General features: G+C 41.9%; 5 protein-coding genes and 1 long non-coding RNA gene across 6 annotated transcripts in view; 4 read left to right on the forward strand and 2 right to left on the reverse strand.

Moving 5' to 3' along the window:
• Positions 1-772: 772 nt before the first annotated feature.
• On the reverse strand, positions 773-9,774 carry ndufaf6 (NADH:ubiquinone oxidoreductase complex assembly factor 6). Its single transcript, XM_069656154.1, has 7 exons — positions 9,656-9,774; positions 9,326-9,382; positions 8,852-8,954; positions 8,397-8,530; positions 4,615-4,716; positions 3,764-3,820; positions 773-2,630 (listed from the first exon to the last, which is right to left on the reverse strand). The coding sequence occupies exons 1-7, from the start codon at positions 9,740-9,742 to the stop codon at positions 2,502-2,504; spliced, it is 669 nt and encodes a 222-aa protein (XP_069512255.1). The 5' UTR covers positions 9,743-9,774; the 3' UTR covers positions 773-2,501.
• A 2,297-nt stretch (positions 9,775-12,071) lies between these two features.
• Positions 12,072-20,238, forward strand: LOC138584463 (N-acetylglucosamine-1-phosphodiester alpha-N-acetylglucosaminidase-like). Its single transcript, XM_069656711.1, has 12 exons — positions 12,072-12,157; positions 14,353-14,561; positions 14,646-14,913; positions 14,989-15,128; positions 15,285-15,393; positions 15,641-15,769; positions 16,276-16,481; positions 16,871-16,918; positions 17,577-17,705; positions 18,656-18,775; positions 18,869-18,947; positions 19,220-20,238. Exons 1-12 carry the CDS (start codon positions 12,072-12,074, stop codon positions 19,389-19,391), a joined length of 1,695 nt encoding a protein of 564 aa, XP_069512812.1. The 3' UTR covers positions 19,392-20,238.
• A 1,771-nt stretch (positions 20,239-22,009) lies between these two features.
• On the forward strand, positions 22,010-42,382 carry LOC138584619 (N-acetylglucosamine-1-phosphodiester alpha-N-acetylglucosaminidase-like). The gene is made up of 12 exons (XM_069656896.1): positions 22,010-22,129; positions 24,095-24,300; positions 24,450-24,717; positions 29,128-29,267; positions 31,346-31,454; positions 34,396-34,524; positions 34,610-34,815; positions 35,307-35,354; positions 35,594-35,722; positions 35,865-35,996; positions 38,297-38,378; positions 40,439-42,382. Exons 1-12 carry the CDS (start codon positions 22,044-22,046, stop codon positions 40,701-40,703), a joined length of 1,800 nt encoding a protein of 599 aa, XP_069512997.1. The 5' UTR covers positions 22,010-22,043; the 3' UTR covers positions 40,704-42,382.
• On the reverse strand, positions 35,492-37,713 carry LOC138584620 (uncharacterized). Its single transcript, XR_011305452.1, has 3 exons — positions 37,348-37,713; positions 35,820-35,962; positions 35,492-35,711 (listed from the first exon to the last, which is right to left on the reverse strand). It is a non-coding gene; the product is annotated as an uncharacterized lncRNA (long non-coding RNA).
• An 11,241-nt stretch (positions 42,383-53,623) lies between the features above and the next one.
• tp53inp1 (tumor protein p53 inducible nuclear protein 1) lies at positions 53,624-67,397 on the forward strand. The gene is made up of 4 exons (XM_069656879.1): positions 53,624-53,822; positions 57,147-57,526; positions 62,012-62,537; positions 63,012-67,397. The coding sequence occupies exons 2-4, from the start codon at positions 57,400-57,402 to the stop codon at positions 63,232-63,234; spliced, it is 876 nt and encodes a 291-aa protein (XP_069512980.1). The 5' UTR covers positions 53,624-53,822; positions 57,147-57,399; the 3' UTR covers positions 63,235-67,397.
• A 1,188-nt stretch (positions 67,398-68,585) lies between these two features.
• Positions 68,586-70,497, forward strand: part of ccne2 (cyclin E2) — a 6,644-nt gene continuing 4,732 nt past the window's right edge. The window contains 3 exon segments of the mRNA XM_069656795.1: positions 68,586-68,674; positions 70,265-70,278; positions 70,281-70,302. Of these exon segments, the coding sequence (XP_069512896.1) occupies positions 68,586-68,674; positions 70,265-70,278; positions 70,281-70,302 (125 nt within the window).

Raw genomic sequence — 70,497 nt, forward strand, 5'->3', positions numbered from 1 at the left:
TGTGGGTGCAGACAAGTCCACCCCTTCATGGAGACAGTATTCCCTAATGGCAGTGGCCCCTCTCAGCAGGATGATGCGCCCTGCCACACTGCAGACATGGTTCAGGAATGGTTTGAGGAACAACGAGTTCAAGGTGTTGACTCGGCCTCCAGATTCCCCAGATCTCAATCCAATGGAGCGTCTGTGGGATGTGCTGGACAAACAAGTCCGGTCCATGGAGGCCCCACGTCGCAGCTTACAGGACTTAAAGGATCTGCTGCTCACGTCTCGGTGCCAGATACCTCAGCACACCTTCAGAGGTGGGGGGGGGGGGCAACCGTACTCGGCTACGATACGAAGCAATCGTACCTCGCGAAGATGCCCTGAGTAAAGAAACGTTGTGATGCAGAAAATCGATTTTTGGGTATTTTCTCTAAACTTTGCTTTTTTTTGTGCATATTGGATAATCCCGTCTCTTTAGGCACCAAGAGACGGTGGCCCTGAAGGTCAAAAAACAAGATTTAAAAAAACATTTAAGACTTTTTGTTTTGTGAAAGTTTGTTTCCTGAAATGTTTTGTTTTTGTTTCATGTTTTTGCGATTTCAAGAAATGTGGTTTATATTTGTATTTTGACCTTCAGGGCCACCATACAAAACAGTTATTTATATGAAACTATCCAATAGGTTTATCCTGTGACAGGCACCGCAAAGTTCTACACTGTTTATTTGCTTCTCATGAGATTTTTAGTGTTTTTATCAGAAGAAATGAGAAAGTAAGTCAACCAAACACGACATCCGTCTCATTCTCACTTTATTTGAAGGTATTGTTGTTATTTATCTAAAAACAGACATGATGAGTGACTGCGTTTCATTTCAGGTTAAATCAGTACAAACTGTCTTCATGTGATTTGTCCTTAAAAATATCCTCCATCGTTTCCCAACCTCCTAAATGTGTTTCAGCCTCAGCATGAGACTAACTTCTCTCCTTCCATCAGGGCTCAGTTTGCTTTTACAACAGCTGCAAAGATCAGATTTATCTCAGGAGAAATACGTACTGACAGACACAGTAACACTGACACAGATAGAAGGACCAGCATGAGCACAATGAAGTGTTTGGTTCAGACGGAAACGTTAAACAGCTCGCAGCAGGTGACTTTGTATCGAGTGCAAAGTGAAAATGTTCTGTATTGATGCTGCCTGTGTGAATTATCTTCCTTCCTTTGATCGTACCCTCCCTCCTCCGGTGACTCTCCCGAATTTGGGATCAAAATGACATCAAAGCCCTCTCTCTAATACATCGCTCTGCAGGCTGAATGATTCGGCATCCACGAGAAGAAAGAATAAAGAATCCTTGCAACAAAGAGCTGAATCTGCTGCGTGAAATGTGGGGAGAAATTTACACTGGAAGTTTTATTATTTATATATATATATCAAAGGTTCAGATGGTGCCCTGCAAATACAGAAGGATTGTATGGATAGCTAAATTACATCTGTTACTATAAAAACCATTGTGGCCGTTCAGCATGTCGTCGTGTCTGAACTTAGACCTGCAGTTTTCTGTGTAACTGCATTCAGCTGACAATTATGCCAAAATACATCGCAGTCAAATAGTTGAATGTGGAACGTATGACCTGTCCACGTCGCTTGAAACAGGGTGCAAACTTAAAAGGTGTAATAAATAGGATTTTTCCTTCATTTTGTCAACAACACATTCAAACTGGGCCCCTCCTCCTGGGCTCTGCGTCACCAGAAGCTCACTCTCACTCTGAGAACACGCCCACCCTGCCGAGCTAACACCGACCTTTGCGCTAGCATGCTAACAGCCGGTTAGCTTGTCCTACCCGGTTTGAGGCACCTACCTGTCCAACGGAAGGAGGCCAACTCTGCATCGCTCTGTCGCCATGTTCTCCGGTCTGAATGGGCCCAGTTGCTAATTTGAACCACGCCCACACTCACCTCTACGCTGTGATTGGCTCAGTCCTTAATCCTACTTATTATACCTTCAAAGTTACAGCATGTTCATGTTTTATTTATTTCAATTAAACATAACTTAAGTCAGGTGAAAAGACAAACACAAGTCGTGATCAAATGTTTGTGATAATGCTCCAACTATCCAACTGAAAGAAACGGCAGCTAAAACTACAGAAATACGACCCGTATAATAGTTTACCTTTGCATAAAACATCTGCTGTAAGTACTGCATTAAGGAATAAAGTGTTAAATTCTGGTGGAGACACTCGTCCCTGGAGAACTCTGGGCTGAATATTTGGAGGAGGAAAGCTGGTCTGTGGATCAGAGGTTGGGAAACGACCGCCGGTGTCTCTGGTGCGGTTTGTGGCTGTTGTTTCTTATTAAGGAGAGGAGGCAGAATTCAGTGGCAGTACTGTGGTCAAAACAAGGCTGGCTTTCTTTACAGACCTGCCACAGAGCGGTCTACAGTCAGAGGTTTAGTCTCTGGTCGGTCCTTTCAGAAGCAGCAGCACATAAACACTGAGGGAGGGCGGGATGGAGGGCGGGCTGATGTCAGTAGGTCTTCTTCCAGGACCGGAGGTACAGCTGCAGGGGGATGAGGGGGTTTCTCTTCTGCAGACTGGGGTTGAAAACATCAAAATCTGCCCTCCTCACTCTCTGCAGGTAGTCCTCCAACACCACCTGCAGCACACGACACCACAGAAGAAGAAAATCAGAATATGCACAATAACCAGGAGATGATTGTGTGCATAAACTTTCTCCTGAAGTTTCGAGCGCTGCCTGAATGAGCTCAGCGAAGGTTTAAATAAAGATTCATCGTGTGTGAAAGAGCTCCGTCAGTGTGTTTGTGTCCCTCAGGCTCCGTTTCCTGCTGTTCACGCGACGCTTATCCAAACCTGCGATTCATCCAAATTAAATTTTCAGCGCGGTGAGAAAGCACGAGCGGCTGTGTCGGCTTTCTCACGTGGAGGAGCACACTGGGCTGGAAGAGCCACACACACACACACACACACACACAAACACACACAACATATAACCTCCTGTGAGTGTGCAGCGCTGAGGCCCACTGCAGCGTGACAGTCATTGTACATTCAGGAGGGCAGAGTGCTTTTCACTGAGAGCACTACAGCGGTTCTGTGCTCTGTCCTGTATATAAAGCAGGTCAGTACAGCAGCACGTTTACGGACTCATGGCCGGAGAGGGGGACGAACACTTACAGAGCTGCTCTCATCAGAAAGAAACACGCGTCAGAAACTGCAACCAGAGCTGTTTTTTCCTGCAGCAGACTACGTGCATACACAAATATAAATAAATCATGAATTGAAGAAAATCGAGCATAAGAAGCAGTTTGTACGGCAGACTTGATTCAGGGATTTGGAGATGAATGTAGTGAAACAATTCAAAACAAATCAGTGGTCGAATTCTATTGTGAAATATCAAGTGAAAGGCTCCTGTTACACCGAGCGCAGACATGAGACACTCTACGGAAGCCCGAAGCGCACATGCATCCAAACATTCGACTTATTTATCTCCAGATATCAAAGCTCGTTTTCTCGTGATAACGAATAATTATCTGTTGATCTATAAAACAGGACGACAGGCCGCTCACTGTGATGTTACAGAGCCGGACACTGTCCACTCTAATGAGGTACGTTAAGCCTGTTTCTATGTTTATTTTGAGGGGAGAAGTTATTGAATGATGATTACCTTTTCCAAAATATCAGTGGTTTTAAAAACCTTTCAAAGACACATGAGAGAAATGTCGCCCTTAATTGGTCCCAGAGCAGATTATGACTTTATTTTTTGGGACTCACCGTCTGGAAGAAGGCGGGCGTGGCGGCTGCAGGGACGTTGGAGCTAAACGATCGCGCCTGAAGGAGAGAACACAACAAACAGACATCAAACTGACAGAAGAAACTCGATCACACTGAGCCTGCTCATGTGTGAAAATGTACACGAGTCTTTCCTGGACTTCCACTAGACTTGTTTTTCTGTTGATCTATCCTCCACACAGAAACACTCAAACAGCAGGGAAACTGTTACAGCTCTTCTTCTTTGTCCTCCATCAGCAGGCAACACCAGTACCACTGTTCACAGGCGACATGCGCCGATCAGTGGGACAGACGGTCTGTTTACACAGCTGAGTTTCCTCTTGTTAAACCTCCTCTCCTGCTCTCACAGAAACAGCCCAAAATACAGAGGCTGAACGGTGATATGGAAATTTGTTTTATTTACAGCGTTAGTTTTAAGTCACAGCCATATAAAAATGACTCTTATGAAAACAGAAATAAATAAAGCTGCTGCTTCTCTACAACGTCTGCTACATGCGTCCATCAAAATGGTACGGGACGTAGCTGCGGTTAAAACCCCGTTGATAACTACAGGGGACAACCCTGTGATGGGGTTGGTTGTCACAGTGTCAGAGTGTCTTTGACTGTTAATAAGTTGCTGTTAAAATAATTCACAAGAATGAAAGGGAAACTCATTTCAACACAAGACTTTAAGCTTCCGTCCAAATTGGGAATGAACATTGTCAGATGTATTGATCATGAGTAATTCACACGAGAGTAACAAGTGTGACAACCAACCCCGGTCTCCCTATATAGATATATCTAAACATTTTTCACATATTTTAAGCAACATGTTGTTGTGTCTCCGTACGTACGTGCTGTAGATGTACGTGAGCCTGACTGGCGATGTCGTACACAACGTCTTTGACGTTTTGCTCCCGGCTGCCTCGGATGAAGTCCTCCTGAGACGCTCCGTGCTGCAAGAACACAGGGAGAAAAACACCTGAGTTTCCTGGAGATGATTGATCCATTAATTTAACAACAAAGCCTCTCTCCAGTTCAGCTCTGGACTCTGATCCCCCCTTTCTTTTATTTCCTTTGTTTTAAATCTTAGACTTTCAAATCTCCATGTTTGTTCATGAGTTGAGTCCTCATCTACAGCCCGACACTTTGCTGTCAATGTATTCTTTGTTTTATTCTTTATTTTACGGTGGATGTGTGTATTAAGTGTCATTTGTCACAGTCAGCAGCATCTTCCTACTACAGGAGACACTTACTTTTGGATGGTTATTTCTACTATTTTAAGTTATTGGTGAATGTATCTGTAAAAATGTGAGCCTTAATGAATCATTATTATTCATGTGCAGGTGGGTCACTTGAAATAAGCTTTCTTTCATCTCAAGAATAGCGAGCAGAATGAACAATAATAATTTCTGTTTAAGTCAAAGAGGTCTTACATCATCTTTTCTAATATGAGAGCAAAATTACAGGCCAATTTATGCTCTAAGAATAATTCCTCCTATTAAAGTAAGAAGTGGAGAAACCGCCTGAGGGTTGAGGGAAATTATGGAAAAAATCAGGCAGTGATAATAATAATGGAAAGTTGCAGGAGAATCAAGTCCTGAGTGAGAATCATGTGACTCCCAGCAATCACGACCCCGAGATTAACATACAATCATTTATGTAACTTCAAACCTTCCTGTGAGAAACTCTTCTTCCTTAGAGACACAAGATCTTCATCAATCGACAACCTGGTAAATAATCAGCTAGTAATCCAATATACAGGTTAACTAATAAGATTTCAACCACAGGCTGTATAATTGATAGAGGACGGCCGACATGACAGCTCCCTGAAAGTGAAGCCAAACCCTCTCTGTCGCCCCCTGCTGACTGGCTGCAGTATAGCTCATAAAGCCCGCCTCCTCCATGTTAACAGATGGGACATGAGTCAAACTGTAAAATCAAAATACACGTCAAATACATTTTTCTCAAACATAGTTTCTGTCATTATAGTTAGTTCTTATCATGCTGATTTATGTCCAAGTGACAAGTTTACTTTTAATTAGTTATTTAATGCTATCAAAAGGGGGCGTGGCCTCATGATTGACAGCTCTGTTGACAAATGGGGCTCCTGCAGCGTTCTGTTCCCGAGTAGCAGAGTAGAGGAGGAATGGCGAGAGGAGACGTAACTAACACTAACACTACTCGGGACGGGCATTTCTCATTACCATACGTAAGTAATCGAGTACTCACAAATTATATATATTTTTAATATAATAATAATAATAATAATAATAATAATAATAATAATATATTATTATAATAATATTTTGTTAAAAAATAACACGTCGGACATGGACCTCTCGGCCAGGAAATAGTCCGTTATATGCCTGTAAGAGAACATTACTATCTAACACTTTTACATTAATGTAAATAAAGAGCCAACAATGGAAAGCAAGTGTAATTTCAAATGCATTAAACAACCTTAACAGACCCTTTAATTAAAACATTCCCTTGTCAAACGTCACAGCGGTAGCGGACTGAGTGCACTTCTGTTCTGTGTTGCTTCACACGTCACTCGCATGTTTTCTCCTCTCGTAGCTGTTGTCCGGCGTGACGGTGGCTTGTTCATACATCACAACCATTGCCTGACAAGAGTGGCTTTTCAGTCGGTCTATCTGATTCTTTGTATGTGCTCCCCCTGTGATTCTCCATCATACATGGTCAGTCAGGTGTCACAGAGAAACAAAGTCCATCTGTTGTCTTTCCTGCATACTCGGCCCACGCTTGTTAATTAGCTTTCTGATGTGAAAGTCACCCTGGATACAAAATGATATGAGCTAAACTGTTTACATAACTGAATGCAGAGTATTTCAGTGTGCCCACAGCGCCCTCTACAGGCAGCAGAGTGGAGGTGATGTGAGGCGAGCGTGCTCAGAAGGCCTCCAGTCAGAAGCGTCCTCCTCCTGCTAATGATTTTAAGGACAGAGCCTGTGCGCTTCATCTGTAGTGTAAATATCATCCCCAGATGGCCCACACAAAGGTTGAACATTGTTTGCAGCATCATTTGTTTATCTGCAGCGCGGATGTAACTCATGCAGGAGGCTTCTCTGATTCTCACCATATGGTTGTGAGTAACGATCTCTGACTGTTTCATTACAGATTCCCAACAGCATCATCTGACATCATGTCAAAGCAGAGGCATGAGTCAGCTGAATGTGAGCAGGCATGAGCGTGAGACTGCTCTGTGTTTTCTTTCAGGGACTCCATTCTGACTTTAAACCAGCAGAGATGAAGCAGTCTGTGTCTTCACTGCTCTTATAAGTTAAAGGGTAATTGCAGTACTTTTTACCTGGGCCCTGTTTCTACATATTTTGCGGTCTAAATGACTAATAGGTACAAAACGTTTTGGAATTGATCCAGTAGATTCTTCAGCAGGCAGCAGAGAAATTGGCTGTACTGGCTTCAACGGAAATCTTGGTGGGAAAATTCTCTTGATCAAAGTATGTCTAAGTGCCTGACAGCATTACAGAAAGGATCCCTACAGAGATAGACCTTTTTGTTAAAGAGAGAGATGATTTTTTACATCGCTCTCTGAAAACGCACCAGACCCCATTGTCAAAAACAACGATTTCACCTTTAAAGTCAAGGTGAAATGAAAAATGTCATTTTAATCCTTTTAGATCACATCCCGGTAACATTGTGCATCTATTTGACAATATAGGCCAAAAAAATACAGAAAATCCATTTCTTCGTATTCTTATATCAAAATCTGATCATTTTTTCTTCCGGTAAAACAAAATTTCACGCGTGCTTACGTAAGTTAGCACCAAACAATTTCAACCAATCAATCTGCAACATTTAGCTGCAGAGCACCAAGAACGCTCGGTCAGTTAGCTAGCTACTGCGCTGTGGAGAACGTCTGTCTACGCCCACTTCTCAACGATCAAATCAAATCCCTCTAATGATATGTCCTGCCGTACGTCACGATACAGAAGCTAGATACTCTCGAAATGCCATTTCAGCTCGACTTTAAATGGCTAGTTCCTTTTCCAGTCACATATTAACGTATGCCATAATAAGACACAAACACACTTACCATTTGAGGCAGCAGTAGACCGGCAACTCCCCTGTTCTGTGAGGTAAAATTACTGTTTTTGTCAATGGAGTCTGGTGACTTTGAAAAGAGGTGAAACTAATGTTTCTTGTTTCAAGAAAAAGCATTTTACTCTTTTAGACGACGAGTTCAAGGTGTTGACTCGGCCTCTAAATTACCCAGATCTCAATCCAGCTGAGCATCTGTGGGATGTCCTGGACAAACAAGTCCGATTCATGGAGTCCCCACCTCGCAACTGGCGGGACTTAAAGGACCTGCTGCAAATGTCTTGGTGCCAGATACCTCAGCACACCTTCAGAGGTCTGGTGGAGCCCATGCCTCGACGGGTCAGGGCTGTTTTGGCAGCAAAAGTGGGACCTACACAATATTAGGCAGGTGGTCATAATGTTATGGCTGATCGGTGTATGTTACCTCTTAGGGCCTCTGCCTCCTGAGTTTCATCAACATATGACATGAGATTTTGGGAACTGCCTGTTAAATTTATCTTTCAGTGCTTTCACACAAAACAGGAGCGGACATCTCTGTCAGGTGTGGACTCACCAGCATGCAGATGTCCATGGGGAGGTAGACTTTCCGTCGACTGCCGTGATAAGGCGTCGCTCTCAGACACGTCACGATTCCCTGAGCTTTACCGACGTGACTCGCTGCATGGTCTGCATGGACGTTTTTCACCCCTGCAGAAAACAGGAAAAAAAAGTTTGACAGACTTTAGCTCACTGAGTTACTTCTCCTGTTGCAGCCTGGCTTAAAAAAGGTTTGACGTTCTAATTAATTCTCACTTCTGCAGACAAATCCTGACCTTTTAACCTCCCTCCCTGAGAGTCTGTCACTTTAAAGGTTATAAAACGTATCAGTAGGAAGGGTATGGTACATGGCAAACCTAACCGCAGAGAGGAATTGCTTCTACCAGATCAAAGGGGGTTCAGATAGATGGAACGTGTTAGTAATAAATACTGCTCATGCTTCCTGCTACCAGCAGCCTCACCTGTTCTTACCTAAACACTCGAGCAGCAGGTATATCAGGGACGACTGAGCGTTCTCTGAATACGTCTCCAGCTCTTGCAGGTTTCTGTACGCTTTGTCATCCAGGTCCTTTTCCTGGTGAAACAGACAAACTGGATTACTGTTCATCTTAAAAGCAGCTATTTACTTTATCACCTACACAAGACAACAACAAGACCTCTACAGGTCATTTAGAGTTGCAGTTGAATGCCAGCTATAGGATTCGCCCATAGAGGACACTATTGCTTTAGGCATTGGCTAGAGGTGCTACAGTAAGAATCAGGACAACTACATATAGCAGCAAGGTGGGGGCTTGTCACACCAGATATCAAGTGTCAGACGCCCGACACTAGTGCCAAATGTCATGTCTTTTAAAGCATGCATACACCCTCAAAATATGCACTCAAACCATAAATATATGCTAATAAAAATAATACAAATCTTGTAAATAACAATAGGTTACTTACTCTCTCTGTTATGATCCTCAGCAGCCATCTCTTTGTCAGGTAGTGTTTCCTCACCGCCTGCAAAACATTATCACGAGTGTTAACCAGGTGAAGAACAGAAATGAGTCCATGTGCAGTCCCTCAGCTGACTAAAAGCCACAAAAACAGAGTGATTGGCGCATTTTTAACTAAAGTTCAAACTCAGTAGATTTGAAACAATTCCTTTTGCTTCCTCCAAATGTTATTAAAAGTAAGTTTTAGTCATTTCTCACAGATTCCTCCTGAGCTTTTGAAACCAAGCAGTGAATGTGATTGCATATTCTGCTCTCTGTCATATCTGTTGATATTTACCCTCCACAGCTCGGCGCTGACCGGCTGGTTCGGAGGATCGTCTCTGTAGATTTCTTCTATGGCCGTCTTCCAGAACTGCATTCGCATCAAACCAATGGTCTTCTGGGAAATAGAGTCCTTTACCTTTTGGACAAGATATGGGAAAGGCAACTGTGTGACAAATATAGCAACAGGAGCATCTGTACCAACAGGAGTAAACGTAGTAGCAGTAAAGGTGTCTGTAATAATAGAAGTAGCCAGTATAGTATTATCACTAACAATTACAAGTAGTAGCAGTACAGTAATACAGCAGTATTTTCATTAATCATTCCACATCCAGCCTGGCTGCAGGAATACCTGCCTGTGCCAGCTCCACATTAAAGGCTCTCAGAGCCAAAGAGGAGCGCCGTGCCTCCTCTGGGAGGAGGAGGGAGGACACAAAGCCATCATAGTCTCTGGACCTGAAGAGGAGAAGAGACGGTTCTATGTCATTCCTAATTTTCAAAATAACATTCATGACAAAAACAGAGCTTTCATTACAGTGTCAAAATATTGTGTTATAAATTATCCTACATACATTCACACCAAAAAACATCTTCATTCACAAAATGCTTTCAGTCATGCTTTAACAAAAGCTTTCATCAACTTCAGAACAATGTGCATCTTTGTGTCAGTTCTGATTGAATAGTGCCTAATAAGAATGTTTGGTAGACTACTTTCAAATGTTAATAGTTGAAACCACATTTAAATACAAGCTTCTTGGGCAGCCTGATAAAGCCGAAATCAACAGGGAACAAAACACATTTATTAAACATATTACGTTTTAAAAATATATATGTTCACGTAATGAACTCTTGCGTTGTCTGGATTTTGGCCGGATATTTGAATGGAGTCTGGAGTGGAGTTGCCTCATTACCAAACTTTTTTTATCTATTAGTAGAATAAGTTCCTTATCTTTTTATGAGATTGCTACATCTCTTTAAACCAGGGATGGGAGATGTCAGGGCGTGTCCAGCCGTAAAGTAAGCAGTTGTATGTGATATGTAAATGGAGATTCATTTAGCCTGTGCTAGCTCGGTATGTTAGCAGTAAGTACAGTCAGACTCACCTGACCAGCTCCAAACAGTACTTTTCATTGACTTGTGAGTCTGCTGTCGCGCTGGTCGCCGCTCTCACACTCTGTATTTCAGCCGCTCTTTGGAAACATACGCTGTTAGGTGATATATTTCTGTGTAAAGCGTGATAAAGTAACGTTTTGCTGCTTAATAATCCATGTTTAGTACTGATGCCTGCTGCCATGTTCCCCTTCAACTTTCACCCTGTGTCACATTAAAAACATTCCCCCGGCAAAACCACTGCACCGGCGGGCTTTAAATTCCGCTTCATTTTTACTAACAAAGCTACCATAACATCTGAAAAAGAGTCGCAATTCATGTATCGACATACATATACATTATAAAAACAATATTAAATAAGAACAACTGTAAATAGCTTAGCTAATACGTCAAGTTACACAAGAACGGCACGTCAAGAATATAAAAACGTTGGCTACAGCAATACCGGAAATTTGAGGATTCTTCCGCCAAAATAAGAGTGGCAAATACTCTGGCCCACACAGCTCTGTATTGCTAGTGAAATTAAAATTACACGGCGTTTATTGTAATATCTTTCTTGCATATATGTTTTAATAGAAACCGAGGGCAACCCTGAATCACAACATCTACATTTTGCCTATTATTTTGAACTACCTTAGGAAAAAGCTACTTTTGTTTTCTGCGGTTTTTATCTTAATCGACAAAGTTAAAGGAAAGCGACACATTTCTTTTTCTTTCAGTTGTAATATTTTATCATTTGCCTCCTGCAGTTTCGTTTCCTTTTACTTTGACCGGTCTTAAAGATCTTAACCCAAATTTGTTAGCCCAAGATATTTGCCTTCATCTAACATTCTACTTTTTGTTTATTTTTTACATTTAACTTTTGATTCAAGAAATTAACTAACTTTACAAAACATTTTTCACCATTGCTTCTATGGTATTTACAATATGGGCCTATTTGTGTGCAGTATTTATTTTATTTTTCATTAGTATTGGTCTAAATTTGGCCAAATGTATACCTCCTGATTTTTTTGAAAAAATAAATAAATAAACTCAAATCTCTGTATAGGACAACGTTTCTACTTATGTAATGTTATTTCCGTGTACATGGTAATTTTACAATATATTTGTATAAAATAACAAGGCTGTCACATTACTTAAATAAATACTGAATAATTTCAACATCCGTCACTGTTGAGGAATGTAGTTTATCCGGAGGAGCAAGAATCAAAAGCCTAACTAGGTAGTCTCTCAGGTGCATAGTCTATGAGTTCTGACAGCACGCGGACGGGACACACTCGTAGCTTAGAACCCGGAGAACCTTTACCAGAACCCCCGTAACCATGGCAACAAGTTCAGCGTCGCGCGCAATTTTGGGGCTCGCGTTGCTGTGTCTCCAGGTTTGGCTGCTGGAAAGCAAATCAGCAAGGTGAGATATTGGGCTACTTTTTAAAAAATCAGGGTGTGAGTAATCTCGAAAATGTAACCGTCATAGAATGTATTTATTATTGTTTGTAATCAATATTAATTTAAGCTAATGGTATTAGCAAGTAGTAATCATTAAAGCTGAGTATTTAGCTAAGCTAAACTGTGTCATGATATTCATGCTAATTAAGCCATAAAAGCCTTGTTTGTTTGTGGATTACCTACAGGGCACGGAACTGCTTAAAAATACCTTTTTTTGTTTTTGATGTTAACATTTTAAAATCAAATTGAAATATGTAAGGAATAACTAACTTTTCTTTTTATATCAACTACATTTAATTTTTAACAAACCAAAGCAAATGGAAAGTGTTATCTATTTTCTTTCAGCCCTTACTTCAGCCACTAAGTTAGTTTTAAACACTTATTTAAATTGTATTTACCAATTTCACCCTTAAAGCATGAAAATAAGTAATTTAATCCACTCTGTCCTGGACATTTGAGTTGTTGTTTTTCAGAAGATGTACTGTTTATTTATTGTTTGAAGTTACCATAAATTAATTCTTGAAGAAAACAAAAAATGTTCCTGGTTAAATTTTAATATGTGAGGATTTGACAGTTTTCTGCGTATTATATGAATCTAAGGTAAATATATATTTCTCCAAAAAATAGAGGAAAAGATGTACTTGTTTTTTATATATGGCCAAATAAAGTGCATGCCTTGTGCAATCTAAGACAGAAGACATTTGGTAATAGCAATCTTTACAGAAAACACATACTTCCAGGTGCAGCAGACCTCCTAACTTTGCTCTGAATATTGTTGTAAGCACACTGATCGTCAGAAGTAAACCATAGGATTGACAGCATGCAGTTTAATGACCAAAGTCTCAATGAAACATGAACCCAGTTTCATTTTCTTTTAGGGATCAGGCCTGGGCTGCAGTCTGACCCAGTTCTGTCCACACCTTCTTCATCATGATGGCAAGATGTCTGAAAGTATTCAGAAAGAATCTCTGCATATTGGTAAAGCAAGCTAGCAAACTTAATTTATTGTTGTCAGGGTGGTGCAGAGGAGCAAAGGGGAAGGACTCAATCCAGAAAGTTGAATCAACAGGATGATGAAGGCAGACAGGCAGGTTCTAGTACAGGTATAGTGGCATGAGCTGTTTGGAAACAAACTGACAGAGGAACAACGCTTCCAGGCAGGGCTGATGAGGGAAAGAGGTGCAGCTGAGGAGACAGGCGGGAGCCTCAGGTGAGCAGAATAAAGTGATTACAGGGCAGATGGGACTGGCAGCATCTGGAGTGACAGGAGAAAACTCAGAGGGCATTTGATGGAGGTGGACATCGTGGCAATTTCTTAACAGAAGAGGGTATTAAAGGGTTTTAAAGATAAAGAGACACTAAAGCAAGATATAAAACAAAAACACCTGCCAAGTTAAAATTGTCAGATTAAAGTTTTAAGTCAGCATTTTCACTCAGTTGTTTTTCTTATGGCTACAAATACACCGTATACTTAAAAAAAAAAAACAGCTTATTTAGGATGCTGTAAAACATTAAGAAAAAAAAGAGTTTACTTAAAACATCCTCAAACAAGAAACATGAAAAGAGATATAGTGTTAATCTTTTTGTCAATTTAAAGCTGAAGCACTCCACTGTGTCTATTTATTCATCAGATAATTATTCTCTCTCTCTGGTGTATACATTTGTCCGAGAATAGAACAGAAGACTCTTCACAGTGTGGTTTAAAGCTGAGCTGAAACGGCATTTGGAGAGTATCTAGCTTCCGTATCGTGACGTATTTCCGAGTGAAACAGGACGTGCAGGCGGGACATATCATTAGGGGGGTCTGATTTGATCGCTGAGAAGTGGGCGTAGACAGACGTTCTCCACAGCGCAGTAGCTAGCTAACTGACTTTTTCAGGGATATTTTTGATTAGAAACATCAATATTAAAACATTAACAAAAGAGTTGCTGTTTGTTTGTCTATGTTTGTTCGACAAATCTAATCCTTTTAACTCTACACATTAGTTTTACTAGCGTTGCCCTGCCAGGCTTACCTTATGTGGTGTCACCTGCCCACTACAAGATCCACTTTTATAAAGAGGAGAACCATAAACCTATTCAACAATCTCAATTTCACCTTGTCTACTATAGCAAAGAAAAAACAACCTTTCCTCATCATGTTACTTCTCTTCACAGTGTCTCTACGGATGATGACTTTCTCATACCGTACACAAAGGACCATGGCCCCTCCCACTCTCACCGCCATGTTAGAGACTGCCAGCATGTTATCTATGGCAGTACGACGCGTGAGACCTGGCCCTCCAGTAAAAACAATAACCCTCCTGTGGCCGAGTCGACTGTCTTCATATCAAACATGCCAGGCAGCCGGTCCCGCTGGGTCCACGGTCAGTGATCAGGTCAGCAGAGCAAGTGTATCTTCCCCGCTTGGATCAGTAGATAAAGTCTTATTTTGAGGGATCTCTCTCCAGGTCACATGACGGTGGTTCATGACCCGCTGATGAGGGTGTCTGTGATGGAGCCGGGCGGGCCGGGCGGCTGTAAGAAAAACCACAGGGTGACGGTGCAGGAGACGGCCAAGGCCGCAGGGTGTCTGTACGCCCTGAACGCCGGCTTCTTCAACACCACCACCGACGGGTGTCTGGGTAACATAGTTAGTGACGGCAAGCTGGTGAAGGACAGTGGCGGGGTGCAGAACGCCCAGTTTGGCATCAGGAAGGATGGCAGCCTGGTGTTTGGGTAAGAGCAGCAGACGGAAAGAAAAGCAGGACAAAAAAATGAGAAAAATAAGACAAACCTTTTCTGACCCTCCAGGTATCTGTCCCAGGAAGATGTTTTGGACCAGTCCAACCCGTTTGAGCAGCTGGTCAGCGGGGTGATGTGGCTGCTGAGGGGCGGAGAGGTTTACATCAACCAGAGCCTGAAGGCCGAGTGCGACGAATGGGTCGATCAGGGTAAAGCAACAAGAAAAAACATCATCTCATAACACTCAATGCAAACCCTCACAGCTGAATCATTCAATAGGGTGCCTCTGGAACCGACCTCATTCCAAAAGCCTGTCATTAGTTTTTGTGTTAAAACTGAATAAAACTTGTTTTTTGTGCTAACAGGGGTGTTGCGGGATTTTGTGGATGTGCTCTCAGCGAGGACGGTGGTGGGTCATGACGCGGAGGGCAACCTGATCCTGTTTCATGTGGACGGACGGACTAATGAAAGAGGGTAACATTTATTTAAGATATTCAGCTCTGTGGGCCGTAATGAGCCTAACAGAGCGGCTAACATGGACGTAGACAAGCAGCCTGGTTGTATTTATTCAGATGGGACATGGCTTCATGTCGACAAACGTTCATCTGTCCTCCTGGTTTTGCCAGACCTTCCCGTGTGACTTGGATCATGCCATCAGGTCGCATGTGTTAAATAGCAGAAGCCCAAAGAAAACAGCATGTGTTTGTTTGTTTCTGGACAGCATGAATCTCTGGGAGGTGGCAGAGTTCCTAAAGAAAAACGGGGTGATCAATGCCATCAATCTGGACGGGGGCGGGTCTTCCAGCTTTGTTGTCAACGGCACGTTGGCCAGCTACCCGCCGGACGACTGGTGAGCTACTTATAAACAGAACTGGGCTGTTGGACCTATTCTTTGTGCAGCGATATTTATTTTAAGCCTGGGTTAAGCCTGGGCTAAATGAGTAGTAAGTGCAAAAAATTGGGGAATTGCTCCAGTAGATTGCTTCAGCAGGCAGCCATGAATCAGGCTTCAGTAGCTGCAGAGCCATCCTTGAAGGCATACGGGACAGGCCAAAGTATGTCCACAAACACAGCTTGTTTTTGCCACCTTTTGTTCGACCAACAGTCAAAAACCAAATGCCTTTTTTATATACTTTCGTAAATGACAAAGAAAAGCAGCAAATCCTCCATTAAAGAAGGTGAAACCAACTAATATTTGAAATGTATGCTTGAAAAATGACTTATGATTATTCAGTTATCATTAAAGTAGTTTAAATAACAATTCTGAAAATAAAAGCACTAAAGAACAACTTCAGCTGCTTCTTTAAACCTTTGTTGAATCTTCCTTTCTTTCCATCTATTTTTCTCTGTTCCCAGTAAATCTGACAGCAGGTGGCGCTGTGCTCGGCCCGTCTCCACCATCCTGTGCGTTCACCAGCAGCGCTGCCAGCCGGAGGACTGCAGCGGACACGGAGACTGTGTGGACGGACGCTGTCGGTGTCAGGACGGCTGGCAGGGAGCCGCCTGTGACTCTCTGGTGTGTCAGCCAGCGGACTGCGGCCTCCACGGCGTCTGCACAGCCGGTACGTGAGGAGGAGCTCAGGTGTCGCAGGACCAAGAGCGATATAAGGAATGTAAACTGACAAGTGCAGAGGCATTTACTCATTGTGTTTAAATGCTGATCTCCAGAACAGGGCTTTTAAGGTTGTGAGTTGTTGTTTGAAGACATCAGTATGGAATTTGTTTATAACTACTAAAATGCACAAAAGTACCTGGGCAAGTCATTAAAACCTCCTAACACATGTCCAGCATAATCTGAATTATTGTCTCTTAATCTCTATGAATTTTGTTTTGCAGTTTATTTAGCAGTGGCTGTTCTTTGTGACGAAGTATACGAACAGTATAAGCACACCTTGTTTCATGAATAGGTTTCACAGAGTTATACATCATGTCTGTCTTCTTTGTGTTGCAGCTGGGTGTGTCTGTGATGCTGGATGGAGAGGAAAGATTTGCAGCCACGGTAATCAAAATTACTTTTTTTATTATTATTTTGGCCACTGTGTTTCCACGTCATTTAATAAACTGATCAAATTGAGACGTGAGGACAAAAAGTCCTGTGTTGTGTTGTTGTTTTAATCCATAATTCAACCATAAAAAATTAGAACAGAACGCAAACTAGGCCGAGAGTGGGTCGTCCAATAATCGTCGGATAGGCGGTTCGATCTCCAGCTCCTCAGTCTGCATGACAAAGTCTCTTTAGGCGGGCTACTGAACCTCATCAGTTTATGAATGTGTGTTCACATACTGTAGATCTTGAAGAGCAGGCTGTCACCTTGCATGGCTGCCTCTGTCATCAGCGCGTAAACGGCATGAAGTGTGAAGCCCTCTGAGCGGATGGAAGCCTAGAAAGATGCTATGAAAGTGAAGTCCACCTACCCTTTACCGTGCAACACCTTAGAACAAACAGGAATGTCATATTTCCAGCAGGGTTTACACCCATTTCAGAGCTCGTCTTCTTCTTCTAGTCTAAAGGCACCTGACTAGAGAATTAGCGCCACCTACTGCTAATCTAAAAGAAGAACTCCCAACATTCACCTAACTGTCACAGAGTGTTATTAAGAAGTTGAATAATAAATCTGTCTAATGATTCTTCTACGTGTCCTCTCTCCTGGGTACAGAGTGCTTGCCAGGTTACTATGGTGATGGCTGCAGACATACCTGCATCTGCTTTAATGGAGCTTCTTGCAGCCACGTCACTGGCCGCTGCACGTGTCCCCCTGGTTTTCACGGCAACTTCTGTGAACAAGGTAGGAAAGCATGACACCGGGAAGAAAATTCTATCATTACTTTGTTTAAAGTATTATCAGGGCTTTTAATGTGAAAGGTTAAGATAGGATGCACCTCTGACATAAAAGGGGAATGCCTGTATTTTTTAACCCGGGCCATAATTTTACATATTCTGGAGTTAAATGACTAAAAGGTAAAAACAGTTTTGGAATAGGGCCAGTAGATTTCTTCAGCCTGCAGCTGTGAGACAGGCTGTAATGGCTGAAATGTAATCCTTGTTTCTTGTTGTTTCCACTGACAGGCTCAGATTGTTCTTCTAAGTGTGTGACAACATTACAGAAAGGATCCCCACAGAGACAGACCTTTTTGTTACAGAGGAAGATGATTTTCTTAGACCAGGAAACAGAATGTACAACTCTCTTCAAAGCGACCAGACTCCATTGACAAAACCAGTAATTTAACATTGCAGATCCCAGAAGTTTCTGGTCCTCTGCTGCCTCCACTGAAGGTTTGTTTATGTTATTCTGTGGAGCACAAATATTATATTGGACCTGAGCTTACCATTTAAAACATCACAGAGACACAACAAGTGAAACAATCAATGCAGTGGTAAACCAGAGACCCCTGTGTTTCGTGAGGTAAAATTTGTGTTTTTCTGAATGGAGTCTGGTGTGTTTGCAGAGAGCAATGTAACGTCTGTGTGTGGTTAAAACAATCATCTTCCTCTGTAACAAAAAGGTCTATCTCTGTAGGGATCCTTTCTGTCATGTTGTCACACACTTAGAAGAACAATCTGAGCCTGTCAGTGGAAACAACAAGAAGTTTAGTGGAGGTACTTTGATGGGGTTCATTTTTGCAGGGAGTAGGGTTGCAGCCATTACAGCCTGTGTCACATCTGCTTGTACAAATAGGGTCAAGGTTTACAATAGCAGAATAACCTTTATAAAAGAGATTTCTCTGTCTTTGTCAGTGTGTCCTCCTGGTTTCTACGGTCCGTCCTGTGCTGAGACGTGTCAGTGTGAGGATCAGTGTCCATGTGACCCGGTGACAGGAAGCTGTGCCTCCAACACCAGCAGCACATTACACAGAGGTAACACACGAGATATGCTATTGTTCTACTGTCTAATGGGTACATTTTTAGATACATTTATTCATAGTGCCGTTTTTCTTTCCTCCACAGCAGGTCAGTGTTTGGCCAAACACATGTTTACATTATGGAGACAACAGGAGGAGGCTTTCAGGGACAAATCTTATCTGATGGGGTAAGTGTCAATCCCTCTTTGAATCATCAGTTCTCGTCAGTCCACCATGTCTGCCTTTAAATTGACTGCTTTCCTACACATTTTACATTAAAGGCACTGCGATTAGGCCTACCAGGGCTGATTTAAAGGTGTAATATGTAACATTTCCATAGCAAAACATCAAAAACAACAGACAGCATATTTAAGAGTTATATCTCACGCTGGATTTGCCATGTAGTGGATCATTAAACTAATCAAAAAGTCTAATCTGAACTCCCCTCTCCTCCCAGCAGACAAACATGGCTGATAATCACAGTCACACTGGTTCTTGTGCTGCTGCTGATCCGTGTTGTTCTTCACTTCCTGCGGGCCAGTCGGAGGTGGTTTCTTTGCAGTTATTACTACATACACGTTCCACAGAGCGACGTCAGCGGAGAGAAGCTGCCTGCTGCAACTTTATTTTGAAAAGCTGTCCTCCGTATGTCTGACGTGTTTCTAACAGACACGATTCTTTGTGCCAGGAGAAAAACAGACACAAGGTGCACAAGATAACAAAACTCCTTCTGTTGTCAAAACCGCTTATCCTGTTCAGGGTCCCGAGGGGGCTGGAGCCTACCTACAACCTTTCACTCTCACTCTCACACCTATGGGCAGTATTAGAGGAAACCCACGCATGCACGGGGAAAACATGCAGACTCCACACAGAAAGGCCCCCTACGTCTGAACCGGGATTCGAACCACAAGCCTTCTAGCTGTGAGGAGACAGCGCTTACCACTGCACCATCATGCTGCAGCATTAAACTCCAGTGAAGAGTAAATCTTGATGAATGTTCAAAGACGAAAGGACAACATAGTGTCGCATTGGTGCTTGGTACTACTAGTGAATTATATAAAAGTATGAAAGACAGACTGAGCTGCAGGTTAATGTTAATGTATGTTTATGAAACGTTGTTGTAGCATCTGCATGCTGTGCAGCTAAGAAAATCAACCAAAACAAATACTCGATGTTAGATGCTAGATATTTGATCGTACAAAATGTGTAAAGATTGGAAATAAGAGCCAAAAAAACAGTCTAAATATGTGCCAACTTCAAACAATCAGTCAGTATTTTTTTTTATCATATCTTGGGTCGTACTTTGGTAAGAACTTTCAGTCAAAAGGTGGGAATGTTGAGGGAAGTCCCTCTCTGTCTTCATAAGAGAATTAAACCAGAGATGGAGACTGCATCTTAAAGAAAAAAGAGGAATTTCTCATCAAAGATTGTAACTTTTAAAGCACTTGGTTTATGTGCTGATCTTTGTGATAAATTACATTAAGACTAATTATTTGTTTCTACACCTCTGTCATCACTTTTGTGAATATCGCTTAGCAGGCAGTGTTTGTGCTCACAGCTTTGTCTTTAGATATTTATTATGAAGTGATTTTAGAGGTTGGACAAAACAAGCTTTGAGAAGGTGTCATTTTAAGTTCTGGGTCATTGTGACAGCATTAAAAACAATCAATTGATAAATGTAGAAAATAATCAGCAGATTTATCCATGATAAAATAATCATTACCTGCTGTCCTACACAAACAGTTCAACAGTCAAAACCTGCTTTTACATTGATGCATGTGTCAAATAAACTTACGACAGTATATATAGAAGTAGAACAGTAAAGGGAAACATTCTTCTACTTTTTATACTCTAAATACACACTCACTGAAGTAGAATATGCAATCAGGACTTTTACTTTACTTATAATGTGGTATTAGTACTTAAAGGATCTGAATACTTCCTCTTCCTCTTTTGGCTATGCACATTTATAAAGTAGGAACTCTTCTGGCTTCCTCTTGAAATAATGTTTATATTTAATAAAACATATATTTAGCATACTATTTTACTTATCGAATGGGAGGTTGATTGTAATGTATTAGTTGTTATTTCTTGGTATTATATTGTGTCTTTCTTCATTCCGTTTACTCAGCGTCCTGTCAGTTCAGGCAGGCCTACAGGTGACGCGTCTCTCTCTGCCACGCGTTTACAACATCCTGAAGTGTGACAGTCATGTGACCGCACTGCGTCAAGCTACTGCAATTCGTCAGATTTACCGGAAAATGCTGATATTTCTTTCAAAGTAAAAGTATGACATAAAAAGAATAATGAAAATAAAAATAATGGTAATTATAAGTTATCAAAGAACAAGAGAGGAGAGAGTCGTTTTACTTATAATTATATAAATTGAATTTTTGTTTTCAGTTGTACCAAGAGAGACAGATTTGCTGAACATGTTTATTGTTGACTTGTTTGTCTGTGATCTCTAAGGTCGACTGGTTTGGCATCAATATATGTTTTTAAAGATGTATCCACAACTAAAATGCTTTTTAACTTTTGTATTAAGTGAAGCAGTGTGCAGTGTACTTTTTTTCCTTGTAGGTAATTCTTACTTCTTATTAATAATTCTTAGAGCATGCCACCAAGAGAGCAAAGGACATTTTAATACTTTTTGTCAACTTTTATGTTGTAACATTTGTTTTTATATCATCCACATTATACTGTGTATAACTGGAACATTCAGTAACCTCCAAAATGTTTGACATTGTCATTTATAATAGAGACAAAATGTTGATAACAACGTGTTTTAGTTCAGTGTTTTATATGATGTAATTAAAACTACAAATCTCTACACAGAAACAAAAAAACAGATTATGTGATCAATAAATTCCAAATACTCGTGGTAATCCAAATATATTGATGTCATAATTGTTCATTTTTAAGTGAAAACTTATTTTAAGTGCAATTTTGAGGTTTACTTATAGAACCAAAGGAGATATAACTTTTTAGTAAATTGTCAACATGTTGACTACGACACTAACTTGAAATGTGATGTATTTCATAATTTTGACTTACTTTAGTATTTAGGTATGTATATCTAATAATTGTACATTAAGGATTTTTCATTATCTGGTGGAAATTTCATGAACTTTTTTTTCTGATTTGGATCACTGTCCTCGACTTTTATTTTCTAAAGTAACCGGAAGTTGAGCGTTTTACTTTGTTTACTTTGAAGGTATGTGCTAGCTGGATGATGCGGGGACCAGCGGGAGGAGAGGGGAGTTTGGCAGGCTAGTTGTCCTCCTATGGCAGCAGTGTCAATGAAATGTCCGTTTGTGTGGCTGCTGCTGCCGTGGCTCTGCGTCCAGCTGTCCGAGACCAAAAACGACCGGTAAGACCGCTGGTTCCGATTTGAGCTAGCTGCAAAAGTTAGCCTGCTAGCTGTTAACCTAGCCTGAAGAATCAAAGAAGTCTGTTCAAAGTAGGTTCATTTCATCGTTAGTGACAATTAAGTTAACTTGATTATGATATTTTGGTGAAATATAATTTACCTTAAATGACACAGTTTCCGTAAACACACAATATCATGCTAAATTAATTTGCCAGCTGTTGAGTAAGATCATCCGGCGGTTTAACTCTTACCACAGTACAAAGTTCAAAGATGGTGACCACAAACTCAATTAGGCCTTCTTTCCCCCAATCTGACCTCACAATTAAATGGGTAAAATTTGATTAACTTAAATGCATATCAACTGTGGCTCATTTGATAGCATTTGTCACATTATTAGCATTTAGCACATTTAGTCCTTGATACGCTAAAATGACTGAAAGGCTGATAAAAATATTTAGAGTAAACTTTGGGTCACAAGATGAGTCCTGTCATCACGTTTTGGTTTCATTCTTGGAGTACACTGACATTTCATGTTAAAATGTGGCTGCAGTTTGACATCTGGCCACCAGATGGCGCTGTTGAATCATGTATTACCCTTTTTAAAAAAAGCTAAATGTAAACAAACTAGCCCCTCACTAACCATAGACGGTATAGATCTTTAATACACTAACACAACACACATGAGAGGATTGTAAACTACGCTTTAGCTAGTTTTGAGAGGAACATGATAAGAAAGAGAGTGTTAGTGTCGTCTCTGTGAGGTTTGTGAACCTGCTTTTTAAGGCACAAACAAGGAACCAGTAAGAGTGAAACATTTACACAATCACAACAGGATGTTGCACCAGGCTGCATGAACATGACCAAAACACTAACAGGTGGTAAACATGATAAGGTAAGAAGAAATTGATGTTATGTGTAACTCTGACCTCGTCCTGTCGAGCAGTCGTGTTATGCTCCACACACAATTGGAGACACAACTGACACACACACACACACACACACACACACACTCTCACACACACACACACACACACACACACACACACAAACACCATGAGGTCTTCACATTACAGACCTCAACCTGACCTTGTTGTGTGTTTGGTGTTTTCTGTTCAGTAAATTGCAGAGCAAATTATAGTGATTGATACCAGAGTGCTTCACGGTGTTCCCTTCATCCACACAGTCACACACACACACACACACACACACACACAGTCACAAGGCCATCAGGTGTAACCAGCAGCCCTGAATGCCTCGCTCTGCAGCCCCAGCCTGTGTACAGACTCTCTCAGACACTAGGTGTTTAAACTTCTAAATAAACATGCAACTTTTTCTACCAGACAATATTTTATTACCACATCAGAGCAAAAAATGACTTGTGAGTTAATAAGTGGTATAGATAATGGATGGATAATTGTTTTTAAAATTATTGCACTGTGTCTTCTTAAAGTAGAAGCATGAACCCACTTCCAGGAGTAACATGTCTCTAGCAGCACCAAAAGAAAAGTAGAAAGTCTGTGCTGAAAGTTAAACATCAGAATGATAAGGAGGGATCTCGACGTTTGGCTAAACTAGATAAAGCTTGTGTTGTTTTAGACACGAGACCTGAGAGAAGCCACGGCTCGGCCTGTCAGAAAAACACATTCCTCTATGTGATGAAACTGTTTGACTAACAGACGCTGTGATGAAATCAGATGAGTCAACATAAAGTCTGAACCAACACAGGGTTCATTTATCAACACTAAAACCATATTTGTACCACCACAGCTGTGGGAAAGCATGTCCTCCACAGAAGACGCTTTCAGTCTCTGAGATTTGACCCTCATGAAATCATGTGTTCGAAGGACACGTTATTTTAGGGGCTTCATGGTATCCGTTAGTGTAAAAGCATCGGTGCATATGGTGTGTTTGTTTTTCTGTCTCGTTTATAAACTTTTTTTTAAACCTGATTTTCTCTCCTCGCAGAGTGTCTATGGAAGATGACGTCCTGCTGCCGTACGCCCACGGTCACGGCCCCTCCCACTCTCACCGCTACGTCAGGGACTGTCAGCCTGTCATTCACGGAAACATCACCTACGAGAGCTGGCCGTCCAGTAACCGCAGCGGGGTGCCCGTGGCCGAGTCCTCCCTGTTTGTGTCCAACGTGCCCCGAAGCTCCAGATGGGTTTACGGTCCGTGATGGAGTCAGACAAAATGACTGACAGTTAAAACTGATGAAATATTCATGAATGAATCTGGATCTGATTCCTGTTTAATGAAACTCTTTATTTATGTACTCGCTGACCTCTGATCCATTCATGCATCTTGTCTTGGTCTGTAGGTCACATGACAGTGGTCTACGACCCGCTGAGGACGGTGTCGGTGTTGGAGCCGGGTGGGCCGGGCAGCTGCGGGATGAATCGGAGGGCCACGGTGGCGGAAACAGCCGCGGCTGCAGGATGTCTGTACGCTCAGAACGCCGGCTTCTTCAACACGAGAACAGACGAGTGTTTGGGAAACGTGGTGAGCGACGGCCGGCTGGTGCAGGACAGCGGCGGGATTCAGAACGCACAATTTGGAATCAGGAAGGACGGGACGCTGGTGTTCGGGTAAGAGATCCAGAACCAGGACACTGACATGTTCAGTCTCTCTGAAACATTCAAAATAGCCTGTGTTTAATATATATTTATAAAGTAATTATACTCCCTGTGCGACGCTAGAAGAACAAGAGGACAATTACTACCCTTAAATCCTACCATAGACTGTATATAGGAAGTTGCCACCATGACCTCACCTATTTGTTTGTGCATTACCGTTCTGAAGCATAAAAATTGTGATTTTTGCTGTGGCCATCTTGGTTTTTTAAGCAGCCAGAAGTGACCATATTAGGAAGCGAGGGCGGAGCTTGAGAAGAGCTAGGGGTCAGAAAACGCTAACACTTGCTCAGTTATTCATAGTGATGTTAACTGTGATGCTAATTGGCTGGCAATAAACAGGCTTCGAACAAGAGGTACTAACTGAAACCAGAAACAGCTGAACAAGACTTGTTGTGGCAGCGACTTGTTAGACACGAGTACAGAAGCCCTAAGCGGACCTTCATCCATACATTTTATTTACTTTGTTTTCACGAGTGATTTCCGGTTGTTTTCTGTAGATCTCAACTTATTAATTTAATAATACAACCTTTATTTATAGAGCTTAACCCTCAGATGCATGCTTTTAAAGACAATAAATATCAATACAGTTTAGGCAAACTATAGGAAGTGACAAATATTTTAAAAGAAATAAAATGTGAAAGATTAAAACTTAAATAAAGGCTCTCAGATAAAAGTAAGGGACTTAAAAAAGAGAGAGCCTGCTTCCTGGTCTGTGTGAGCATCAGTGACTAAATGAACATCACGCTGTGTTGAAGACGATTTGAAACTAGAGGTTGAGACCATAAACTCATCAGGAACATGTTTACTGAGGGAATACATCAGGAGAGGAGGAGGAGTGCTTTCCCATCTGACTTGTGTTGTGACACCAGTGGAGTCGCCCTCTGCTGGACACGAGAAAGAACGCAGGCAGTTCTGCTTCATTTTTCAGACCCAGCGGCTGTTTACTTGTTAAATACAGTCTATAAATCACACAAGGATGGAGCAACATGTCGCTGATTCAGTGTGAAAGAAAAAGAAATCCTTCAAAATAAAGGTCCTTTTTTAAAGTGTTATTGCAGGTTTCAGTTTTCAAAAGGCTTTACAGTATCATAGATTTTCATCAGGACCAGATTGATGCATCCACTATTTAAAGGGATAGGACCGGACATTTACAATGCCACTGCACCATGAGAAAGTCACTTACCTTGTTTGTTTGATACCTGAGGTCTTTAATCCCAGGAATTCTTAGAGGTAGATCTGTTGACAACATGTTTCAAGGACAGATGTATCGAGCCTGTATTCATTTATTTTGGATTCAGTTCCCCTGGGAGTTTGGCCCACAACACCCACACAGACTGTTGCATAAAATATTGCTTCATCCTCAAAATATGCCACCTTTTGGTCCCTGTGTGGAGCAACATGTGGTTTGTTTACACCTCGAGGTTAGAGAGACTCATTCACCTGTGAGAGAGGTCGGACATGTGTTCAAACATGGAAATAAATCCTTACTCATTCAGATTTCTAGTAAAGCTATTTTTGTGTAAAAACAGGGCCTGGATCAGCATCGCGTTTAGAATAAACATCTTGGTTTAGGCCCTTTGACATCGAGCTGGACATAACTCAACAGTAAATCAGTGAGCTGGGTCATAAAATCTGCTGGTGCAGTTTTTAAACATGTAAACAAAAGGCTGTAAAAGTGTCAGATGTGTTCATATTGGGCTGCGTTTTATGGTCTTTATCAAAGAGCTGTGAGACATAAATAATAAGGTTCTCTGTCTGTCTCGGTTGTTTCTGGAAGTTGCCATGAAACTGTTGCCCTGTGTGAAGTCTGTTGTTGTATTATTAAGTTGAACTTCTTTTATAACATGCAGAAAATACCAGTGAGAACATATTTGTTTGTGTCTTCTGCAGGCAGCAGCAAAAAAAAGTTTTCTTTTTGCACTGACTGGCTCAGATCGCTCTCCTCCATGCTGCCAGACTCCATTGACAAAAACAGTCATTTTACTTTGCATAAACAGCAGTTACTGACCTACTTCTAAATCAGCCCAGGTTTAAAAATATCTTCCTAACTTTTAAACACCTTCACATCAACGTATGTGTGGCATCTCAAGAATTGGGACTGTGTGTCTGCTTTTTCCAAGGCCTGCATTAATAACAGGCTAAGTGTCAGTTCAGGTGAGTGATAGCAGATAAAAACTGTGCCGGCATGAATACATGACGTTGTTGTTCAAAGGTCTAAATGTCAGACAAGGACACTAATTTAACCCGCTGGTTGGAAAGGTTCAGTTAACTTCTTTAAGTCCACCTTCAGAACCAGCTCTGCGGCTCGGTTCACTCGCTTACAGAACTCAAACTGTAGTCGTCTTTAAATAGAAACTCTTTGTGGCTGCTAATTTGAGGTTAGGTAATGTAAGGTAAGATGATTCCTCTCCCAAGAAGAAACATTATAGCAGTAAAGAATCACCACAGAGGTCAGACTGGAGACAGTTGTGTAAGTGTAGGTGTGGATTCTCGCCAGCTGACAACACATTCGTCTAACTGGAGCTGGTGAAGACGAAGAGACACGAAGCTGCAGTAAACACTAACGTGTCCTGGTCTTTCAATGCAAAGCTTCTTTTATGGTTTTCTGTGCGTTGTTGGTTTTATAATTTTACAGCGTTGAAAAGGAGACACACATTTTTAAGTCTTGCACGTGCATTGTGTCATTTTAAGCCTATTAAATGTGCTCAGATGTTTTTAAAAGAAGTAATTCTGTTCATCCGAAACGCAACAACACTTAAGCCCCCTTTTTCGACAATTTCAGGACATTCAGGTCCTCAACTTCCCCGGAATCCCAGGAATTCCAAGAGGTAGATTTGTTGACATGTTTCATGGGCCGAGTAGGATAATGACCGGTTGTATCAAAGCTGTGGTTTGCTTTTTATATACATCATTTATTTTCTTAGCTTTTCTTCCTCAGGCTGTTTGACTCACGACACCCACACAGACTCATCTACGGAACATCGCTTTATAATTCACAAAACATGCAGCCTTTTGGTCCCTGTGTGGAGCAACAGTTGGGTTTGTTTACACCTCCTGGTCAGAGAGACTCATTCACCTGTGAGAGGTCAGATGAGTGTAAATCAGGTTTCTAGTAAAGCTATTTTTCATCTAAACCCACAGCTTGAAATAGTGTCACCTTTTGTAGAATAAATATCTCAGTTTGGGCCCTTTTACATCGAGCTGGACATAAATAGACTGCACATCAGTCTGCACACACAGCGGGAGGTTGTCAGTGTCAAACGCGCTCTCATAAATCTCAGTTTGGTTTGGGTGAGGTGTGCAGGAGGAGGAGGAGTCTTCTGTAATGGTGACTGATTTTAAGTTAATATCCCTGAAACATGTATAAAGATGCTTCCTCACTACAGATGGAATATAAAAACAATGTACAGGTAACTGAGGCGAGCAGTAAAGTGTGTAAAGCAGAGAAACTGCTCAACGTGAACAACGTCATCACCCCGACCACTCGCTGTGTTAATGCTTCTGCTGCGTTCATGGGCTCACATGACTTCTTGCAGACATTTAACCAGCAGGCTAGCAGGATGAAATCAGCCTGAAGTCGGGGTGAACAGACGGACGTGCAGTCCACCCGGACAATGTGGGAAAATGAGTAGGAGTGCAGTGCATGTGTGAAAGGGGCTGAATCGGTCAGCACATGTTGCTGCGAGGTTTAAGTCTTTAGTTCTCTGTTTGTGCAGAGAAACAAGATGAAATCAAAACAAACAAAACATTTACATATTAAAAAGCACAGGAGGGATATATGTAACCATGAAGGCTTGTAAAAGGAGCCCACCTAACATTAACGGCAATAACAAAGTCGTGCCACAAATTTAAAAGCAGATTTGGGTATTTTTGCTGAATGTCTAAAATCCATCAACCTGTATTTATACCTGAGAGATCACTGAGGGGCAACCCTGCTTTACAATGATATGGAGTCTGTTACAAACCAGACAGAACGATAGACGTTTATTAAACTCACCACAGCGGGGAGGCGCAGTTTATTTGTCTGTCCTCTCTGTGCTTAAAGCTCCTCTTGGTCATGCCATCGTGTGTCATATTTGTCTTTCAGCCCCTCCCTCCTCCCAGTTATTAGTCAGAGAAGATTAATGAACCTGTGTTTACTTGTTGATGAGTCACCTGCAGTCTGTACACACAGTTCGCCCTCTGTAGCACAAACATCCTGATTAAGCTCAATTAACAGCTTTGTGTCATACACCAATGCAGGTGTAAGTGCTTCATTAGCATGATGATTGCAGCGATTAAAACAGTTTGCACAGGTACACCTGTAATGAATAGTTTGATAATGTCACAGACAGTAATTATGACGTCCTGCTCTCTTCTCAGGTACCTGTCACAGGAAGATGTTGTGGACAAGTCAAACCCGTTCGTCCAGCTGGTCAGTGGCGTGGTGTGGCTGCTGAGGAACGGAGAGGTTTACATCAACCAGAGTCTGACGGCCGAGTGCGGCGAGACACAGGACACAGGTACGTACGGTCCGGACACAACCACAGGGCGAACAGGAAACAGCTTCCTGACTCCTTTAACCAATTAGTCGATCAAGAGGCATCGATCCTGATAATCAATTGTTTTGATTTTGTCTTGAGGCAAAGATGTCCTAAATGTTCTGGTTTCACCTTCTTGATTAGCTGCTTTTCTTTGTCCCTTTTCACAGTAAAAGAAAAGTCTTTGAGTTTTTGACCAGCGGCTGGAAAAACAAGCTGTTTGAAGACTTTACGCAGGACTTAAAATGCATCTTAAAAATCCATCGGTCCATAAAATGTTCTTATCCGGGGTTGGGTCCGGGGTTGAAGTGAACATAGCTGGTTTGTTTAAGGACAGAAGACCTGGACTTATAAACCTGGTCTCTGTATCAGCAGTTGTTCAGACCTTATCAAGGTTTCCCTGAATTTCAGTTCATCAGACAGAGTTACAACCACTCACCAGACCTTCTCTCCTCACTTCACCTCACCTCAGTCCAGACTTGGATACTGGATCTGTGTCGGTTCAGCAGTAATTAAGTGTAACTATATCTCTGCGCGCTGCGCTGCTGTGTTTGCATAACAGAGAACCTCATCTGTGACCTGAAGTGACTCACGCCACCTAAACACAGCACTGCCATGTTTATTAACAATGACAACAATGTGGAGCAACCAGAGTGTACGTCAGGTTTCTTAACGGCCTTCTGTGTGACACAAATTGCACAGATAGAAAAAGGACACACCGTGTAATAAAGGTGAGGATAAGTTTCCCAGAACTGATCCGTCTTTGTTTACATGAACCTGAAACTTGACCTCAGCTTTCAATGACACTCCGAGCCGTGTGATAAAACTCTGTGCAGAGGATCCAATCACTGCAGACAGTCAGGGCTGGGATCAGGTAGCTTATTTGGAACAACCTACAATAGATCTTATTCTAAATATCAGTTTAATAACGGCAGGTCAGGGCAAACCAATGACGGAGGAAGCTCCTCCTCCTCCTCTCATTGTGCAAACATGAAGCCTAAACCCGCCCGGAGCGGGCGCTGCCATCTTGCTCATCTGTGTCCAGAGTGTGTGCAGTAGAGACCGCCCCTTCCTCTACCCGACACACACCTTTACCTTGTGTCCTTGGCGTGTTGGAGCCCTCAGGTGTCCTTGGCGTGTTGGAGCCCTCAGGTGGGCTCAGTCTGCAGCAGAACAGCTTCTTGTGTCGGTCTGAAGCAGATATTCACGCTTATGGAAAGCATTTGTCAACAGAGCTGTCAATCATGAGGCCACACCCCCTTTTTATAGCATCAAATAACTGATTAAAAGTAAACTTGTCAGAAAAATGAACACTGTGACATAAATCAGCATGATAAGAACTAACTATAATGACAGAAACCATGTTGGAGAAAAATGTATTTAGATTTTATAGTTTGACTCATGTCCCATCTGTTAACATGGAGGAGGCGGGCTTTATGACCTATACTGCAGCCAGTCAGCAGGGGGCGATAGAGGGGGTTTGTTGCAAACTTGGCGCCCCCTGTGAAAAAAGCAGAACGTCTCCTCTCTTTGCTGATGTAAACAACCCGGTAGATGCCTTTGTTGTTGTGTCAGGCCCCATATGCAAATGTCAGTGATGATGTTATTCTCAAAGTATTTCTTTAACAAAGGTGACGCATTACAAGCTGCTATAATGGTTTGAAATGTTTTGCACTTCTTGTTTCCTTCTCGGTCCCTCATTGAACTAATATCATGTGTGGATTAAAGTGGCTTAAACACATAGAAGAACCAACATTTAAGAGAAACCCATATACCTGTGGACTAGCCATAAAGCAGAGCAGGATGAGGAGAGGTTTATTAGAGTCTTATAGAGCTTATGCACTAGTTCTGTGGTTTGTTTTTGTCTCTGCTTTGATCCACAGACTTGACATTTCCAGTGCAAACAACCTAACGTCAGTGCAAAGCAGGAGTTGGACCTTCTAATGCTCTTAGTGTTAAACTTCAGGATGTTCCTGGATGAGGTGTTGCTAGAAAAGACGTAACACAAGTCTTTTGTAGATTATTGTATCGCACTAAACATTTCACTTTTACTTTCACAGGGTTGTTGCACACTTTTGTGGATGTGGTGTCGGCCAGGACGGCGGTGGGCCACGACGCAGAAGGCAGACTGATGCTGTTTCAGATCGACGGACAGACTAAAATAAGAGGGTAAGAACAGAAGGGAGCCGAGGGGTGTTTTTTCCCAGAGCAATTGACTCATGCTCCCTGCTAAATATCTCCTCAGCTTTAAGTGAAATGGAAGTCATATTTTTTATTCACCACCCTGTAAGTGGATGAAAGAGTTCGTCCCCCTCTGGGGAGGAAGGAGAGAGCAGACACAGATGTGTGTGACAGGAAACATATGATAATTTATTCCATTAACATGAAGTGACTCACGGACCTTTGAGTCATCACAAAGTGTTCCAAGACAGAAGTAAATATGCTGGTTGACTTTGCATGCACAAAGCAAGCTCAATTCACAAAAGATAATTTATTACAGATCTTTGTTACACATGATAAAGTTAGTGAAAGGTGCTCTTCTCCAGCTCCTGCCTCTCGTCCAAATATGGTCACCTAACGGCCAAAAAGCCACGACAATCTAACTTAGCGATCATTGCGATCAAATCTGGCAACATCACAGAACGGATCCTTTCAGAGATGGACCTTCTTGTTAAAGAGGAAGATGATGTTTTTAAGCAGAAACAGACGTTGCGTCGCTCTCTTTGAAGCCACCAGACTCCATTCACAAAATCAGTCATTTTACCTTGCAGAGCATAGAAGTTGCTAGTCTACCGCTGCCAAGATCAGTCAGTGTTTTTGTGTGTTGCACATATTGTTTCGGATCCAAACTAACAATTTAAAACACCAAAGTCACACAAAAACACCTAACTGATTGAGGCGGAGGTAGACCAACTCCTGCTTTCTGTGAGGTAAAACTCCTGTTTTTGTGAATGGAGTCTGGTGGCTTTGAAGAGAGAGATGTAACGGCTGTTTCTGGGTTAAAAAAAGGATCTTTCTGTTTCACAAAAGGGTCTATCTCTGTAGGAAGCCTTTCTGTAATGTTGTCAGACACTTTTAGTGGACAAAGTACATTGCAGACACCATTAATATCTGCAGTACAGCCCATTTTGTTGCTGCAGATTAAAGGTATTTCCTGGAGCAATTCCAAAACATGTTGGTTTATAATATTCATACTATGTTAAAGGGCCCAGGTTTAAAAATACAAGAATATCCCTTTAAATAAAGCTCATCTATTCACGTGGAGGAAGCTTGCAGCGTATGGTTAAAGCACCACTATGATGATTACACTTATCCACATAAAGAATATTCCATAGGACGGATGCAGGTGGAGGTAAAGGAGATAAAACAGAAAGTTGGAGCCTGCTACAGATTATGCAGATTAAAAATAGCCTGATGGTATAAGAGATAAATGGGGGTGCAGTAAAAGGGTTACTCAGGATGATGACCTAATGCTACAGGCTCATGTCACCTCACAGCACTAAGACCTCTCCACCAATCGATGGTATTGATCCCACTCTCCCTGCTGCAGCCCTGGAGATTAATGTGTTGGTGTTAATGACCTGGCTTTGAAAAGCACAACAAGCTGACATGTGTGTGCATGTTGGCTGCCCTGTGTGTATCTCTGCTCAATATCAGGCGACCGCAAGGTCAATAAAACATGTAAAAAGCAGCTCGGACCAAACAAAGACCTCCAGACTGACCCTCAGGAGTAACAACAGGGGGAACTGTGACTTCGTCCTGTCCATGAAGGAAAGTTAGCGTACCTTTTACATTTTTACATTCAACACGTTCATAGAACACTGTATACTGTCTGTGTAGACCCTTAGAGGACATTTGTGCTGTTACAGATTAATGTATGAGGGCACAAGGAGTCAAAAACAAATGGTGTTCGGGCCCTTACTGCACATTTAACAAGACCGCTTAACACTTTAGCATGTTAGCAATCTTGCATCCTTATATTAGCGTGTAAAGCCGTTAATCTACATGTTAGAATGATCTTGCCGTGGACCCTTTGGCATAGCTTAATGTGCACCTTCTCATTAATGTAAATGTGATTGGTCCCTTTGTTAGCATATCGCAAAAACTACAGAGGACATTTTGCTGGCTGTTTTGTAGTTTGTTTTAAATGACTGTTTTGTCAGTGGAGTCTGGTGGCTTTCAAGAGAGCGATGTACCCTCTGTTTCTTGTTTAAAAACAGAACATGTATCTTCCTCTGTAAGATGTTTTGCATCACTCTTTTCAAAGCCACCAGACTCCATTGACAAAAGCAGTCATTTTGCCACCAGGTCTAGGTTGTCTACTTTTGCCTTGATTGGTTATTTTTGAGTTATTTCATGTTACAAATATGTTGTGTGTGAGCTGAACTAACTATTTTAAATATCCGAGTCAGACAAACTCACAAACAAAGTCATCAGAATCAGAATCAGGAGTAGTGTGTTCTGCAAGGGAAAATTACTGTTTTTGTCAATGGAGTCTGGTGGCTTTGAAGCGAGCGATGTAACAAAGGTCTGTCTCTGTAGGGATCCTTTCTGTAATGTTGTCAGACACTTAGAATACCAAAACATGCACCAAAACAGAGGACACTAAAGCACTTAGCTACAAAATAGCTTCAAGCAGTCTGTTGGCTTCCATATGAAGCTAAAACTTGAATGGTAATTGCCAGTTTCAGTGTCTACAAGCATATCCTGTGTGCAGATTTTCTGTGTTGCAGTAATTTCAATAAAAGAAGCTGTTGTTCCACATTTATTTGCATTAATTCTTACATCATGTACTCAGTTTTAGTCGGCAATATTTCTAATACGCAGAGAAAACTTGCTTAAGCAACGGCGTGCACTGTGTAGCTTTAACACAGGATTGATTGAGGCTTTGGATGAAAGTCCTTCTAGTAGTTTAGTCAGGAGGTTTTATCCCCTGAATATCTGGTCAATATGTTTTTGATGAATGGACTGAAGCTGTACGGCACGTAACACATTGTAACTTATCAACCATGAATCCAGCATGGTTGCAGATATTTAACATATTTCTGGACACAGTTTTTGTGTCTATTTCTTTCATTATTCTGTAAGCTATAATTTTGTGTCTCTGTAGACTGAACCTCTGGGAGTTTGCCGAGTCACTGAAGCAGTATGGAGTCATCAATGCCATTAATCTGGATGGAGGCGGGTCTTCCACCTTTGTGGCTGATGGCTCATTAGCGAGCTACCCGTCTGATCACTGGTGAGCCAATTTAACCCTTCAGTTTTATACTTCTCTCACCATGTCACCTCTAACTTTTGTCCACTGTTCTTCCCCCTCTTTCCAGTATTCCAGACGGCAGGTGGCGCTGCGGCCGTCGTGTCTCCACCATCCTGTGCGTTCACCAGCAGCGCTGCCAGCCGGCAAACTGCAGCGGACACGGAGACTGTGTGGACGGACGCTGTCGGTGTCAGGGCGGCTGGCAGGGAGCCGCCTGTGACTCTCTGGTGTGTCAGCCGGCGGACTGCGAACCCCACGGTGTCTGCACGGCCGGTACGTGTAGAGGTGGAGAATCAGACAACGCCGTGTTTGTGTGTGTTATGTTTTGGTTATTTTGGTATGTAGTTAACCAGGATGATCCCTGTAGGTTAAACGTTGTACTGGAAGATGTTACTTATATTTAATCTACCTTCATTTAACATAACTACAAACTGCAGCCTCCAGAATGACCATGCTGCTGAGTCATGCTGCATTCAGGTGCGCTCATAAGTGTGAGTGATCAGAAAAGTGACCTTTTTTAAAGTGCAGGGTTATAACGTTGCTCACAGTCGGCACTATGTTGTGGTGACATGATCCCGCTGCATGTGACCGAGTACAGCAGAGCAGGCAGTGAAATTTGGGAACAACTACAAAAAGAACGGCTCGCGCCTACAACTCGGTTCCCGTCGTTCGCACCAAAGAGCCGTTCAAAAGAATCGGGTCGTTCGTGAACACTAAAATGTATTACAGTCTCCAGTGGATTTTTACCTACCTGTGTGTTTCAGGCGGCTGTGTCTGTGACGCTGGATGGAGAGGAAAGAACTGCAGCCAAGGTAATCAGGAGCTTGAGTAGAAATCAAGAGCATGTTTTTCAGACTGTTATGAACAAACTTTATTAAGTTGTCAAATTAGCGACTGAGCTAACAAGCTTGCTGACTGAGATTTAACCCTGAGTCCTCGAACAGTTAACCCTTTAATGAGGACTAAATGGGGAGCAAGCTGATGTTAGCATGTGGCTCAAAGCACCTCTGTAGACTCTTGTTGTAACATGGATTTCTTGTCTTATCTGAAGAGTGCCTCCCTGGATTCTTCGGTGACGGCTGCAATCAAACCTGCGCCTGTGTCAACGGCGGTTCCTGCGACCCCGTCCACGGACGCTGCACCTGCCCGTCTGGTTTCAAAGGCAACACCTGCGAACAAGGTAGGGAGACATCGTTCTATAACAGAACAACATTGATGACAACATTTACACAGAGTTTGTTTTTATGCAGACATTTTAAAGTTTGAATTTAATTCACATTTGTTTTACAACATTCGTCGAAATCTCTCTCTCTCTCTGTCAGTGTGTCCTCTGGGTTTCTTCGGCCCGTCCTGCACTCAGGAGTGTCGCTGTGATGACCAGTGTCCATGTGACCCGCAAACAGGAAGCTGTAACGGCACACTGCAAGGAGAGACCAACTACACCTTACACAGAGGTAAACATATACATGATGATATATATATGATGATAAGCTGTTTTTTTGACACAATTATCTACCTGTCGCATCGCAACTGCTTTCTCTTCCTGATCATTACTTTCAAACTGCACACCTTAAGCTTGGCGTCATTATTTACTTTGGTATTATTGTAATTATAAAAACACACAGATCTGCTACACGAACATAAAGATAAGGTCTTTTCTATGTATATTTATATTTTTAAACAACATGTGCGCCGTCCTTTCACACAGAAAATAGTCATAAAGTGTCTGAAGTAGATTTCATTTAAACTAAACTACCAGTTTACAGTGTGGGAGAGAACAGACATCATACTGAGAAGGAGACGCTGATCGTGTGATGGTGATATCAGCCTCTCTGTGTGCCTTAGAGAAAAACAAACGGGGTTTATTACTGTGTTTAAGTGTGTGTGCGTGTGTGTGTGTGTGCGTGTGTGTGTGTGTGCGTGTGTGTGTGTGTGTGTGTGTGTGTGTGTGTGTGTGTGTGTGTGTGTGCGCGTGTGCGCGTGTGTGTGTGTGTGCTCACACTTAGCAAATGTTTGACTATTTGCATTGAGCTGACGTAAAAACAGTTGGGTCCTTGTTGCTGCGTGTGCAAACAGAGCAGCGCTGTGTCGACTCAACTGGGAGGACTGGAAATGTTAGTGATCAGACTCCCCACGCTGTCTATAACTTTATACTGCTTTTATATCACTCAAAGACACAGAGAGAGAGAGACAGAGAGAGACAGAGAGAGAGAGAGAGAGAGAGAGAGAGAGAGAGGAGTCAACTACATTTTACCCCAGATAAACTAAAGACCTTCTCCTGCCCTGCCTTGAACTGTCTCAAACTATCACTTATACTAAGATAAACGGTCTCCTCCTCACACCCAACCAATTGTCAGGCCATCACACGCAATGCAAACACAATCACCCAGGACGTCACCTGCCAACCCATCTAACGTTTCACTGTCCTGCCCTCTGGGTGCAGGTGAAGGTCCCTCAGGTGCAGAAGGTATCTGGTACCTGCAGCCCTAAACTGAACTTGAGTCTGATTTCATGTCGTCGTTGTGATAAACTTTGTGTGTTTTTGTCCTTTGCTGCATGACGATGATGCGATGATGACGATGCGAAAATAATAACCAGTACTGCAAAATTACAATAAAAAAACAACAGTTTTTTAAATGAAAGTGAATTTTAAACTGCCTCTTATTTATAAACGAGACAAAGAGATAAAATATATCATGTTATTAGTTCAATATGTAAATCATACAAGCAGCAGCAGTTAGTTTACTTCCTCTTTGTTTGTAAGCCCTACAACAGAGGATGTTATTACTGAGATATGTTACTTACACAGTTCTTCTTCTTCTCCTTTTTTTTCTCCTCCTCCTTCTTCCTTTTCTCCTTCTCCTCCTTCTTCTTTTTCATCCTTTTCTCCTCCTCCTCCTTCTTGCTCTTCCTTTCCTCCCCCTCCTCCTTTGCCTTCTTCTTATTCTCCTCCTCTTCGTTTTCCTTCTTCACTTCCTCCTTCTCCTCTTCCCTTGTCTTCTTCTCCTCCCCTTCCTCCTCTTCCTTTGTGTTCTTCACCTCCTCCTCATCTTCGTTTGTTTTTCTTTTTCTCCCCTACTCCTTCTCCTTCTTCTTCTTCTTTTCTACACCTCCACCTCTTCCCTCTCCTCCTCCTCCTTCTTCATCTTCTTTCCCTTTTGCTCATCTTCCTCCTCCTTCTCCTTCTTCTTCTTCTCCTCTTTCCCTCCTTCTCCTTCTTCTTGCCCTTTTTGTCCTCCTCCTCCTCCTCCTCCCCCTCCTTCCCCTCCTCCTTCCTCTTCATCTTCTCCTTTTCTCCTCCTTCTTTTTCTTCTTTTCCTTTCCTCCTCCTCCTCCTCCTCCTCCCCCTCCTTCTCCTCCTCCTTCCTCTTCATCTTCTCCTTTTCTCCTCCTTCTTTTTCTTCTTTTCCTTCCCTCCTCCTCCTCCTCCTCCTCCCCCTCCTTCTCCTCCTCCTTCCTCTTCATCTTCTCCTTTTCTCCTCCTTCTTTTTCTTCTTTTCCTTCCCTCCTCCTCCTCCTCCTCCTCCCCCTCCTTCTCCTCCTCCTTCCTCTTCATCTTCTCCTTTTCTCCTCCTTCTTTTTCTTCTTTTCCTTTCCTCCTCCTCCTCCCCCTCCTCCTCCTCCCCCTCCTTCTCCTCCTCCTTCCTCTTCATCTTCTCCTTTTCTCCTCCTTCTTTTTCTTCTTTTCCTTTCCTCCTCCTCCTCCCCCCCCTCCTCCTCCTCCCCCTCCTCCTCCTCCTCCTCCTCTCCACAGCTGGACATTGCCTTGCTAAACAGATGTTTACATCATGGAGGAGAGATGAAGACGCTCACAAAGAGCATCCCCATCTAACAGAGTAAGTGTCAAAGGTGGAGTCACATGACCTCGCCCTCACCTCTGACCTTTCACCTCTGCTGTCAATCCTTCACGTCTGTTCAATAAACCTTTAGAAAGGCAAACAGTCTCTAAACCTAAACAATTACGTTGAATATTTGGCTTTTTTGTTGCTGTCCAGACTTTGTGAACTCAATCTGGGTGAGATGTGAATGTGCCAAAAAAAACCAGACTCGGATTCTCCGTCAGATGTAGAAAATGAGTCGTGATCAGAGGTGTGAAATCGTCCAATCTGCTAACCAAATGTTGAAGTGCAGCCGGTCGGTTTGTCTCCTCGTCCAGCCTCTTAATCTCACTTTGTTCGCAGCGTCTGTTTCCTTTTAGTGTGGCTCAAAGTTAAACCCACCGACTGATTATAAAAAAACATGACTGGAAAATATAACAAATGTTTTCTGTGAGATATTTAACAAGTATTTTCTCCCTCCCCGAATCTTGCTTCTGGTCTGAGACTCTCTTCACATGTAAACAAGGCCGGCAGTCTGAGGACGCATTCATTGGCCTCCTTACCTTTCACATGCAAGTGAGGAATTGTTAGCTGTTGCTATGGTTTGGAAAGGCGCTTTGTGAAGGGGGACTGTGGTCACAGATGGAGGAAAGGACTTCATCTGTTTTAACCCTTGTTTGACCAAACGTTCACTTTGACAAAGTCCTAGTTGAGCTAAAGGTCTTTAAAATGTCTCAGACAAGGAGCAGGAAGAGCCACATGCCCGTTAAACATCCATCAGAGTTGTTTTTCATCTTTATTTCTGTTCTTCAGGAACAGAATCAGATATTGGTTTATTGCCAAGTATCTATGAGCAGAACAGACTCCATAAACAAACTGTAGTTAGTAAAAATAAAAAACAAGTAAAGCATAAATCAAGAGTCATGAATAAAACAGAAAATTACAGTAAAATTAAAAATGAAAAATGAAGAGGATGGAGAAAGCAAAATATAGACTCGATATGCATCCGTTAACATTATGAATATTTGTATCTTGCAGAAATTAGCAAAGATGTGTGTAACACATCGAGTCTAATGTGTGAACTACGTCGGCGTATCAGCGCCACATTTACGAGATTATTCCGAACCTAGTTTTTGCATTTTTTCATTAATCAGTTTGTAAAGCAGTCGTGTCGTCTCCTTCAGAATCAGTTGTGCTGTCGGATCTTAAGTGAGATTTAGAACGGTAATTAAAGCCAAATTGATTTTTGTCTGTAGTACAGGTTTGTTTCCTTTCAGTCTCCGTCATGAGGTCGTAGTCAACAGGGGGCATAGAAACGTGTGTTTCTGCAGCAGAGGGTCGCTCAGTCTTTCTCCTCTGTGAAGTCTGCTTCTCGTGTGCAGAGGAAACAGGCTGAATCTGCTCCAAGCTCCGTGCCATGCACGCCTGTGTGAGCAGCAGAGCCAACAGGGCAGAGAAGAGACACAGGTGAATCAGAGGGAGGGGGCCGTGAACCACAGCCTACTTTTTGGGGGTCACGGCTCAGAAAGGTTCCTATAAACACGATTTTACTAGTTTTTGTTTCTCGTAGGTTTATGACTTAAGAACCCCCTAATTTGCCATTTTTTCTAGCAAATTTACAACTTTAATCTCAGAAGATTTTTGTCTGAATATTTCTCTTCTCCTCCAGCTGTTTTCTTTTTCGTCCCATAGTAGACAGCCTGTACACACCTCAGCAAAACACTTCCTGTCCCAGTTTTATGGGCTCGAAAACATCAAAATAGTGTGGACATTTGGTGTAAATGTAGCCAAAGTTGTGTTGTAAATAAATAAGTGAGGATGTGGTCTCAAATTTAGCATGTCAGAATGCCTACAGGTATCATGCTAACATCTTAGCATGGTAGCATACTAAGAAAACATGCTAACTAACCTCTAAAAATATAAGAAAGAAATGAGAGAAAGGAAACCTAACTGAAGCTCCAGTCACTAGTGTTGTTGGATATTTGCTTTATGTGACACTCTGTGTTTTCAGATAAGCTTCCTGAGCTATAAAAACAATCGTTACCAGGTGAATGTAACCCTCCTCCGTCTCTCCTCAGACGTACCTGGCTGATCATCACCGTCACCTTGGCGTCTCTGCTGTCAGCCAGCCTGATGCTTCACCTTGTACAAGCGTGTCGAGGCTCAGTTGCCGCTCGATTTACTGAGCGACGAGACTACTCCTTAGTCCCGATGACCGAAATCAACGGAGCTGCTGGCCGTGCCGAGGCAGACGCTGGGAAATCAGGGAGCAGGAATTTTATATTGGACGACTCGGACTCTCAGGATGAAATCTGGTCTCCATCTGGCTTGGGGAAGTCGTAACTGTCAGGAGGACGGAGTAAGACTGTTACTGCACAAAGAGAAACACCTGAAACTCAGTGTTCCTCTGCTTAAGTTAATTTTTGAATGTTGTCAAATGTCCGTCGACAATCCTGCTGAAATGAAAAAGAAGCTTAAGGACCAAGCAAAACATGTTTTCACTCTGCACACCAGATGTTTTCAGAAGTTTCTGGACGCTGGTTTAGATGTTTGTTTACAGCCGAGGCGTCTGAATGTGAAGACGAGAGGAAGTCCAGAAAAGGAACCAGGGGTCTGAATCATGAAGCAAGTTTAGTGTATGTTGCAGCTATCCACCACTCACCAAGCAGCACCGGAGAACTAGCATCATTGTTCCTACAGGATCCTTACAGGGACAAAAAGGTGAAAAGAGCAATATAAATATTTGAATATATAATTATATCCGCTTTATACCTGCGTAAGAGATAGTAGAAACCTATTTTTTACATATCCATGTCTCCACTGGATCTCGGGTGTAAAAGGCCAGTGTTGGTATTTTTTAATGTGGGCCTTATTTTTACATATTTAGGGGTCTAAATGACTAATAGGTGCTAAGGGTTTGGAATTACCCCCGTCAGATTGGTATTCTAAGTGTGTGACAACATGACAGAAAGGATCCCTACAGAGATAGACCTTTTTGTTACAGAGGAAGATGATTGTTTTAACCACTAACAGACGTTACATCGCTCTCTGCACACACACCAGACTCCATTCATAAAAACAGTAATTTAAGTAGTACACAGGAGTTGTCGGTCTTTTGCTGCTTCGATCAGTTTGTTTGTGATATTGTGTGACTTAAATTGTTAATTTGTATCCAACATAATGTTTGTGCTACACTCAATAACACAAACTGAGGCAGCAAAAAACCCTAACTGATTGAGGCAGTGTTAGACCAGCAACTCCTGTGTTCTGTGAGCTAAAATCCCTGGTTTTTTCAATGGAGTCTGGTGGCTTTGAAGAGAGCGCTGTTTGTGTCTGGCAACATTACAGAAAGGATCCCTCCAGAGCTAGACATTTATGATAAAGACTAAGATGTATTTGTTTTGGTCAGAAACAGCTGTTACAATCACTCTGCAAAGCTACCAAACCTCATTGACAAAATCAGTCATTTTACCCAGCAGAACACAGGAGTTGCTGGTCTACTGCTGCCTAGACTGGTTACTTTGTCTTTGTTATTATGTGTTACCCAACCATTATGTTGGATCCACACTAGCTACACAATAACAAAAATGAATTTACTGATTGAGGCAGTGTTACATCAGCCACCCTGTGTCCTGTGAGGTAAAATTTACTGTTTTTTCAGTGGAGTCTGGTGGACATTAGGAAAGTGTTAAAAAACAAAAACATCTAACTTTACCTCGTCTTACCTCTTACCAGAATTCCCCTTCAGCTCAGTCAGGCCAGGTTAACCAAAGAGCTTCATGATACAGGGTCCAGGTAGGATGATGTGTTCAGGTTGTTGCCACGTAAACAGATGAACTTTAAACTCTCCCTGGGGATGCCCAGCATTCAAAACAAACTGCTACTGAGGCTTTTATCAGACAATTTCTTGTCATTTTTTAGATGTTTTGTCCGAATGCACTGAGCACCGTGTCTGAATGTAAAATAAGTGTGAGGTTAACGTGCGACAAAAATAAAGACGCACAATTTTCTCTGATGCCACACATTTTTGGTCTGTTTAAAATTCTCTGTAGAAAAGTGCCAACTTTGTATCTCATCAAGATTTCTCGCTGTTCAGGAAAATAGATTCTTTATTTATCATTTGTAAATGTCACCAAACTCCTCATTTGTCATTTCACACTCATATGAATAAATATAAGAATTCAGGTTTGACCACTAAAAAAAGGATCTGACTGATTTTTTTTCTGCATCCGCTGGCTCAACTTGTTGTTTCATGTACTTTGAGCTCAACGTCGGAAGGTTGCAGTTCCTCTGGTGTCCACTTGAGGCTGTCTCCAGCAGTGAGTCAGTCCCCATAGAGCCCCATGTTAAACTTTACAGCAGAAATAAACATGTTTACAGCCTGGTACAAAAAACAGTTTGGGTCTCTATATCTCATTTCTCTCTTCATGACAACTGTACGGGGAGAATCTTTATACAACTCACCTGTTTACATTATATTAAGGCTTAAAGTGATGCAGCATTAGGGGCGTGGCCTTGTCTGTAAATATCAGACAAATTGAACTGAGCTCTTCAACAGGGTTTTTCACAGCTCCATAACTGACCAGGTTTTGTGCCACTAGCTGTATATTTAAGTTTCAGTTAACTCTTCAACTGCTGTGAAGTTAAAACAACATGTGAAACAAGTTCTGGGTCATTTTGGAGTTGAGGTATCTCACACAGCTTCTAGTTTTGAGTTTTTAAATGTGGACTTAAAGTGTCAGAGGTCATTTAAGGTATTTTTCTCGCCTCCTTTCTGCCTCAGTGATCGTGTTCTTGCAGCGTCACACCTTTTCTTGTTTTGGGTGTTTATGTGCAGGGTCATCGGGTTTGCTCTGACCTCTGGCTCAGCTGAGGTCGCTGCCCCTTTCGGGCCATTTCTGTCCACTATCAGATAACTGGAGGGTTCACTTGACCTCTGACCTCGGACCTCCACCTTGGTCTACATGGGCCCAATCCCAATCTCCACACTCTCGGACTCATGGACTTTGAGGTGCGTTCTCGGTAAGTGCGTGAGTGCTTAGTGCTGTCCCACTGTCAGATCACTGAGTGTGTGAGGGCTCTGATGCCGACTTTACAACGCAAAACGCCAACGCCGCATATCTGCGGACTTTCCTGAGGGACTTACCCAGGGTTCATAGCGAACTGCGTGACGTATACAAACGTGATTGTCCAGCCCCCCACTTAATGTAAACAAATGTTCGTACATTGAAGTAGGATTCAGTAAAGTTTCACCAAAAACTAATAAGAAATGTAAACAATGCGAGCGTGGACAGTGACGGGAACTGCAAATACGTTTATCTGTAAGTGACAACAATTAAATATTCGTATTAATTAAACATTAATGCCTTTCTCACTTTGATAGTTTGTTAAATAAAGCTTATCTTATCTTAAAATATGTAAACACTGTAAGACACACAAACACACGCTGCAGGTCGGCTTTTTTACTTATTAGATTTAATGTCCCGTCTGGTTTCCAGGCAACGTGCGATGCCATGATAGTGCGTCCCATTCCTCATCTTTATGCAGTTCTCAAACCCTCATGGACTCACGCACTCACGCCTGACGCCATTAAAGTCCGTGAGTGTTCAGTGCTTAGGCTTTAGGGTGGAGATTGGGATTGGGCCATGCTCCACAGGTTGAACCACATTTGTTCTAGTTGCACTTTTTAGTTCCTGTCTTTGACTTTAAAGATTGTTTACTTAACTTTAATGTCTAGGCTAGCTGCTTTGTGCTAAGCTAAGCTAACTGTACCTCCATATTTAGATGTCTCTTACTCTCGCCATGATAGCAAACATTCTGTGAAGATCAAAATGTTGAACCTTTCCTTTAAATAAACTCACGTCTCATGTTAGAGACATTACCTGAAGGAGGATGTTTTGACAGAAGCTGACTCGGCTCCAACATCCGTGAGCGTTATGTCTCGGTGTACTGTACATGCACGATTTCCTAAGCGCTGACTGACAGGCTGCGTGTAAACACTCAGCAGACTGTTTGACCTGCGGGTCAGACATGTGAGCTCGGAGGAGCTGCAGGAATCTCGAGTCGTTCCAGAAGAATCAGGTCAGCCGTGTTTCTTCCCCGTCAGGTTCACACTCACACTGCAGGCTGTTGAACAGCTCCAACATTCACTAATATTGCATCAGACGCAGTTTGAGCTGCAGTCAGTGTGTCACAGACGAGCGGCTGGCTGACAGGTGATGTTTACATCATGTTCTCCAGCTGTTAGCAGCAGTTTTTACAACTTAAAGCAACCACAAGCTGAAAGTACCTCACATTTATACTTGTTTACGTGTGAGTTGTTTTGTTACGCTCTATTTAAGCGCTCTGTATCTCTCTGAATAGTTCAAATAGTTTAGTCTCCATCATGTTCTCTGAAGTCTGAGTGGAGGAGAAGTCGGATGATTTATGTCGGTCTTTATGCTCTCTGACAGTCGCTCTGCAGACGTTCAGTGATCCTGTTTGCATCGACTGATGAGGAGGGAAACATCTTCACAGCCTCATCTCCATTTTCCTCCTCCACAGTCCTTTTCTCCCTGACAGTAATCATGTTTTAATTGATCAGGTTTGAACCAGACAAACAACTCACAAGTTACCAGTTCTTCTTGTTGGTTCGAAGGTTGTATTTCTATCCCCTTGTTCAACACAGCTAGCCCCGCCCTAACCCCTCCCCTGCTTCCTGGTCTGTGTGACTCTCAATGGGAGCATCACTGACTAAATGAGCATCATGCTGTGTTGAAGAAGACTTGAAACTAGAGACTGAGACCATAAACTCGTTAGGAACATGTTTACTGAGGGAATACTTCAGGAGAGGAGGAGGAGCATTTTCTCATAGACTTATCTTTTAGCATTTAAACTATAAAAACATTTCTGCAAAGGAACTCAGGAGATTAACTGCTATTCAGAGTGGAAAAAAACTTCTTTTTTTCATTCCTGCTCGAGCTTTGCACTTCACTCCAGCCAGGAACTCAGTTCAGTTCTTTCTCACCTTGCCTTGCCTTGCCACAAGTTAAGATGGATGTAATTGATCAAATATCCTCTGAACTAAACGTGAAGTAAAGCCATGTTTCCACCAGTAGAACACAGGGAGAAGGAACCTTTGGAGGAACTTTAGTACAATATTTACCTCTGAGATGATCCGGAGTAGAAGCATAAAGAGCAGACAACAGTAAATTGTAGGTGTAGTTTTGCAGCTAGATTACATGCCACGACTTGGGTGTTGTCTTCAGGAAGTTTTGTTAAAACGAAAAACGTGTTGCTTGACAGATTTGTACATTTGAACAATCCGACAAAGATTTCAATCTGTGTCATCATCCTTTCTTCAGTGAGTCAGTCTAACCGGAGCTCTGTGAGGCGTCTGTGGATCACTTCCTGTTTGGATTAAAATCAGCGTCCTCGCATGAAGAGGTTTGGCTGGTGTTTGAACAAAGACGTTTTCTTTGCACCATCAAAGTTCAATCGTTTACATTTTGTCTGCTGTGGATTTACCCTTCGAACCTTCGACTCTTATTTTGAAGTATTTATAAACATGTGTCGTTATTTAAAGGTGGATCCCTGCAGTCAGACTCTTATTTTGAAATAGAGGTGACTCACTCTTCTTCTGCACTTTCCTGAAGTTATTTAAATGTAGAAAAGGAAACCGGCTGCGTTTTTATGACTTCACCGCTATTATTAACTGACTTTATGAGCTGAGGCCTGGAGGGCAGCCAGCAGCACAGAACTGGAGCACTGAGGTGACTGACAGGACTCTGACAGCCAATCACAGGCCGGCTCTGTGAGGGATGTCCCGCCTCAGCTGATGCAACTCAGAGGGAAAATGAAGAATCTTTCCTGCAAACTTTAGAAGAACATAAACTCCTCACAGCTTGTTTTTTATATCAGCTCCTCTCACACTTCATGTTCCTCCTGTGTGCTCTCATGTCTGTGTTTGTTGTTGTCGTACAGGTCAAAGGTTATCAGGAGTTTAAGTGAGACTCAAACTCTTCTCCACCTCTGTACACTTAACTGAATTAACTCTGTCACGTGGATCAAAACAGTTCAAACAGGGGAAAAAACATGAATTCCTTTGTGTGTTTGTACCACTGACTGTATTTAAAGATGGCCGACGAGTCTCCACCTCCTCTTGTTGTACAAAAGTGAAGCCTTAATCCCCCGGGAGCGGGCGCTGCCATCTTGTTCATCTGTATCCAGAGTGTGTGCAGTAGAGATCGTCTGGTGGAGCCGCAGTATTGACATCCCGCCCCTTCCTCTACACGACACACACCTTTACCTTGTGTCCTTGGCGTGTTGGAGCCCTCAGGTGTCCTTGTCGTGTTGGAGCCCTCAGGTGTCCTTGTCGTGTTGGAGCCCTCAGGTGTCCTTGTCGTGTTGGAGCCCTCAGGTGTCCTCGCCGTGTTGGAGCCCTCAGGTGTCCTCGGCGTGTTGGAGCCCTCAGGTGTCCTTGGCGTGTTAGAGCCCTCAGGTGTCCTTGGCGTGTTGGAGCCCTCAGGTGGGCTCAGTCTGCAGCAGAACAGCTTCTTGTGTCGGTCTGAAGCAGATATTCACGCTGATGGAAAGTTCAATGACTGTAGTGTTAGTGTTAGTTACGTCTCCTCTCACCGTTCCTCCTCTACTCTGCAACTTGGGAACAGAACGCTGCAGGAGCCCCATTTGTCAACAGAGCTGTCAATCGTGAGGTCACACCCCCTTTTTATAGCATCAAATAACTGATTAAAAGTAAGCCTGTCTTTTACCTAAGTTAAAGTAGTAATACTACAGTGTAGAAACACTGTCTACCTAAAGTACAAAGCACTGCTGCTGTTGTTAACGAGTCTTGTCAGTCAGTGGGTCGGTTTGATCCTGACGTTCAGGACGTCAACATACTGCAGAGAGGAATGTGGGCGGGGCCAAGCGTAACACACTGACCTCTGCAGTGTGAGAGGTCACAGCTTTACAACCATGCCGGATTAGTCTCACACACACACACACACACACACACACACACACAGAGGACCTAAGTATTCATTCATCTACTGCTGCTAATTAGCACATATTAGCCTAGCATGCTATTATACTAATCTAAAATGGTAAGGATATGGTTGGCTATGCATAGCTAAACGTCAACATGTTAGCGTTGTCACTGTGAGCATGTTAGCATTTAGCTCAAAGCACTCGTGTGTAAAGCCTCACAGAGCTGCTAGCGTCTGTTTTTATCTCCTGAGGACCCGAAGAGACAAATTTGAAGCCTGTAAAAATGTATGTGTAGCACTTTGAAGACAGAGTACCTGATCATACGGACAAACAAATGTGGCCTACATTACTCACCAATGTTCAGTGCCCACATCTGAAGGTCGTTGACCCCTTGGTGCTCACAGAGGACAGAGTTGTGTAACAGACGGTAAACATTAGACAGATTATGTAAAGGCGCGGCAGAAGGAAGGAGACATTAATGTGAGCACTTATTATGAGGGGAAAGTGGGACATTATGTTCATGACACACACGGTACTGAACACCTTGTGTGCTTCATTAGAGCTGTTGCAGCAGCTAATGAGAACAATTTGTCGCCAATTTATATGAAACACGCTGAACATGAGACTTTATGGTCTGTCAGCAGGACACACACACACACACACACACTTCTTTAATATAGACATATTTAAATAAATTAATGAATTCACATTTTTCTGTACTACCAAAGACATACTACTTAAAGGAGAGGATAACATGTCTGCATACCTGTCAAATGCAGCTTAAAGGTTAACTGACTACATCCACTCTTATTTTGAAGGATGCGAGAATGTTGTTTGGGCTTTTCTGACCCCCGTCCTCCTTAAAGTGGAATATTTTTCAGTTATCAGTTTCCACAATTCTGCAGTGGACATGAAGTGATGCAACGCACTGTGGATGGAAAAAAAACAGGAAGGGAGCAGAGAGGACTTCTTATCAGTGTTGTGATGTCAGAGCAGTCCAGGTGTTTGACCTTGTTATTTGGGAATGGAAAAATCTAGAGTAACATGTCGTCCCTGTGTCCTCTTTCTCTCTCTCTCTCTCTCTCTGTGTTTTTCCACGGAGAGAAAGTTTTTGTTTTGTTAGCTGGAATGATTCACACTCTGCATTGAAGCAGCTTTTTACCCAAACATGACACACATAGGGAGGGCGGTGACATTGCAAAGGTTAGGGGTTCAATTCCCTGTGTACCTCTGGAGGTAGAAACGTCAACAAATATGTAGGACATCTACCTAAAATATCTTCACACTTTTTGGACATTAAATCAATTTAAATCATTTCCTATTTTTAATAATACCCAATTTGTGACAGGAGAAAAACAATTTTTGCACCAAGATATGTAAATGAAAGTTTGAACACCGGAAACCTAATTTTAGAAGTTTAAGTTTAGTTACTTGATGATTTATTTTCTTCTTGTTAGCTAGCAAGCTAACAACTCAGCGCTAACACAAGCAAATAGTCAGCTTGATCATGTTAGTGCATTAATTAGAAACTATAGTCTGTATGCTTTGGGCCTTTGGGACCTTAAATCAGCCGTATTAGCTACTCTTAGTATAACCTGGACTTTTTTTGAAGGACCTGTTACCCATAGCTAACTGTTCATCATTTTTGACAGAGCAGCAGTTTTTTTCTACATTGTGCTAAGCTAACAGTGTCATACGTGGAGCTTATAAGAAACTTGTCGTCTGAACCTAGGGAAGAATATAAGTCACAACTCACTTCCTTTAAGAGGAGTCCCTGATTTTCTTTTGGATAATGCAAGCTTGAAAGCTAGAAGCTAACATTGAGCTACAGACAACGTTAGCTATCTAGCTAACTCATTTTAGGTCATTAGCATCTGAAGTTTGTTGTTTGGGGAATCAATTAGAATAGCTTTGAACAGCCAGAAGTCGAGCCAATTTGTAAATATACATTGTCCTTTAATTTAAGCTATCTTACCAGCTAATGTTAGCATAAATTACCTCAGTTATTTATCAGGGCTATTCAAGTATTTTTGTGACCATTGTGGCTAAAAAAAGCTAAACTTATAGAGTGGAAATAATCTCCATTTAGCAGAACCTTGATAGCTAGATTAAATATCACTTTGTGTGTGTGTTGTACAAGTGTGTGTTCGAGACTTAATAATTTGCATATGAGCTAAAAGCACTTTCAGCTCCTGATATTTGTACCAAACATCCTCAGTGTTTTCTCAGTGCTTTGACATGATGTCAACATGCAAAGTGCTGACTGTGTTTGTCTCTTCCCATCCTGTCATGCAGTCGGAGTAACTTCCTCCTTTAATGCACGGACACTTTGTTTTCGGGCACGGGTTGGTTCACTGTTTTGCTTTTAAACATGTGCACAAAGGAACCAACTGTACAGAATATTGAAGGACTCTTCCTCTTTTCATTAGCGGTTGTTCACTATTTTGTTTTGTTCTGGTGAGCAAATGGTTAGACTGATAGTGAAAATTATTATTTTCTGCAGCCCTTAAATTAAACGTCTCCCTGTGACCTTTTTATTTAAACCTTTAATATATGTATGAGCCGTTAGTAGTTAAGAGTGATTATTTTATTTTTGTTCTGAGGCATAAAGAGGTCAGTATCTATCTATTTGTATTTTCATAGTTTAGTTTCTTTTTGTATTTTGTTTTCCATCAGTTAGGCAGGCATTCGGACCTGCATTTTAACAATCTAGGAATGGTTTGTGTTTTGTTTTAGGTACCAATGACACGAAAACAGTCAATGAAATCCTGTTGGAGATACAGATTCATGTTGTGTGCAACAGTTTGCAACACTCACAACTCCTAACTTTTTGTGTTGGGACCAGTTGGGCTAGGTTTAGTAACAGACCTCAAGCCACCAGACTCCATTGACAAAAACAGGTATTTTACCTCACAGAACAAAGGAGTTGCTGGTCTACCGCTGCCTTTAACAGTTCCTTTGTTTATGTAATTTTGTGACTTTGCTGTTTAAATTCATTAGTTGAGATCTGTCGTAATATTGGTCTAACAAACAATAACACAAAAACAAAACTGAATTGATCGAGGCAGCTGTACATTAGCATTTCCCATGCACTGCAAGGTAAAATTGTTGTTTCTGTCAATAGAGTCTGGTAGCTTTGAGAAGAGCAATATAGCAAAAAGAAAATCATCTCGATCTTTTTAAATAATGTCTCTCTGTGGGGAAAGCAGTTACATCATTCTCTTCTTAGCCACCAGACTCCATTGACAAAAACATTAATTATGCCTTGCAGAACACTTGAGCTGCTGGTGTGCTGCTGCCTCAATCGGTTGGTCTTTTGTATTGTGGTGTGTTCCGCAAATGTTGTGTTGGATCAAAACTAACAATTTGAACAACCGACATCAGACAATAACACACAAAAAACTAATTGATTGACACAACATTAGACCAGCAGCTCCTGTGTTCTGCAAGGTAAAATTACTGTTTTTGTCAATGGAGTCTGGTGTGTTTGCAGAGAGCGACGTTACGTCTGTTTGTGGTTAAAACAATCATCTTCCTCTGTAACAAAAAGGTCTATCTCTGTAGGGATCCTTTCTGTCATGTTGTCACACACTTAGAATAACAATCTGAGCCTATCAGTGGAAACAACAAGAACTTTTAGTGGACGACCTTTGACCCATCAAGGATTATGATGCAGCCATTACAGCCTGTTTTACTGCTGCAGGATGAACACATCTACTGGAGACATTAAAAAATGTTTTTACCTATTATTCATTTTAACCCCAAAATATTTTAAATAGGGCCCAGGTTTCTATGTGTATTAATCTCATAGAGGATCGACTGTGACTCCTGTTAATCATTATACAACAGGACTAAATGCATGAGAGGACGAGCCACATTCCTCCAGAGTTACAGTTTAACGTTCAGTCGTCATACGCAACATCTGCTGTCAAAGTCAGCAAGCCGAGACGAGAACCTGCAGACAGTTGACAGTTAGACGCATCATGTCTGTCTACTGTCTGTGTGACATCAGGACTGTTTTATTACACATATTATCGTCATATTAAATTGATATGTGCCAATTAGAGGCAACAGTTCCTGTTCTACGTCTGAGGTTTTCTATCAGACGCTCTAATCCAAAGCAACTTCAGTCAGCAGGGATTTTAGGAGCTGAGCGGTCAAAGGTCACAGTTGCAGATGGAACAGGGGACAGTTAGCCTGAGTTGTTGTTGGAAGAACAGGCTTATTTAATAAACAAGCTTCTCTTAAAAGACAGAGGAGAATATCTTCACAATTGAAGATAGATAATGTTATAGACACCCTTACAGCGTACAAATATCTACATTTTGTTGTTAAAAAAGCCAAAATCTTGAAAATTTGAGCGTTTAAATATAAAATGTAACATCTTTATAGTTTGAGAGCTTCGAGGAACATCTTTACATTTTGAAATAAAGAACACATTGATGGTTTGAGATGCATAATAGCGTAGAGACATAAATCTGTGCAGTCGCCTCGATTTTCCTGGAGCTCTTTTGTCTGAAGCTTATGGCCTTTATTCCAGATTATAGATTGAATGGAGGTCAATGGGAGGGGGAGATGTAAAGTGAGGGGAGGGGGGTGAAGATGAGGTACTCACTCTTTTGAGGCTGTTGAACCCACCCCTGACCCAAATATCAGGTTATAGCTTCATCCTCTGTAAGTTAAGGGTCATTTATGTGAAGACACTGTTTTCCACCAAACCTCATGAGTTATTCTGCTACTTTTACCTCCAGCATGTCAGAGAGTACTTTTCAACATAATCTCTGCTTTTTTCTGTCTTGCTGCAAGAGACAGATGCTCATATAAGACAACAGGAAATACGTACATAGAATTCAAGTATTTATTATTTTGTTCCTCTACAAGTTGAGACAAATCTGGAAAAAGTAGAGTATTTTGTATCAGTATTTTGATTTTACTTTCCTGTTAAAGACAGCTTGGAGGGAATTGTGATACTTTTTTTCTAAGATAGATTTATCTGAAAGCTAAAGCTACTTTGCAGACTGTGGTTTAATATACAATGCATATAATCAACCTATAAAATATGATACATCCTTAGAGGTTAGCGGTTTATATATTAATGCAATATATCACTCTAGGCTACTCTGTGCCTTTGAGTGTACATTTACTCTTGACTCTTGAAGGGCCATTCTGGTATTTAAACTGGGTCCCTATTTTTAAATATTGTGGGGTCTCAATGACTAAAAGGTACAAAAAGTTTTGGAATTGCTCCAGTACATTTCTTGAGACGGGTGCTGTGAAACCGGCTGTAATGGCTGCAACGTAATCCTTGGGGGCATATGCGTTCGACCCAAGTGTGTCCACTAAAAGTTCTTGTTGTTTCCACTGACAGGCTCAGATTGTTATTTTAACTGTCTGACAACATTACAGAAAGGATCCCTACAGAGATAGACCTTTTTGTTTAAGATACCTTTTTGAAACCAGAAACAGCAGCTACATTGACCTCTTCAAAGCTACCAGACTCCACTGACAAAAACAGTAATTTTACCTCAAAGAACACAGGAGTTGCTTCTCCAATGCTGCCTCAATCGGTTTGTTTTTTTGTGTGCTATTGTGACTTAAATGGTTAGTTTGGGTCCAAGACAACATTTGCTTAACACACCACAACACAGACAATGTAACTGATTGAGGCAGCAGTAGAACAGTTACTCCAGTGTTTTCCAAGGTAAAATTACTGTTTTTGTCAATGGAGCCTTGTGGAGTAGAGGAGAACGCTGTAACCTCTTTGAGTTTTTTGTTTTGTTGTTGAGTTGTTTTTCCCCATGCATGGACAGTCTTCTGTTTTCAGCAGTTGTTATTACACAACAGAGATTGAATTATGTGCATGTGAGTGGTGGCTGATTTCCCCGCTTATTGTTTTATGTAGCTGTGAATATTTTATGACTCCATTATGCAAACTTTACAGCTGTTCCACTTAAATTAACAGGGCGTTTGGATACTTAGAAAACAGGAAACCCTGCAGATGACCCGGATGTCAGCCTACTTATGTAATAAACTGTTTTTAGAGGAAAAAAAACTGCACGCAGTCCTGCTGTCCCTCCCAAACCCTGCGCGCTTTGCCCAGTCATGCCCTTCTCTGTCGAACCAGGGGAGGAGGGTGGAGTCACGTGGGATAGTGACAGCCCGTAACGCGCCTTGTGATTGGCAAAGCTGCTGTAGGTCCGTCCCCTCCAATAGGCTGCACCAGATGACGTCACTGCGATCAGCTGTTGGAGCTCCACAACAACAACAAAAGAAGGAGCAGTCGGGGTACTGAAGAGGAAACGGACTGAAGGAAAGAAAAAAGAACCGCACTGTGACTCCCGATGTACAGTCCTTAAATTAACGTTTTTTATATTTTATTTCTTCCGCGAAGAAACCTCAAGTTTTTCTATTTTTCGAAAAGTAACGCGTCTACCTCAGTTTTAAGGATTTTAATCTCGATTTGAACCGTTTACATCCTCTCTCTCTGTGCCGCAGGTGAGTTCTTTGTTTTCTTCTCGGTGGATGTTAACGGCTCTTCTGCCTCTTTTTTCTGATGCTAATCATCTTTGTCATCCACATTACCGTAAATACACTGTCTGGTTTAAGAAACAGATATATATTCATAAAGTGCACTGCGTTATTTAACGTTTATGGTGCCTTTTATCCGGCTTTACTCTGCACTATTAGCTTAATCTTGCTAGGCTGTTTATTTTAACTTTAGCTTTTTTTTCGCTCTGCAAAACTTCGTGTTTTTCCTCGAGAAGACCAAAAGAAGTTCATGGAAAATTCTGGAAAATATTTTCACCATATATTTCAGGAAATAAAAGTTAAACAGGCAGCCTCTGCGGTACTGCCCAGCCGGTGTAGAATTACAGCCTCCTCCCCTTCCTTTTTGTAACCAACACAGACTGCTGCTGCTCCAGATTATTATTGGACCAGTTTGGCTTTTTTGTCCCACAGACTAGTTGCTGAATCACATCGGCACTGAAAAAGCAAGCCGATTAATCTGTTAGGCCGTCTTTGTCATACATAACCGACAACCATGTGGATTAAAGCTAATCTATTTGGTAAAAATCCAGACATTTTAAATTTTCAACGTTTTGTAAGTGAAGATTCGCTGCGTTTCTCATATTTTCAAATTCAAAGTTGCAGGGTGTTGGACGGTTGGTCGAGCAAAACAAGAGAACCAAAGACGTCAGCTGGGGCTCTAGGAACTTGTGATTGACATTTGTACTATTTACTGCCGTTGTGAAGACAAAACTATTGATTAATTAACAAAAAACAATCGACAGATCAATCGATAGTGACTATAATCGTTAGTTTAAGCAACTTCCACTAATTTTAACCTGGAACATTTACATATTTGCTGCTTATCCTTGTTTTCAAATCACTTTAAGTTTATTATCTTTGCTGTCTGGATTTATTTATCTTAACAAAAATTTGAAGACAAATGCGTTTTCGTCATGTTTTTTCCGATAATTTCCCATAAGCCTTAATTGATTATGCACAAAAAGTTGACAATGTAAGTAATTGTTACTTTTATACCGCAGCCTGCAGTCTGCATGATATTAGAATTTTAGAATTGTAGTCATTTGTTTACAAAGCAAGGTATAAGCTCTTGTTTGTTTACATGTAATATTGCGGTTCCTGAGCAATCCTGCAGACTGTATTTCCATCGTCGCACCAACCTGTATTACAGCTTTTTAACCCTTTGATGAATAAATAATGCGATATGATGTAATACATGTATTAGTTGCGGTGTCGTTCAACAGAAAACCGCAGCCATGACTCTGTGACTCCTTAAACCGCCCATAAACAAGCCTCCCTTTGTGTTCGGTGATTATCATTATGAGCAGAAGACTTCCATATTTAGTGTTTATCCCTGAAATGTCCTGATATGGTGGATGAGGGTGGAGAAGGAACAGGTGCAGCAGATTATCAGCCTGCTGCTGCTGCTGTTGTTGTTGTTGTCGGTTTGTCAGTTTCAGTTCAAACCTTTCTCTTTCCGTCTCTCCGTTACAGCTGTTTGATGTTTACAGAAGCAAAGTTTACCGATTATTTTACGAAAGAAGGTCGCTTTGTGTTTGTTTTTACATGTTTTAAATATGACAACAGAAAAATACGAGCCGATAGTGAGGATATAAACGCGTCACAGTCGAAGACGATGACTTTCGTTCGAACGTAGTGCGCGTTCAAAGGTTGGTGGAAAAAAGTTGTCGTCTATTCACGAGGCTTTTCATGCCAATTTAGACAAAAGACTCATCGTGTAAGCCTCCTGGTGGCTGTTACAAACAATTACATTTTTTGTTTTATTTATTCGTTCAGTGGGACAAAGAGGTGTAAGATTCGACTGATATAGATGTTACAGAATAATCACATAAAACATGTTTGATGTAATTTGGTACAGATTTTGTTGTTGTGTTATTTTGTTGGTATATTGTGTCTTTTCTTTTGCACATGTATGTTGTGTAATAATAAAAGTGAAATAAATACTATTATTAAATATATAGATATGTCATATATGTAAATAAATATGATATAATACTATTAATAATAGTAACAGCCAAATGGTTTCAAATTATAGATCATATTCATGAAACAAAATGAGCCTTACATTCTGTTTTCCAGCCCTGAGTTTTGTCTGCAGGGTTTCTTGCCTGGCTGCTCCACCAATCAGAGGGTTTTAAATAGCCTGCGAGGCAAAAAGCAGGGCACAGTGTAGGGCTTAGGAGTGAGTTGGGTCCTTGCACACTTGGCTTTAATCCTCGTTTATTGTGCCAAAAGTAGCCTCCCTTTTTATACAGCAGCTGCAGAGACAGAGACACCCGTCACTTCTTTTTCTGTCCACTGATACGTTTCCTTGCATGAAAGACTGATCTCAGACCAGCAGACCGGCTGCCAGCCAGCTGTGTCTGTTCCTCCCCCTAACACAGCAGATCTCTTTATTTACTGTTGGATAAAACACAGACGGCACAGCTCCTCTCTGCTCGCCTGCATCAGCCCGATAAACGAGGAAAGTGCAGCTGCTGCTCGCTTCCATCAGGCCTGACAGGAAATGAACTCTGCCTCGTTTTACAGCCTTGTTTAAGCTCATGAACCGGGCCTGGAGATCTGTGTGTTTAAGAGCGATGATGTCAGTCTGTAGGGTTTAAGTTGTTGTTTTTAAAGAGTAGCTTTCAGACATTTAACAGTTAAAATACCAGATGTTTTCCTCCAGAGGTGTTGGAGACCAAAGAGAGTGAATGTTGAATGTCCCAAAATGTTTGTTAATCGTGTTTCTTTGTGTGTGCTTGATGTGGATTTTAGCCATAGACTGTATATAAGAAGTGGCCGCAGCTACGGTGATGTCACCCATTTGTTTGTAACAACCATTTTGACATCAGTGACTAAATGAACATCACGCTGTGTTGGAGAGACTTGAAACTAAAGATTGAGACCATAAACTCATTAGGAACATGTTTACCAAGTGAGAAGTCGGCTCATTTTCTCCTGGACTTTTAGACAATAGGACCTGTTGCGTCGCCCCCTGCTGGCCATTAGAAAGAATGCGGGTTTAGAATTTAGGTTCTCTTGTTTGATGGTCTATGAGTGCTCCATAACTACCTATGAAGGTGATAATAACAGATGTTTTGTTTTTAGTTTGGTTTGCTGCCCCCTAGTGGCCATCATTTGAATAAACAAACCTTCGACTCCCTTAGAATTAGAAAAAAACTCACCACAATTAACGACCTGTAAACTTACATTTAGTGAGCACTGCTGGTTTAATCCTGGCAGCACTTTAACATGTTTTATTGATTAAATCTCCGTCTCTCCCCTCAGGGCTTATTTTGTACTTTTGCACTCTCTGAATCGATCCTGACGTCGAGCGATGTCCAGCCTGCGTCTGCTGGCCCTCAGATGATCCATGACCACACCTTATTGATGCACTTTCGCACCTTTCCGGAGCCTTCCACCCGCCGTGTACCCCGCAGCTGATGACCAAAGTGCGCGCCACGCTTCCCCGCCGTCGCCCCGAGCCACGCGCCCCCCTCAGCCCCTCCCTCAGCCTCAGGCCCCCGCAGGACGTCCAGGGATGTTCCAGAGGTTTGCCAGCGCTCTGTTCGGGGACGACGTGGAGGAGCTGAGCCGAGGAAACCGACCAGGAGACGGGAAAGCGGAGGAGGACGAGGATGAGGACTGGATCCTGGTCAACTACCTGGGTAAGTCTCATGAGTCTCCTATTTTTCTAAAGCAGTAAAATCTTCCAGCTGAGGGTAAACTGGTTTAAAGTATTTCTAAATTGCCAGAAAGGGCTTTAATTTAAAGGCTTTACTTTGTCTGCACATAACATGCTGCAGGCAAAAACCTGTAACCAGGTATTAAACCCCAAACCCTCCCTGTAAGTCACACAGCAGTGATATAACTCAAAGTAAAACAGTAAATACAGACTTTGACAGGAGCCACAGAGTCAACACATCAGCTGCACATGAGGGCACTGCAGAAACACCAGTATCACCCCTGCAGCCTTTGCACCACATCCAAGTCAACACTTTGCAAAATACACAACGTCCCGTAATGACTAATTAATTCAACTCATGCAACCCCTAAATTGTTCATTTTTGTGTTAATAATCTACCAAAATAAGAAACTGCGTACAAATTCTGCTCCGTTTGAACTTTGCACAGCGATTGCAACCCAGCGCAGGCCCTCAGAAAAGGTATATACGTCCCTGTAACTCTCAGAGTTTTATTGCTTTACTGTCAAATATTTAGAATAGATTGTTGACAAAAATAAGTCAAGTTAAATCCTTTGTGAATTTAAGTTATAAAGCCACAAATATGGGTCAAAGTCTTGAATACTTTCTGGAACAAATTGTGCAGAGTGTGCAGCTCGAGTCTCTTCATGTTGGCCGTTCGATTTCTGACCTGTTCTTAAGGGAAACCCTGAACCACAAATGTTTCTCTAAATGTGTCTGTGTAGGGGTACAAAAGATTAAACTCCCTTTGCACAAAAACAATTGAATTCTTGCCGAGAAAATAAAGACACTTAGAATAACAGGATATGCTGAAGAAAGATTACTTCACATTTTTGCCCAAGACAAAAAAAAGTGTTTCTAAAAAGGTTTTACAAACGGGATCAAAATCCAGCTGCTGAAAAAGACCAGGAGGTTGGTTGAACAGCTCACACGGAGGTCCTGAATGAGGAATATTTAGTCAAACTTACAGCTGAAGTTCAGAGGGAAAATAAACCGCCGTGCTCGGGGTCACAGAGACAGGTCCTGTTTAACTTTAGACTGTTTTAATGGCTGCAAAGAGTCCAGCCAAGTTTCCAGAGCTGTCAGAGATCAGAAAAAGACCCCAGTCAAAACAGACACGACAAGTTCAACAAGTCACACACACACACACACACACACACTGTACACAGAAACCTGACACACTGCACTGACTCCAGGTGGCTCTGACTGAGGCCTAGCATTAACCCGCAGCCCGGCCTGACTCGACTTGACTCGTCTCCGATTCCACAGCCGTGTGAATATTTCAGGCGGGAGGGGGGGGGGACAGAGGCGAGCTGGCCCACTTCAGCCTGCGGGGGAGGCGAGGGTGAGGGTGGCATCAGGCAGTTTATGGTAGTCAACCTGTAAACAGGTCAAACAAAAGCACCCGGGGGGAACCAGCAGAGGTAAAAATAGAGCCTGGAGGAGCTGGAGGACTTGTATGGGCACAGAGCTGCTGAACACTCTCCATCACACACACCTGGATGCAGGGTTGTGTTCCTGCTGAGCTCAGGGTGAACAGACGCTCCGGCTGCGGGACGATTTTAGACGGTTTGTTGGCACTCTGAAGGTTTAGAAATATCCAAGCTTCTCTGCCGTAAACGTTCTTCTAACACGGGTTATTTAATCTCACCTGTTACCTGAACGAACATTAGGTCACACATCTCAAGCAGCAATCCTGTGTGTAGCTGCTGGTACAAACAAAACATTCATGTGCCACTAAAAAATCAGAATTAAAAACTAAATTTATGCTTAACCAGAAATATTTCGTCCTGCTGAGGCTACGAGACTGAATCTGTCAAAACAGAGTGAACAGCTCGGCACAGAAGAAAAAAGTTTAACCTACTTTACTGCAAAAACATATTAAAGTAATAAAGATTAGTTACAGACATTAACACATTAAACACAAAGATTATTGTTCTATAGGTGCATAAAACATCGTGTGCGTATATGTTTAGTATCCTAGTAATAGAAGAACCTGTAGATCAGTGGCTGTAGCTTTCGCCCCTCAGCCTGGACAGGAAGGGAATCTAACCTCACAAATGTGTCTGTAAAGAAGTTGCATCAAAGGGAGTAACGGCTGTAACAGTTAGCTTGACTTAATGTTTGATGTGAACACATTCGTGCCGATTTGCAACTTTGTGAAGATGGAAAAGTTCTGCTGAGGCTGCTTGTGTTTAGAGAGAATGTAACCACTGAGAACTTCGGCTTCTTTGTTAAATGGAAAACACATTTTTTAGACGCATTATTGAGAAATGTTTGATCTTTTTTCATGAGCATGGAACTGAGTTTCATCTGAACACTAAAATGAAAATATCTTTTATGAAATCGAGCCTTTCAGATCAGATTTCTGCGTCTGCTCGGCCGTCCTGCAGACGTCCACATGCAGCACTAACTTTATGAGCGTGCACACCAGCTGCTTAGGTGTTGGAGACACCCAATGTAGCATAAACAGAACTGCATGCATGTCTCCGTTTTGGATATATCAAGATGTTGAGGCTGCCTGCGAGCAGGGGGATTTTATAAGAGTGATTCGTGAGGGCTGCTCATGTAGGTCGCAAACGTAGGCAGCAAAATGAATCCCACAAATGACCGACTGTTGCAAATTGTAGATGCATCTAGATGAGTCTTGCACAGGTTTGTGCATGAGTTGTTATTAGTGAAAGGCGGTAAAAGGATAGAGTTAAAGTGATGTCATGTTTGAAATCTCAGCTTGCATGTCTTATATCGGAGAAATCAGCTATTTGCTGTGAAACCTGCAGACTCCAAGCCTCGGTGCTTCCTACAGGAGAGGCAGAGCTGTGTGCAAGGTCAGCTGGTTTGTTCATAATCCACAGCGACCTCATTAACCCAACGCACCGCCTGCCAAAGTCTCCCAAACACTGCCTAACAACAGAGCCGCACTCCCGCTGTGCAGACCTGTTGTGCAGCTGATACCTGAACTCCTCAGTTTGCAGACGCCTGCAGCCTCTGGGAGGACGAGCTTGCTGCTGATGGCTCGTCTTCAGGCTGAGAGGATAAAGTACGCAGATCAGCTGACGGGCGCTGAGTCAGCAGCCTCTCTGCACTGTTGTGGGTAAACAAGGATTCCTCTGTGAACTCAACTGGGCGGATGGTGTTGATGCCACGTGTGGAGATGAGCTCCAAACACTGGCTCACATGCTCGGGGAAAAACCGAGTTAAATGCAGTAAACAGACAGAGCAGCAGGGTCAGGTGGATCGGGTGATGAAGGTGATGAGGGCTAACTTTGAAAGCTCGCTCCTGCAGCCAAGTCATGAGCTAAAAAATGAAATACAGCAACATTTAAGAAATAAAGATCAATTTGCCAACATCCAGATGTTGCTCAACATCCTCCTCGATCCATATTCTTAAGTCAGGTTTACTTTCTTTCTAGTCCCTCCTTGCCTTTCCTTTTGTTTCTTTCCATTTGTCCTGTCAAAGCTTTTGTTTTGGAAGTATTCCTCATAAAAATGATCAGCCTAAGGATTGAGGGTGTTTGAGCCTAAAATAAAACTGCCGAGGCTTTATAAGTGCCGGAGAAAACAGCAGGACCTTTAAACAGAACTGAAATCAAACAGAGACGTCTGCAGAGTTATTTTTAGTTTCCAGTCCGCCGGCTGGAGATCGTGTTGCCGTTGCACCTCATAACTTCCTGTGTCTCTGCGAATCATTAGATGTGGGATCAAAACAAGAGTCTGACTCCAGGATTCTGGCTCGCCTCCTGTTTGCAAATAGCAGCGATGTGGAGCGGAGCAGGATGTTGGCACGTTACTGTACAAGATGATTTATATAGTGCAGTGCAGCGGTTGTTTCTGCACCTTCATGCAGAGGAAACGCAGGGTGAAAGGATCAGGCGCTCGTGAGCAGATTAATCGGCTCTGTGAGAGCGAGACGATTCAGCAGCACCGACACAAACATGCGTGCAGGCTGCGGTTTCAGAGGAACATGTGATGCAGGGCTGTCAGCTGCAGCTCTCTGGCTGCTCAGCATCCACAGAATGATTGTTTACGTCTTAGAGCTGCTGCGCAGTCAGGACACAGTGCCCCCTGCTGGACGACAAGTTATATGTCTGTGTTAAAAGCAGCAAAACAACAACTGCTGAAGGCCGATTAAAATACATAAAAATATCAGGATAATTTGATATAATGTCCTTGAGTTAAAATGTTTTTTCATTTAAACTACACAAACACATTTTGATGAGTTGTTTCTGACTCTAAGACACAGTCACACCTCCGCCGGACATGAAAATGTGTGACGTCTGTTTTTTATCCAGAAAAGGGTAAAATTATACGACGAAGACACCACTTAGGGAAATGACTTTTTTTTTTTTTAATGATATTTTGGAAATGCTTCAAACATATCCTGTGCAGTGACGTAAAAAGCACTTTGTAAGTAACAAAGCATTAATTCCAGCTGTTTCTGTCCCTGCAGCTGAAGCCTGCTCCGCTCAGTGTGGCGACAGCCTCTCTGCATCCAGGGTTGGTCCTGAGGAAGAGGAGGAGGACGACGATGAAGACCTGGTGATGATCCCCTCCCCCATGGCCAGCCCCCCAGTCCGCTACGCCTCCTGCACCTCCCTCAACTCCACGGCCGACACGGACCCGGACGGCGGGGCGGAGGAGGACGACGAGGACACCGAGGAGGAAGAGGAGAGCGGGTTCCTCCGTCTGGATGCCTGTTCCCTGGAGGAGAGCTGGTTCGTCACCCCCCCGCCCTGCTTCACCGGCCGCGGCAGCAAGCCCGTCCTCCTGGAGACCAGCCCTCTGGAGAACCTCCTGATCGAGCACCCCAGCATGTCCGTCTACGCCCACCACAGCCCCCCCAGGCTGACCCTCGACGCCCTGCCGCGCTCCCTCGACCTGGAGCTCGGCCGTTTGCCTGGAAACATGGCCACTGCCCAGACAGCCTCTGGGGGTAAGGAGAAGGGCAGGCGCACTCTGGACGGCCCTCGTCACAGGTAAAGAGCTGCGACATGCCATGATAAAGAGAGACATGCTAATTCCTGTGTTTTTAAACCTGGGCTCTATTTTATTTTATATTTTATATATTACATATTTTGGGGTCTTAAAAACGTATTAAATACTTTTTAACAGCCACCAGACTTCATGGACAAAAACGGTAATTTTATCCTGCAGTACATGGGAGTTGCTGGTCTGCTGCTGCCTCGATCTGTTTGCTTTTTTTGTTATTGTGTGTTAAATTAACCATTTTAAAAACCCAAAGTTGCACAGTAACACAATCTAACCAATAGAGGCAACGATAGACCAGCAACTCCTTTGTCCTGTAAGGTTAAAATAGCTGTTTTTTCAATGGAGTCTGGTTAGCATTAAAATATGTCTTTATTGTCAATTAATTTCTGCACGTAGTTCTTCAGTAATCAATCCTGCTTCATCTAACAGCTCTCTGCTTCTCTCTTTGTCGCCCCCTGTAGGCCAGAGGTGGCAGTCGTCCAGCGTCGCTCGAGCCTCCACTCCGCCTGCTACGCCGCGGCTCTCTCCGCCCGTGCTGGTCTCCTGCAGCCGCGGGCGGGTAACGGCACCCAACGCACCCAACCGCTGTCCCGTAATGCCCTGCGACGCCACAACCTGCTGCGCCCCCCAAAGGCCAGCACCGTGCACCTGCACCAGCCCAGCCAGAGACACCTCAACTTCTGAGGGGTCCTGAACGCATCACCTTCATCAACATCATCACCAACATCCCTCTGAGCATTATGGGAAGCTAAAACTGGCCCTAACACCTCTGATGTCTTCTTCTGTTATCAGGAAATCAACACCAGCAACAAGTTTATCCACATCATCAACCATCAGCTGCACCCCGATCTGTTCTCAAATCTGATTGGACGGTGAAATTAGGGAAAATTGCTGATGATGTTATCAGCTCATGTGGCCAGTGGGGAAAAAAGTTTCCCTCCTCCTCTTCATCTATCCTCCTCCGTTTTGATGCTGAAAAGAAGGGATGTGAAAAAAGGTCATCCTCCTCCTTTCATCCATGTTTATTCTCCCTCAACTCTGTCCAATCACAGAGCAGAAGAGTCGTCATGTGACGTCGTCTTCTTCTCCTCCTCTTTCTTTATCTTCTTCTTCTTCTTTATGGACGACTTAATGTGTAGAATCAATGCTGTAGGTCACTTTACTCAGCGGCAGGTTCAACGCGTTGCAGGATGATGTCATCGTTGTGATGTCACAGCAGGGTTTTTTGTTGTCTGGCAACTTTCTGGGCAACTCGGCAGGACATCAGGAGACATTTCAGACCCCCAAATAACTTGAACATGTACAATGCAGCAGTAACAACAGTGCCATTTAATCAGTGCAGGAGTGTTGTGGTAGTTGCCCCACAGAGTTGCCCAAAAAGTTGCAATAAGTGAGAGATGAAACTTTTAAGGAAAAATCCCTTGAAATATTCAATCTTTATTTGTCATTGTCTATTTCTTTACACCTACATTTCCCAGAATGCCTTTCAGCCACTACCACGAAAGGTCATTCTAAGGGACATTTCTCTGAATTGACCTGTCAAAGTAAATGTACTTGTTGCTGTGTGCTCTTGACTGTGCAAACAGTTGCATGACGTCTTTTTTGGCCCTTAGGAGGCTTTGTGTCACTTCCTGATGATAGATGTCATAAGAAGATTATGTGCTGATGCATTATGGGAAATGTAGTGTTTTGAGAGATTGACCCACTTGAGTGACTAAAGGGGGGGATATCTCGACCTTTATATTTGAAAATCTGTTTTCAGTGCAATACGTAATCACTGCAGTAGGACTTTAAACATAACACATTTAAAGCTTAAATTTAAGCGTCATTTCAATAACTACATGCAGAGAAATTACTTTCTCTCAGTTGTTGCAACAAATACCAACAGTTTGCAACAAGACATTGACTCCAAACGCTTAAATATAAATGTTTTGTGACATTTGGCAAACACTACTCAAGTGTGAACATGCTGCATTCAGAGGTTTTTCTATGAAACCGGAGGATGTAAGAACCGAAAACTGAGAGTGAACATTATTCCCCTCTGACTGAAACCTACAGCTGTGCTGTAGCTGCTCTGCCTTTATTTCTCTGTTTCCTGTGTGATTGTTGACGGCACTCACAGAAAGAAAACTCCTTCATCTTATTTTCTCTATATGTAGTCAGACACTTACAGTTTTCCTGCATTTTAAAGGGATTTTTCTTTATTTTCCTGCCTTGAAGTTTATCCTGAAGTCCTGCGATGGTTCTTCTTGATGCTCCTCGTCCTGCTCCGCCGCCTGAACCTGCCTCTGACTTTGTAATTCAGTACTTTTCACAATATTTTTTTGAAAAACAAAAAAAAAAAAAGAAAAGATGGTAAAAATTACTGGGTTAAATATCACTAAAAGCCTTGTTTTAACGGTAGCTTTGAGATGAATAGAAATGTAAAACAAAATGTATTTAAAAAAACTTCCAAAATATTTTTTGAAAAGAAAAAAACAAATTACATATCAGTATGAAGTTGGTATATATGCGTCTATGGTTTCTTGCTTAGGTATGTTTGGTTATGTTAGTGTGCAATCTGTTGCATGGTTGTAGAGTCGTGTTAGCGTGACGACGGTGGAAAAAAAGAAAATGGAAAAAGATTTTGTTTTTATTATTATTTTTGTTTGTTCTTAAATGAATCTGCAGTCCACTTCTCAGGGTCACAACCAATCACCTTTACTCTTTTAGGAAAATGCAGATTTAAACTTGACGGCTGATGATTCTTTGTGCGTGCTGGGACTTTTCCAGCTGTGTCCCAGCGAGCTTTCCCCTCGTGAAAATGTGTGTGAGAAATAATCGACTCTTTAGTTTAGTTTATTTTGGTCCCAGGACTGTGAAACTGAACTCTTGACGCTCTCGGTCGACTGTTGGAAATCCACCAAGATGGAGAGAAACTGTTGTTTGTATTTGTTTGCTCATGTGTACCTTTTAGAAATGTACTTTAATCCTTTTCACTTTTATGTTAACTTAGTTACATTTTGCTAAACTGTTAAAATATTTAAACCAAAAAAGTAGCATCGATTTTAACCTTTCACTAGTTTATAATACTGATGTTCTTTATTATTATTATTTTGTTGTTTAACTTTTAAAGTGTTTGTTAAAAGCTCTTGGCCTCGGTGCTTTGAAACAGTGGACAGTTTAATGTTTAAAGCGTCTCCTGTAGAGAAAGAAGAGCCGGGCTGACTCGCCACACTGCAGGAGGAAAGAATCAATTTATTTACACACAGTGACTGAATTCTACGGAAGCCCAGAGCTGCCAGAAACAAAAACGATAGATGAAACATTAGGAATGTCAAAAATGAAAACACACAGGGAGAGGAAAATGTACTGAAGAGAAATTTATTCATTATGGGAATTTTTTTTTTTAAACAAATTACTAATATAATCTCGGGAAGTGCGAGAAAAGTTTTTAATTGAAAAAAAAATTCTTATTTTGTCTTTTTTTTTTTTGGCAGAAATGGGCTTCTGTACAGAATCTCATATCGACTCTCAAGAATCACATATTTTCTGGAGATTTGAGGAAATTCTGCCAGCATGAATTTACAATTATCCACTTAATGTCATTTTATTCAAATTTTTCAGAACACGAAAAAGGCTAGACCTTCACATTTTGATGTTTTTACTAAAGACATGTTGTGAAAAACTGAATGAACACATTTTGCAGTTATGTCAGAGACAATTTTATTGGCTAAGTCTTCATTCAGTCAAGTTTAGATGTAAAGTGAATTCATCCGGTTAGAAGATACACAACACAAACCATAACATCCTGTGCAGTATAAAGACACAAAGAAATCTTTTATCACTTATGATGGAGGCTTTGTGCAGTGTGGTTACAGTATCTCCAGTTTGTCTCTGTGGTCGAGTGTTTAGGACGGTAGCATTAATAAGAAAGCACTAACAAATGTTTGTTAGGCGTCTGTACGATTCGCTGTAAATAATCGTATATGATAGATAGCGGAGTGGTTCTCTCTGGTGTATTTAAGCTTTTCTTTTATTTCTCGAATGTGTCTCTCTTTCTTGCAATGGTGGACTTTATTATTATTATTTTGTGTTACTATGATGTTTTTAAAAAAGGCAAACTTAAGGACAGAAGGGATCGGAGGAGACGGACGGATGTGTCTCCTCTTGCTGTCAGGAGCCTTTTGATGTTTTATTTTCCACTCTGTGTTCTCAGTTCATCTCTCCATCATCAAACTAACAGGGATTTTTAATGTTTTTGTTCAATGCCTTGAAATTTGTGGATCACGTGCCTTCCAGGTTGAAATGTTTATAATGACAATGCATCAATGAAGAACTTGAACTCCCTTTTTTATGTCCTGAGTTGACGTAATAAATGAAAACCCACAAACAGACATCAGAAACTAACTATGCACCACTCGGAGGAAGCTTGTTCGCTGTCGCCCGCCCAGCCCGTGTACAGATTTTATAATGCCTCAACAAACCAGACAGAATGATGTAGCAAAACCTCTTTTCTCCTTGTTTGTTTAAAAAAAAAGTGTGAAGAATATTTTGTGGCATTTTTATTTTTCACCAAGTGTTAGACGTTTTGTTTTTTTTGCTTATATTTCTTTTTTGTTTTGTTGTGTAGTTTACTGGAATAATACAGCACTTTGCCAAAAAGAAAAAAAAGGTGTAGGAATTTTTAGGGTTTTATTTATCGACATAACTGTTCTCCTTCTTTGTGTTTTGGATGTATGACAGATCAATTCACTCTGTTCTGATGTCAAAAAAAGCTAATTGAAATGTGGGGTCATCTGTTTTCGAACTGTAATAGTTAATACATGTGATCTCTTATTAGCCTATAATAAATGTTTTCATACACAGCTCTCCTGCCTCTGTTTGATTCTTCAGCCTTCTGTGTAAACTAGACAGTGATTTTATAAACATATAATGAGCAAATAAAGTATATAGCTTTGTTATATAGTAAATAAATACACCTAACAGTTATAAAATGGGTATTAGCTTCAGATACAACATTGACATAGTTGTAATTGCATCTGATGGCTGCATAATGTGTACTTTTATACTGAAAGAACATTTTGCTGATTATACTCGCACACTTTTAACTTTGAATGCCAGACCTGAAACCTTTATTTTCACTTCATAGTAAGCAATATTTCATATTGCATGTGGAGCAGAAAATATTTAATAAGCTACAATACTACAATACAAGTATCTTCATTACAATGTTCTGAATTGGCTATCAAAATGAGTCAGGTAACCTATAAACTGAACATTGGCGGATTGTTATTACTGATGCATTAAAAGGATTTTATATTGTTGCTTGTAAAAGTGGCGTCTATATTACCTATGAAGAAAAAAGTAGCTCCACATGGTAAAGATCACTTGTAGTAGAATTACTTCAAAATAGAACTTCTACAGTGCACTAAAATGTAATTTGTTTTTTATTTTCGGCTCCGTATACTGTGTAGTGTTTATAAATAGTAGTCTTTTTAAATGTCATAAATATCAGTTAATAGTATGGTAACACTGAAAAAAACACACATGTCAGCAGCAGTCTGTTTGACAGCAGCTCCACGTGCTACTTCTGTTTACGTTCTGCAGAGAAAGCACGCGGCGGTCCTTCTCGCTCTCCTATTGGATGGACGTCACAGAGGCCCCTCCCTCAGGCGGGACTCATACGCGGAAGCTGTTTCGGTGCCGCGTAAAAAACGGTAAATAACTCCATAACGTATCATTAGTTAAGCATGTTTTGGATGTAAAATGTTTGACATGCCTTTAAAGAGTCGTTAAAGTTTAACCGGAACACACGGAAAGCTGCTTTTACCTCAAAAAACCCTTCTACGATACGTTGTCCATTGGAAATGAACGGAGATTCCGTTTAAGCACGGTAAATATCCCGTTTTATCCCACTCGAATTGCTTCTAGTAAGGTTTTATATGCAAGAGAGGTGTAAATCAACTACATTTAAACCTTCCGCCGTTGTGCGTCTGTAAGTATCTCAGTTCAGATTTGAACATTTAGCGCGTTTCTGTGAACCGGGAACGGGCATGCGCAGTGGATAGCGCCAGACATATGCGGATATAAGGATTGGCGCCGGCGCCACAGCTGATGCATTCATTCATTCATCGCAGAGGAGGTAAGACCACCGAGCCGGAGAGAGCATATATTCATGTATTTTTAGGTTTATAACATATTTGTTCAGTCAGTGTGTCTCTAAGCTGTGCATAGTGCATTTAAATCTTATATGTAGGTTCTTTTCCAATGTAGTTTTGTGTGAAGTGGATTTAAATCTGGACAGGCGAGGGACTGCAGCCATTTATTGGGTTCAAACTTGTATTTTACCTTTTTTCAAGGGGTTTCTACTACTAACATCATCTACTGTATCTAATTTCAGCATTGCGTTTATCCTGCAGGTGGTTATAGTAGTATTTATGGAGGTATTAGTGCAGTTAATCTGTGTAAACACTTGGGCATCTTTTGAACTCTCAGAATAGTCTTTATTCACTTTGTATTTTGCTCTGTTGCATGTTTTCCTTGATCAATTATATATTCAGGTGTTTGCATGTGAAAGCTCTTGATCACCAGTTAATCTGCATATTGGGGTTAGCTAGTTATTGTTGACCTAGTTAGCAGTTACCCGGCTAAATTTGCTAATGACTGTAGCTCCCCTCCATAACTTAGCCTCGCTGTAGTCTCGGTTTACCCGACTTTTATAGCGTTGAATGGACTTTTAAGAGGTCTGCCTTTAAATATGTGATCCCAGGATTTTAATCTTGCACTTTAGAGTGGTTTATAGGCAAAATGGTTTATCTTTAGCGGTCTTTTCCACTACTTTAGCCCGCTAGAGCTGGACGAGTCCTGGAGAGGCAGGGCTCAAATCCTCCCGCTTCTGCGCTGCTGAAATTGGCGCGTCTTTGAGTTTCAATCCTCAAATAAAGTTAATATTACCGTGTTTTCACACATTCAATGAACACAAATACCGTCTAAAGATGTTTGTTAAGTTTCGTAGGGCGAGAAACCTGTGTTAAAATGCAGCATTTTCGAGCTTTTTTTGTTTGAAATCGAGGGAACAACCAGCCCCCCTCTTTTTGGCTGCAGACACTCACTAGCTTACAGAGCTTGGGTGGCTAGTTTAGCTCTTTATTATCACACAGTTATATCTGTTTTATACGTGTGTAATGAAATATGGTAATCATAGTCTTAACATGTGGCGCTTTGGGTTTGTAAGTCGACATTATTGATTATTTTGAGCTACTTTGGCTCTCTTTATTGGTGCTCAAAGCTAACCTTGCTGTATCACTGTTATCTTAAGCTAACCACATCCTATACGTGATTCAAACTGAGGCTTTAAAATGTGATAATCTGTTATATTTTGGGCCCCCGAGTCTCCCAGGACATTGTCTAAGGATCCTCCAGGACTTTCCAGGGGCTAGTTAGGCTCTTTATAACATTATATCAGATATTTTACCTGGCTTTGTCCTGTTCCAGGCTTATGCAACCTCATTATATTGGTCACCTCTTATGTTGTATACTTGTGGTTTTTGGGGCACAGTGACTCCACATATTGGCCCTAGGACTTTTCAGAAGTTTATGAAGACGTAGCTCAAGGAGAATTAAATAAATATGTGTATAAAATATTAGTAATAATTCCTTATACTGCCTGTAGTCCATGTTAATGAATGTACATCTAAATCTCACCTGTCCGCTCTCTTTTTTGTCTTTGCAGCGGAGCCATAAAGAAGTCGACAAAATGTCCAGACGCAGGTAAGCAGCCGGGGGTATTTGGTCTCAAATGGTTGTCAGGGGGCTGATATTTATCACTGTTATTAAAGATAGTTTTCATCAATTATGTCAAATGTATTCATGAATACAAAAAATTTAAATGTTTCACTGGATGTGGCTCAAAAGTTGAAAGATGAATTTGATTATCACTAAACGTATAAACCCATATCCAGCTTC

This window comes from Semicossyphus pulcher, unplaced genomic scaffold (assembly GCF_022749685.1).
Source record: "Semicossyphus pulcher isolate SPU_LCO1_2020_fin unplaced genomic scaffold, fSemPul1.0.p SCAF_9, whole genome shotgun sequence".
Classification (NCBI taxonomy): Eukaryota; Metazoa; Chordata; class Actinopteri; order Labriformes; family Labridae; genus Semicossyphus; species Semicossyphus pulcher.

Bases quoted from the DNA above. Each gene is read 5' to 3' on its own strand.
- tp53inp1 (XM_069656879.1), top strand. From the start codon at position 57,400: ATGTTCCAGAGGTTTGCCAGCGCTCTGTTCGGGGACGACGTGGAGGAG. The intron at 57,527-62,011 runs GTAAGTCTCATG...CTGTCCCTGCAG, and splicing joins GATCCTGGTCAACTACCTGG to CTGAAGCCTGCTCCGCTCAG. The intron at 62,538-63,011 runs GTAAAGAGCTGC...CGCCCCCTGTAG, and splicing joins CTGGACGGCCCTCGTCACAG to GCCAGAGGTGGCAGTCGTCC.
- ndufaf6 (XM_069656154.1), bottom strand. From the start codon at position 9,742: ATGCGAATGCAGTTCTGGAAGACGGCCATAGAAGAAATCTACAGAGAC. The intron at 8,955-9,325 runs GTAAGTAACCTA...CTGTTTCACCAG, and splicing joins TGAGGATCATAACAGAGAGA to GAAAAGGACCTGGATGACAA. The intron at 8,531-8,851 runs GTAAGAACAGGT...TGTTTTCTGCAG, and splicing joins CCTGCTGCTCGAGTGTTTAG to GGGTGAAAAACGTCCATGCA.
- LOC138584463 (XM_069656711.1), top strand. From the start codon at position 12,072: ATGGCAACAAGTTCAGCGTCGCGCGCAATTTTGGGGCTCGCGTTGCTG. The intron at 14,562-14,645 runs GTCAGTGATCAG...ATCTCTCTCCAG, and splicing joins CCGGTCCCGCTGGGTCCACG to GTCACATGACGGTGGTTCAT. The intron at 15,770-16,275 runs GTGAGCTACTTA...CTCTGTTCCCAG, and splicing joins AGCTACCCGCCGGACGACTG to TAAATCTGACAGCAGGTGGC.
- LOC138584619 (XM_069656896.1), top strand. From the start codon at position 22,044: ATGGCAGCAGTGTCAATGAAATGTCCGTTTGTGTGGCTGCTGCTGCCG. The intron at 31,455-34,395 runs GTAAGAACAGAA...GTGTCTCTGTAG, and splicing joins GGACAGACTAAAATAAGAGG to ACTGAACCTCTGGGAGTTTG. The intron at 35,723-35,864 runs GTAGGGAGACAT...TCTCTCTGTCAG, and splicing joins AGGCAACACCTGCGAACAAG to TGTGTCCTCTGGGTTTCTTC.